At 42.2% G+C, this 72,089-nt stretch overlaps 4 protein-coding genes across 9 annotated transcripts; 3 read left to right on the top strand and 1 right to left on the bottom strand.

Annotated features, from left to right (window-relative positions):
* The first annotated feature begins 7,727 nt into the window (after positions 1 to 7,727).
* Positions 7,728 to 12,773, top strand: LOC308309968 (uncharacterized protein). Of its 2 annotated transcripts, none has more exons than XM_080755977.1 (3): positions 7,728 to 9,378; positions 9,806 to 9,995; positions 10,568 to 12,773. In XM_080755977.1, the coding sequence occupies exons 1-3, from the start codon at positions 9,151 to 9,153 to the stop codon at positions 11,959 to 11,961; spliced, it is 1,812 nt and encodes a 603-aa protein (XP_080612103.1). In that variant the 5' UTR covers positions 7,728 to 9,150; the 3' UTR covers positions 11,962 to 12,773. The 2 variants fall into 2 exon arrangements, with proteins under 2 accessions (XP_080612103.1, XP_080612104.1); XM_080755978.1 differs by having other exon boundaries at positions 9,330 to 9,421.
* Positions 12,774 to 13,114: 341 nt separating this feature from the next.
* Positions 13,115 to 23,734, top strand: LOC308309967 (uncharacterized protein). 4 transcript variants are annotated; one of them, XM_080755976.1, is made up of 5 exons: positions 13,115 to 13,183; positions 13,295 to 13,529; positions 20,173 to 20,362; positions 21,005 to 21,159; positions 21,238 to 23,734. In XM_080755976.1, exons 1-5 carry the CDS (start codon positions 13,149 to 13,151, stop codon positions 22,387 to 22,389), a joined length of 1,767 nt encoding a protein of 588 aa, XP_080612102.1. In that variant the 5' UTR covers positions 13,115 to 13,148; the 3' UTR covers positions 22,390 to 23,734. The 4 variants fall into 4 exon arrangements, with proteins under 4 accessions (XP_080612102.1, XP_080612099.1, XP_080612100.1 ...); XM_080755973.1 differs by having other exon boundaries at positions 21,005 to 23,734; XM_080755974.1 differs by having other exon boundaries at positions 13,295 to 13,514; positions 21,005 to 23,734.
* A 1,413-nt stretch (positions 23,735 to 25,147) lies between these two features.
* Positions 25,148 to 29,760, top strand: LOC308309907 (uncharacterized protein). 2 transcript variants are annotated; one of them, XM_080755880.1, is made up of 3 exons: positions 25,148 to 25,594; positions 26,523 to 26,694; positions 27,860 to 29,760. In XM_080755880.1, exons 1-3 carry the CDS (start codon positions 25,343 to 25,345, stop codon positions 29,281 to 29,283), a joined length of 1,848 nt encoding a protein of 615 aa, XP_080612006.1. In that variant the 5' UTR covers positions 25,148 to 25,342; the 3' UTR covers positions 29,284 to 29,760. The 2 variants fall into 2 exon arrangements, with proteins under 2 accessions (XP_080612006.1, XP_080612007.1); XM_080755881.1 differs by having other exon boundaries at positions 25,148 to 25,567.
* A 39,812-nt stretch (positions 29,761 to 69,572) lies between these two features.
* Positions 69,573 to 70,790, bottom strand: LOC308309633 (selenocysteine lyase-like; the record flags this gene model as incomplete). The annotated part of the gene is made up of 1 exon (XM_080755543.1): positions 69,573 to 70,790. One exon carries the CDS (start codon positions 70,788 to 70,790, stop codon positions 69,573 to 69,575), a length of 1,218 nt encoding a protein of 405 aa, XP_080611669.1.
* Positions 70,791 to 72,089: the final 1,299 nt, after the last annotated feature.

Raw genomic sequence — 72,089 nt, forward strand, 5'->3', positions numbered from 1 at the left:
CTGTCGGGAAAATCAACCTTAGACACACATACTGCCAAAATCACATACTATTTTTTCCTATGCCAAATTAGTATTTTGGGCAGAAACAATGTATCTCCATATTATTATTATTATTTCTTTTTTTTAAATGAATGCCCTCTACTTCATCATTCAAGAGTGACGCACAAAAGTAGTTTGTTGATGGCCTACTTTCCAGTGGTGGGAAAAGTACTCAAAATGTATTTAGTTAAGTATCAATACTTAAATGTAGAAATACTCTGTTACAAATTACAGTCCGGTATTCTAAATGTACTTACAAAAGTATTTGTGTCAAAATGTACTTCAAGTATACCACAAGTAGAAAGTACTCATTATGAACTCTAAACAGTGACAGTGTTCCAGAATCCAGCATGGTGCCAACCAGCCTCTACACTCAGAAACGGGAGATAGGTAGCCTGGCTAATAAGCCAGACCGAATCAGCCGTTGGGAAAAAAAGAATTGCCTGTGATTTGAGTCTGGCTTATTAGCCAGGCTAGGAGATAGGCTCCTGCCCTAGGGGCCTCATGGCTCGGCAAGGCTTACCAATACTTAGCCTGGTTTTCAGCCTGAATCGCTGTATTCCATGATTCTGAATCAATTTTCAGATCCGCGGAACGCAGCAAATTAGGCTGGAACCCAGGCTAACCAATATTTACTTTGTTGAAAGATGTTCATGAAAAGCTGTTTCGCAGAAATTGTGACATCTGCTGGACATCTAACAGCTACAGTAGGGATGTCCCGATCACCTCCCCATCCGATTCCGATCATTTGATTTTGAGACATATCGATACCAATCTTCCCCGATCCGATCTTTATATTTTTATATAACACTTATGCCATATCACAATAACAAATATCCTAATGACTCTAGTCTAGTCTGTTGTGTTGCCTTTCAAATATTGAAAGGCAAAATGTGACTATACTTTTATTAGAATGACTGTCATTGTGTTTTTTTTCTTTCTATGAAAGCATGGAATCATAGAAAAATAATGATGTATTGGTTAATTAGAGTGAATACAGTTGTACAGTTTATAGAACTGAAGTCAGAGAGAGAGTATACTACAGACACCATTTCCTTTGTTTTCATCATACAGTAGGTGTCTTTCACGACTCTGAGTGTTAGTGTGACTAGTCTTTGTTTGATGATCTCTGACTGGGACCAGAAGGAAAACAACTAGCATAAACACAACAGTTTTTACAAAATCTCATTGCTTATACATCTTTCTTTGATATTTACATTAGACAATAAAAAATCGGATCTTTTCTCCCCGATTCCGATCTTTTGAAAATCATGCGATCACCTGATCCGATCGGGACCACCCTAGCTACAGTACATTCATCTCATTGTAGATTCTAAACAGACTAGATTTAGACAGCATTATCTCTACATTGCACTATAGAAAGACCTGAGAATTGTGTGTTTTCATTTAGGATGTTTACTGGATGTAACTTTCCTCTTCTCCCATGTGGCGCATTAAGTGCTGAATGATTACCATTGAGCTAATAGAGCCTGCCTGCTTGTCTAGATGAGACATGACCTTTGGCATGATCTAAACGTCTCAATACAAGAGCAGTGAGACAACCGCCACAATTGGCTAATACCTCTACCATAGGCCTACAAATTGGACAAAATTTCATTTTATTTATTAGATCTTAGGTCTTTCTACCATTTTCTAGTTATCCGATCCATGCCAGTTACAGTTTTCACCCACATCAACAGAGAGAGATTGTCTTGTCTGTGTGTACCATAATGTTACACTTTGACTGTTTGACACAAAGAACCCGTCAGAGACAGAAATAGTAGAGAGAAAAAGGAGGGAGCTTTCCTACACACAGAGCCAGCACTCAAAGGGCTGCTTTGTTGTATCAGAGGACTGACAAACTGTCCTTTGAATTGTTTTCCAGTTACAGTAATGCACAAATGACACTATATGTCAACTTGTCAAATTGTCGCCTGATCACAACAAGGCGTCAACTTCAACCCTGATTTATTCTTTGTTGTGCACAGCGGTGGTGTCACTTGCCAAATAGCCGAACTACAAGCTCACAAAGAAGTATATCTGCCATATCAGTCAAGATCCTTCATCCTGCATTTGGCATTTTGGTTCCAAGAGAAAGCAGTCGACATGTCAGTGTTAATTGAGGTACCCTTGGCCTATACTACACATGAAAAGAACTGCAACAACTATGTACAGTGATTATGGTAAGTTCTCTCAAGAGTTGATTTATTATTTATTAAAGCAATTTTTATACAAAATGCCATACAGTGCACAAACGTTATACTTTGGAAACAATTGCATGTCACGAGATGTTCAGAATGTACAATGTCGACATTTAATCAGATCAGATCTGAACTGAATGAATGAATGGCTTATTTGCTCTGGGGAACATTGATAGAAATGGCTGTTATGTGGGGTTTAAGCAGACTATAAAGTCCTTTACAGAATTAAAACAGAAAAGCACATACATGCACAGCGACACTCTGTTTCTATGCAGTTTGTGTTTGTCAAGCATTCATTCAAAATAAGCCGTTAAAAATAACATGTTAGTAATAATGTTTTATCCCTGCTTCTGGTCAGACTAAATGATTTCCCTTTTAGGAAATGTTAGACTGTAGTTCTGATATATGTTTGGTATTTATATTTGATAACATTTAGCTTCTAGTTATGTACACTATAACATTTTTTTAAACAATATATTAATTGACATTCTTTTTCAATTATATAAAGTCTTACAGTTATAGCTCTCTTGTTAATAAAATGTCCAGAAAAAACAAACATAACAGATACACAAATACAACAAATACATAAAAAATACAATCATAACAAACACAACTCAACAATCAAAAACAAAAACAAATAAAACAGATATGGTCCAATCTTTACACTTTAGAGTGAAATTAAAATGCACACACACACACACACACACAGAGACATAGGGTTCGAGCAAGAGTTCAGAATGTATTGGAGAAATAATTTATGTGACATGATAAACTGGGGTGACTGACAGGTTAAGTATAGGCTCAAGTGGATAGCTGTCATGAACCATCAATCATGGGTATAATTGGCCAATGAGGTAATGTAGGCATAAGGGGTTGTTGCTGCTTGGGCGAGATGAAGTTGTTCCGTCGATTTCAAATGCATCAGCAGCCGGATGATTTATCACCTTATATATTAACGCTGGCGTTATCTGCTTCGTGTGGCACACTGTGTCAATATGTAAAATAAAAGAAGGAAAATAATTCTGCCGAACTGCTGAACTGTGTTTCACTCTTACAGCTGCTGCTGTGACATCTTCATTCCCCTCGGGGGGATGAATAAAGGTTATCTTTATCTTATCTTTAATCGTAATTCACTGTGAGCCATGCAGGGACAGGCAGGTTCTCAAAGTGGAGTCTGGGGATCTCCCAGGGGTCCATGTGGGTGTTCCAGTGTGGGGTCCCTCCCCAGCAACAGGAGGAACAGTTTATACATTTAAAGCCATATTTTATTTCCTGGCAATTTGAAAATAGCACAAGGCGTCGCGACTGTAAAAGGTTTTATATGTAAGTACCATCTGTTCATTATGGTTGTGTGATGTGACACAGTATCACTACAAAAAACATTTAAAACCCAAATTCTTGTGCTAGTGTAGCAGACGAGGGGGATTCCCTAGGCCTAGCTTGGCTTTAGTGTCCCTTCCTGCGCGGGAGACCCGGGTTTGAATCGCGGGCGTTACATTGGTGCTGTGACCCGGTCAGGTCAGCTGAAACCACAATATAGGATGTGACAGACAGTATAGGAAGTCACAACATGTGACAGTACAGGCTTTTCTCCATCTCAACGTCCAGTAAACTCCTGTTGGGTTGTGTGTGTTGCTATGCAGGAATGGTATGCTTCTCATTAAGCTCTATAGGGAGACACCTGCAACAGGAGTGGACCAACATTTTCTTTTTTGGCTTGTTGTAAAATCCATGTCATCATTTAAACCAAATATCTCTGTGCTCTGATCACTGTAAATGTGTACTATGCAGAACAAAAAATAAATCTGTGTGATTAATAAGGGGTCAGTGAGAAGCATATTTAAAAAAGGAATGTTAATCTAAAGCCATGTCCCAAAATGCCCACACACAAACACACACACACACACACACACACACACACACAACACACCTGTTTTCCAAGTGAAGGGGGAAGGGTAATTATGCTTTTATTTCAGGCCCAAACTTCCCCCCACCAGACGTCTCAGGAACTCCTGATGTATAAGCGTAACAATAATTAATGCGGGAAATACCCAGAGTTAAACCGAGCATGGGAGACTGCGGAGGAAAGGGAGGGGGAGGTTGTTCAGGGGAGGAACGTAGGGAATGTGAACGTGAGAGAGAAAGGAGGAGAGTAACTACAGCAGTGAAGGAGAACGAGTAAAGGAAGCCAGGTGTCCTGGAGTGGAGAGGGGATTATCATCTGGCTATTATCCGTTTGTCCCGTGAAAGAGAGAGGAGTCTTTTCTGGTTGTGTTTGTGTGTCCCAGGAGAGAGAGCAGTCTTTTATGTCTGTTTTTTATCCCTACAGTGTGGAGTCTGTCCCTGGCCTACAGTGTGGAGTGGAATCTTCCCTGGCTGTCTGTCCCTGGCCTACAGTGTGGAGTGGAGTCTTCTCTGGCTGTTTGTCCCTGGCCTACAGTGTGGAGTGGAGTCTTCTCTGGCTGTTTCCTGGCCTACAGTGTGGAGTGGAGTCTTCCCTGGCTGTTTGTCCCTGGCCTACAGTGTGGAGTGGAGTCTTCTCTGGCTGTTTGTCCCTGGCCTACAGTGTGGAGTGGAGTCTTCTCTGGCTGTCTGTCCCTGGCCTACAGTGTGGAGTGGAGTCTTCCCTGGCTGTTTGTCCCTGGCCTACAGTGTGGAGTGGAGTCTTCCCTGGCTGTTTATCCCTGGCCTACAGCGTGGAGTGGAGTCTTCTCTGGCTGTTTTTCCCGGCAAATAGGAGTCTTCTCTGGCTGTGTCTTCCCAGCACTGTGAAGTATTCGCTGGCTGTTTGTCCCTGCAAAGAGAAGTCTTGTTCTCTGGTTGTGCATGTCGACCACAGTGTGAACTGCAACGAGAAGTCTTCTTTGGCTGTGTCCCCCTATGAAGTCTTATCTGCTGGCTGTAGTCGTGTGTGTCCCTGGTATGCTGATTTTTGAGACATAATCATGTAAATCACATTGCCAGGGATTACCGCACTGCTATAGTCCTGGCTAGTGGCTATCTATCTCAAGACCCGGAGGATGGATTATTGTTATTTTTGACCCAGAAGAAATGCACTGTAAAATCATCAGTGAATGCAATTTGCAACACTAGATTTAATTTTATAATGGGATGAATCTAGAGTTGCAATACCCCATTGACAGCCCATTGATCCAAATCGAATTTCTGATCTGCTTGTATTAAACTCACATTGCAGCTGTATAGGGCAAGCTTGAATTGTCCTCTTTCAATCTGCAAACCGTTTGTTTCCACCGTAGACTGGTTATGAGCTATCTTCTGCGCTGTGATATTTTTGAGTGGTGCAACCACTCCTATAGACAGCTGTGTGTGTGGCTGGGTCTGTCCCTGTGTCCGAGCACGAAAATAGCGTTATACCGTTTGTTCACCACCAAGTGTCACTGTTGCACAGCCTAACACAGACACACACAGGTCAGGGAGGAGGGCTTGTACACAGTACAGTACAGTACAGTACAGTACAGTACAGCACCACTCACTTCAGACAGGTCTGATTCTTTTGTTGGAGTTTGGAAGCGCTTGTCAAAGTCACTCAACAGTCCTGCGTACCACCTGTTTCGAATTTGCTAATAATGCAGAAGGCAGCAGCACGACCTGTTTTTAATAAAAACGAGTGCTTCCAAACTCCAACACTTAACATATCGACAGTGACAGTTTTTAATGAAACAAATGCTTTGAAGATTGAAAGAGGATAATTCAAGCTTGCCCTACAGCTGCAATGTTGGTGATTTTAACATGGTTTAATACAAGCAGATCGGAAATTCGATTTGGATCAATGGGCTGTCAATGGAGGGTATTGCAACTCTAGATTCATCCCATTATTAAAAACAAAATCTAGTGTTGCAAATTGCGGCTAATGTTGACTGCGTGGATTACCTCTACCCCTTTCGGAAGGCAACAGAGATTTCTGCAACAGTCTAGAGATAATAATAATAATAATAATAATAACAATAATGGGCCTGCTCGAATTTGCACGTGTGTCCATGCATCCACATCGTGCATGCGTGTGCCGTGTGGTGTGTGCCATCCATGTGTGCATGAATTTCGTTCACTTTTTGCATGCAACGTAAATGCAATATGCAAAAGATACATAATGCCACCATATACAAGTATATGGTATGCAGATCTCCATATATCTAATATCTATATCAACAGCTGATTTTTTTGACTTAACATGACACCTCTGTGAATGCAGAATGATGACCAGCAGTAACCAAGAATTTGTTAAGTAGTAAATTAGGAAATAGGAAGTATAGGAGTAGGAAATGTGAACCTTGCTTGTTTATTTTGTGTTAGAAAGTAAACATCGTTATGTACAATGTGACTGACTGCCACTGGCCCATTTACCTATAGCAAATCTTTGCAGTATCTTTGCACATTGTGATGTTGAAACGATTATATTGTGCTGTCCTTTCTGATCAGGTGCAGAGCTTAGCTGACTGCTGAACAGGGTGTCTTTGCAATTTGTTCACAGTCACTAAGTTCTGCAATTGAAAAGAGATGAAGGCAAATCTGATCAGGGATCATAGAAGTTATTTCGAATTCAAGGCATTTCACTCCACAACTTTGGTTCACAGGGTGACAGGGCAAAAGGTTTATATATAAGGAATTTAACATAACGGGCTCAGGCTGGTTCCAGACAGCTTGGGCATAATTTAAGCAATACAATATTATAGTAGTAGGCTATATATGTAGTGTGGGTGATGGCTGACTTTAGTAGTCACACCTGACCTGACCTGCATGGCCAAACTACTTTGGACTCTCAGAACTGGGTGTGACTGCACACCTGTTATACATTGATCGATGAACACAGGAAAACCCTACAAACATTCTGACAGAGCCTGTCATGACAGTACATCTGGTCTTTCTCGACAATAAATGTGTTTGGACATCTACTTGACTAACGCAGTGTCCCTGTTCAGACGCTGCTAGTGTAGCAAGACGATGGCATCGTCTGGACTGTGGCTCTCCTGGAGTTCCACCCACACAGGGACACAGTCAAGTACAAGTAGTCAAGTCCAAACTCATTTAGAGAGTGGCGAAGACAGAGCAGATGGACATGCCGACGTGTGTGTGGCCGCATTCGGGTCACATTGTTGAGCAGCCTAAAGGGACACTGAGCAGTATAACTAATTGTAGCCAGCGGTGTTGTATGCCCAGCTTTGTCTGTTTGTGTGTAACCCATAGCGATGATTTGATTGGCTGAGCACCCCATAGGGATTGGCTGAGCAAAGTACATATTGAAGAATTTTACGTCAGTGTCTGAGCAAATCGGCTTAGTATCTCTTCTTTTGTCATACACAAACATTAAATTCCCATTGACAATGAATGGAGAATTTTATGTCATAGTGTCTGAGCAAATAGGAATAGTGTCTATTTTATGTCCACCGTTCCGTTCTAGATTCTTGGAACCTTGGTGCTTTCATGGTTCTGAACCAATTAATTTTCAGCGGAAACACTCTGAACTGGTTCAATATTAGGCAGGACAAAAGGAACTGAACCAGTTCAACCCCGGTGAAAAAGGGACGATGTGTTTGTCTACTCATTTTGTATGTCCATGTCCAAAAACTGAATTTTTACAAGAATGTCCACTACAAGCCAGCATGGCGATGACCCCTGACTATAGACGGCAGCAGCAGCAGCAACAGCAGCAGCACCCACATGATTCCAAGCTGGCCTGCCTCCTGTGCCTTCTGAGCTGATTACAGTTCTGTCAACACACTGGCTCAGCTCAGCAGGCACAGGAGAACTGTCGACACGTTACGTTCACCGTTTGTAATACCCCGAGGAAGGCAGCGTGACTGCCCGCCGAAATGTTGGCTCTGTTTTCATTCTCTCTCGTTCAACTAATAAAATACGACTTTGACACTGAATTGAAACTACTAGTGTGCGCTGTGCGACTACTTTGGTTGACCATGAATACCATGTGCATCTGATTGCATAAATAATAGTCTGTTATTTACATTATGAATTCATTTATTTATTTTTCACTTCTCCCCATTGTCCAATGTCAACACTTCTTAGAGCACACACCTCTTAGATTGGTATGATTTGTAACATTATTATTCATTACTTGCTTTTTCTGTCTCGTCTGCAAAAGCACAGTGCTTTTACAATAAACAGGGCCAGGTGCCCCTGCAAGCACTGCTGGTGCATGCTTACTAAGGAACTATTCGGTATGATAACTCAAATCTAGGCACAAAGGTTGTACATATTCAGTAATATACAATACATTAATGTAACTCAGAGTTTGTGTTGCATCTGTTTGCATTTGTGATTGCTATACAATGTTATAAATCAGATAACTTGTACTTCTCAAATAATTAGTCCATGTTTAATACAATTCCTATTCATATATAAAACATAAAAAGGTTTTTTTTGTATTGTGTCCCTATAATACACACATTAATTACCTTAGAATATAGCATGATGTCTATAATGTGCTATGGAGGAAAGGCCCTTTATTGAATTCTGGAGTATATAATATATGCAATAAGTTATGGATCTTTAATAACATGTCAATATATGATTAGATATTATCTTTTTCGCCTCTTGGTAAAACATTTGAGTACTTTTTTCCACCACTGCATATTACCTGCATTATATTCTATTCCCATATGGATGGGGTATGGGGTATAATACCATATCACTCCTGGAGATGGCAGCAATGCACCTGGTACTCATTTGGTCTTCCTTTGTGCGATGTGTGAAAAAGAACGGACGGCGCAGGCGCAGTGAGTGGAGTACTCACACCGGAGTAACAACATAATCAACAACAACTTTAACACATTCGTTTTTGACGTATTTATGTCATTCCTACCTATGACGAACACAAGGCTATGTATATTTGAGTCTCTTGTATGATTTAATGCAACGTTAAATCTAAAAACAAACCATGTTTAGCCACGAGACTTTCCAGAGGCAGATGAGTGCTGTTATGGAGGCGCTGGTAGAAGCAGCAGTGGCGGAGATGAGGAGACTCCTGGACAAATGTTCCACCATGACCTTCTCTATGATGATGCACAGATCATGTTTAGTCCTCGACACGCGTGGGACGAGCGAGGGAGAGGAGAAGGACAACATGACTCTGCAAGAGGGAACGAAACAGCTTCAAGCCATGACGGTACAAAAATGACATTAACAAAAACGACCACTTATTTTTCATGGTAGGCTAACTATTTGATTGAAAAGCCATTTTGTCTCTAATGTAGTCGTTCTCGAATTGTATTTTATTTAGCTTGGGGAATGTATCGACAGATTGTAGAATGAAATTTGCGACACTAGGATATTTTTTGGAAAATGTCAAATTTGAATGTACTTTGTTAAAAAGAAAATGCACGTTGTAATTTGTACTTTAAAGCAACTTTAAGCAAGTACTTCTGAGGGTGAATACTTTCTGTCCATGCTTCTTGTTAACTTGAGGATGTTCAACCACAGGACTGAAGAGCAGATATAATTGCTTGTAGGTATTGGTATGTGATTATTTTTATTATGGCCATTGATTATACTAATCTGGTCACAATTTTACTTTTCTAACAATAACTTTACAGAGTGAATTTGCATCCCTCATGGAAACGTGGACCAAAGGTGTGGTGGAGAAAATAGCACTGCTGCTGAAAGTGTCAATGTCCGAAGATGTCCATCCATGTCCTGCTCCAAAGAAAAGAGGTCGTGTCAAATCCAAGACTTCAAGAAAGATGGTCAAGCAGAGAGCGGGAACAATGGCTGGAGACAAAAAACGTAAGTATTGCAGGTTTCCGGAAGGCTCGCCCCAAAACACACTCGTCCCCATTTGTTTTACTGAGGTTAAGGTTAGGAATAAGATTAGGGTTAGGCATCGTTTTACTCACTGGGGTTTGATTTTGGAATTAGGTTAGGTTTAGGCATAGTTTCACTGAGGTTAAGTTTAGGAATACCTGGTGGCCGGATTTGACACGGGGCAAGCGTGTTTTGTGGCGAGTGTTCTTCTACTGTACTCTATCAGAGTAAAAGGCACCTAGTTAACCAACGGGGCTAATTGTTAACAAAATAAAATAGTGAAACATACTGTAACTAGCGAGTAAACACCAAACAATGCTGTAGTGTAGGGTAACATTGTGTTCACTTTAAGAGAGATACACATTTTCTTTTTTACGAGATCACTTGTCAAAGGCTCTTGTTGGAAGGGAAAGAAAACGCAGTTAGAATTGGAAATAAATTAAAACTAGAAAAGTGCAGTTAGTGTGCTTAAACATTTTGAACAGACATACTTTGTGTATATATAATTTTTTCTTTTTATATATATATATATATATATATTTTTTTTTTTACAGGTGAGGGACCTGATGCCACACAAGAAGAAGGTGATGATTCTCAGCCTCGACATTTTGTATATATAATACCTGTGTGGCCTGAGCAGGGACATATACAAGAAGATGCTGCTGCTGCTGGTGCTCAACCTTCAACTGATAGACGGGAACATCAGGCCACACAGGTAGAAGAAACACAAGGAGAAGTTGATAGTGGTTCACAGCCTTCAACTGATAAACATGAAGCGAATCAGGCCACACAGGTAGACACACCAGAAGTGAGTGACGAGGAGGACGTCGTGGACACTGACATCACCAACCAAGAATTAACTGGAAATGCCGAAAAGAGCAGGAAGAAAACAGAGCTAAAGTGTCCCTGTTGTGAAAAAACGTTTGCTCGAAAGTGTTGGCTCGACAGACACTTTTTGATTCACTCCAAACCCCTCTTGTGTTCTCAGTGTGGCAAGCGTTTTGCAACACAGAGACACTTGGACGGACATTTGCGGAAACACACCGGAGAAAAACCGTTCAGATGCTCTGAATGTGGGACAGGCTTTGCCTATAAATTTACATTTAACAGACACATGCAACAGCACAGAGTCAAGAAATTTAAATTGTGCTCTCGACATACATGCACATTTTGTGAGGCTGAGTTTTCAGGGAAATTAGAATTTCAGCGGCATAAGTGTTCCGCGTTGGAGAAGACATTCCACTGTTCTCTCTGCTCCATGACCTTTGAGTGTAGGCAAAGCCTGGCTGATCACGAGAATCTCCATTCAGGAGAAAGAGATTATGTTTGTGAAATGTGTGGTGAATGTTTCTTCTCCTCCTCATCGTTGTCCACACACAGGGTAACTCATCTTCCGCAGGATCACCTGAGCAAGCACACAGGAAGAATTCTGTTTAGTTGTGATGCATGTGGCAAGGGCTGTAGTCATCAAAGTGCTCTCAAGCGCCACATGCTCTCCCACACTAGGGAGAGGCCTTGTGTTTGTGACACTTGTGGTAAAAGATGTGCTCACGCGAGTGCACTTCAGAACCACATGAGAATACACACAGGTGAGAAGCCGGGGAAACGCCTACGGCCGGTTTGTAAAGTGTGTGGAAAAACTCTCGGTAGCATGACCAGCCTTAAATACCACATGAGAATACACACGGGGGACAAACCCTACAGCTGTGATCAGTGTGCCAAACAGTTTAGCCACCCTCAAAGTCTCAAAATACACCGCTTGACGCACACAGGGGAGAAATTGTACGGTTGCAACATTTGCGGACGAAGGTTAACTACGGCTCAAAGCCTGAGGTCTCACATGCTTCTCCACACAGGAGAACTGCCGTACCTGTGTCCCATTTGTGGTAAGAAATGTTACCAGCTTCGTGAATTTGAGAATCACCAAAAGGTTCACGTCCTTCCATAGTCAGACGAAGTATAGCATATTAATGTAACTTGCTCCGTTTGACTTATGATAGATCTAGTTTTAGCCCTGAAACATGACTGCCATGATGATTATCATGACAGTCATCTGCACCCTATTTTTGGCACTCGCTGCATTTACAAGATTTCCGTATATATAAACATTCAGATTTCAAATATAAAGTACTCACAATTTGTCCCACGGGTGTTAGTTTGTAGCAGCACCAGCGATTAGAATTGCTGCATCCCGCGTTGTTTAATAAAAAGCATTTTTGTCCGAGCGCCCCGGCTCCTTTTTTCAAACGGGGTTCGTTTGGGAAATTCACAGTTGCACACCGGGAGCGCACTCGCCTATTAGTCTGTATTGGCAGGGCGGTCAGAGTACCTATATTGAACACACCGAGTGCCACCCTCCTCCCGACCGATAGGGGCGCGTAGTTGAAAGCCAATGGGAAAATAACAGCTCGGATAAAAATGCTTTTTATTAAACAACGCGGGATGCAGAAATTCTAATCGCTGGAGTTGCTACTAACTATTAAACACCTGTGGGACAAATTGTGAGTACTTTATATTTGAAATCTGAATGTTTATATATACGGAAATCTTGTAAATGCAGCGAGCGCCAAAAACAGGGTGAAGTTTCTTCATGACTCTCGTATGAATACGAGAGTCATGAATCATGGCTAGATCTAGTTTATTATACTGTTGGCAATCTTGTATTTCCAAAACCGTTATTTTTCAGGAAATGGAAAACATTACCTGTGTTCCAATAGAACTAATGTAGTTATGATTTACATCAAAAGTAGGAATTGGAAAAGAGAATATTTTTGAAAAATGTATAGTTTGCTCATTAGCTTTAATTTAATGTGATTATTAAAGTCATAAAAAAGAAAGAAAAAAAACCCTGTTGTCATTTGTACGCAAAACTATACAGCTGTTATAAGTCAAGTTAAGTTATAAATTATTTTAATAATGTGGGTATTTAATAATTCACACTGAATGCACAATTCAGTGCACAACTCCCATGGTTTGGCTATAATACCATATCACTCCTGTAGATGGCAGCAATGCACCTGGTACTCATTTGGTCTTCCTTTATTATGCGATGTGTGAAGAAGATGGGCGGCGCAGGCGCAGTGGAGTGAGGAAGTTGCAACTCTGAGTAACGCAAGGAGGGAATTTTTCTGGTTCATGGTTTCCAGTTTCTTAGTTTTTGACGTATTACGGTATTTATGTCATTCCTACCTAGGACGAACACAACGCTATGCATATTTCAGTCTCTTGTATGATTTACTAACATTAATGCAACGTTAAATCTTAAAACAAACCATGTTTAGCCACGAGACTTTCCAGAGGCAGATGAGTGCTGTTATGGAGGCGCTGGTAGAAGCAGCAGTGGCGGAGATGAGGAGACTCCTGGACAAATGTTCCACCATGACCTTCTCCATGATGATGCACAGATCATGTTTAGTCCTCGACACGCGTGAGAAGAGCGAGGGAGAGGAGAAGGACAACATGACTCTGCAAGAGGGAACGAAACAGCTTCAAGCCATGACGGTACAGTTCATAGAAGTAAAAGACATTCACAAAAACGACCACTTATTTGTCATGGTAACTGTATTTGATTGAAAATCCATTTTGTCTCTAAAGCAGTCACGAGAGTCTTTTTGATTGGGGAATGTATTAATAGATAGTAGAATGCAATTTGCAACAGTTACACCAGATTTCTTTTTAATAATCTGATTAATCTAGAGTTGCAAATACACTTCATTGACACTCGAGCCATTAATTGATCCAAATTGCATTTCTGATCTGCTTGAAATCTCCGTCGTCCTAGTAACTGCAGATGTTACACGGCGTACTCTGTCCTCGTCAATGCCAATTTAAACAAAACATACCGATCTGATTGACTGATTCTTATTTGGATTAAGAAGCGTCGCTGAGACGGACGGACACTCCGATTGTTGTTGAGAAACAGGAAGACATTCTCCTTCTTCCTGTGACTGTCTGTACAACAATTCGTTTTATAAATGCAACTACCCAGCTAGCAAGTCATGGCGCGCCGCCTGCGGGAGGCGGTCGCCGCGCGCCGCCGATCGTGTCCTCCGCCGGGCGCGTCGCACGATGTGGCCGCGTCGTTCTTGATCAGCGTGTGCCGTGCGCGCCGACGCGCGTGTAGCCGGCGCCCCGCTTCTCTGCCGCGACTCGAACGTCAGCTACCGAAGGCAGCAGCAGGACAGCGTGGAGCTGTCTTATGACACCCCCCCCTCCCATATTGCGACCCCGCACCCCTCCTCCCCCATGCTCACCTCCCTCCCACATATTTATAGAAACATAATAAAGCAGCAAATGTATACTTAATTTTGTTTCTTTATTAGGAAAAAAAAGGTTACAATGAAATAATTTAGGCACATAGAAAAAATATGTAAACAACCAAGTTTAGAATACAAGAAAACAGTCATACCATTCAAACACTTTAACCATCATTGTTGGCTCACGAGCTTGTAGATTTGCTATTTTTGAAAAATCAAAATGTGGCCCAAACACAGTGAACGTTTTAACTAAAAACTGCAAGGATTTAGAAGACATTTTGTGGAATCAGTTCTCAAGTTTAATTTCTATAAAACACCAAGTCTATTCTGTGTGGAGTTAGTTATGTAGCGTAGGCCCAGTAATGTTGCAAAAACAGTTACACAGCAATAAACAGAACACACAATCGAGATTCACCTTTTGAGCAAGAAATAGTGCAGCATACATTCAAGAGTCCATTTGGAAAACCCTATAGCGGTGGGTTTGAACCCTTTTCATGCCAAAGTTATTCAGCATTTGAGCCACGGACCACCGTTTGATGAGCTGCCTGCCATGCCTGTCCGTTTCCTTCCTTTATGAAGCCTGACTGGTGGTGGCCGCCAGCAGAAGTTCCAAAATGCACCCTGTCCAACGTCTCCGGCTCTCAGACCCCAGGTCCCTGTCACTGAAGTCCAAGATCCAGTGGTTTTAGCCACTTTAACCATTATTTAAAAAGCTGTAAGCTGTTGAAAACGAGTTTGCTAATTTTGAAACATCGTGAAAATGTGGCACAAATCTGTAAATATATATTCTTTTGCTGCAAACGTTTTAACTAAAATCTGTGAGGATTTAGAAGACATATCAGTTCTCAAGTTTAAGTGCTTAAGTCTTTAAAACACCAATTCTCTTCTGAGTGGAGTCAGGAGTTTCTGAGCGTAGCAATGTGTGTATGTCCCCGTGTCTGTATGTCCGAGCACGGAAAGCTGGGTGCGTTCCTTGAGGTCTGGATGTTGCATATAGTAGAGGGTCAGGGAAACCCGACTGGTGGTAGAGCAGAGGTTGCATTTGAAGTCGATAGGTCTTCCTCCAGCGAAAGCTCGTCTGAAATCACAGAATTAATTAAATAAATTATTTTCACCTTAATCATTTCTCTGGCTTGTGATCCATGACTTAACAGTTGCCCTGTGGGTAAAACCCAGCCATTTTCTAATTTCTATTCCTGTGCTAAAATGTGACATGTGACAAAATGTGAAAATGTTCTTACCATTATTATTATCCATCACCATCATCTCCACGTGACCTCCTCATCTGTAATTTGAACAAAATCAAATACAAAATTGATATGGATTGCATTTGTATAGGGCTCACAACACGTGAGCTTGTGCCTTAACCTATTTAGACCTGAGGACGCATCTGTGTCGCCTCATAGGTTTTAAACATTATTTTAAAAGCTGTTAGCTGTTGAAAAATAGCAGATCTACAAGCTCATCTCCCTTCTACACCTCAGTCATTTAAAATGTCATGATGGTAACAAATTAACAATGGTACACATTTCAAACTTGAGGCAAGAGAGCTTGTAGATCGGCTATTTTCAGCAGGATCCAAAGGCCAATATATACAGACGTTACACAAAATATATGGCTTAACCTTGTTATGTAGCTGCTGTTGTTGTTGTTGCCATGATGTAACTGGAGTAGAAACCAGGTCAGGGTGGTAGAGAACGCAGGGTTCCAGTCCTGAGAAGTTTAGACAAAGACACAAAATTGAAATTTGTTTTCAGTAAAAAACGTTCAGTTGTTTCAAAAAGTAATTACTTAATTCAGTGGTTCCCACCAAATAACTGTTCAGACAGAGCAGAGACAGGGCAGTTTAATAAAGATTCAAATTAGCATTGATATTTAAGTCCACAGTCATCACAGTAGGCCTATACTTACTTTAGAAAATGCGTTTCATGGTGCAAGTTCTGGAACAAACCCCCGTCCAGACAATAGATTAGCTAGCTAGCTAGCTATAGCTACCGGATCGGATACACCGGTAATCTATTCCCTCTGCTAGCGTTAGGAAACGAAACGATTCTAACACGTGCAATTACACGACACACAGTATATATCAGATATAAAAATTACACTGACCTTTCAACTGAATTTCTCCGGAGAAAAACTGTGTATAACTAATATAAGCATTTGTTGGGCAGTCGCACCGTCTTCTGCCTCCACCTTAGCGTCGAGTCAACAAAAACAACAACACTGCAATGCATGCCGGGTGAAGCCTTGGTCCCAGGCTTCACCATAGAGAGGGGGGGGCTTCACGGGTGAATTTACTGCACGACCACAGTAAAGTGTTACAACTTACAATTAATATAGTCTGCAGGTACATATTACTATTAATACAAATTAAAACGAAATATAGCTGCAAGAAGAAGTAGAAGAAGAATCCACTTATTTATATTCAATAATAGTTAAAAAAAAAAACCCATAATAATCCTACAAAATATAATATTATTATTATTGATTTATTTTATACATAAGATGCAGAGAGAGAGAGAGAGAGAGCGCAAAAGAAAGAGAGAAGAGAGGAAGAGAGGGGCGGGGGGGGCAAGCCTCAGGACAGCGCCACGAGGGCTGTAAATGCACACTGTTGCGCAGAGGAATGAAAATCTAACTGAGGCGTGACCGTTTGTCGCGGGGACAGCGGGGGGGAGTCCAAGCCAGCCCGGGCGTGCTACGCTGTGAAGGCGACAGCGGGAGGCGGTAGCTAGCGGGGAAATGTTAGCTGGGTATGAGTTAATGAGTAAACATATGTGTCACTTACATTAACTTTGCAGCCCAATTATTATTTCACCGATGCGTGTATATTGACGTATAAACATCGTCAATATACACGCATCGGTGAAATAATTGTATACCGTAAATAAATGAGGAGGAAGCCCAAAAACCTTCGATGAGGCATAGGCGGGGCATTCGATCCGCAAGTGGAGGCTGCTGCCTGCAGTGCTACCGTTGCCCAGGTGGAGCCTGCAGAACCATTGCGTCTCAAGAATCCACCACTTATGAATGAAGTGTCTGGTGCGGGAGTCTGCTCTGGTGCAACGCACAGGTCCTCGCTGTACTCCTGGTGAGAGCAGGAGTGGACCTGGTGAGACGTAGGAGGGGCCGGACAGGAGGCAACCCACAGAGCCTATAGTCCCTCCACATGCCAGAATTCTCTCAGTCCCGGCATAGTAGTTCCGGATTGGTTCCAACGGATTGTGTGGCCCTGTTTTTCCCTAGTCTAGTGGGTCTGATCGAGGGTAGCTACTGGGACTTAAGTCAGGACTTGATCACCCCGGCTGGGTCACCTGAGTGAGGGGTATGATGTTCGCGATGACCTTGGGATACATCACTGAGGATACGTCCCAGTTGCATCCATGCGATGTATTTTTGTTCTAATGAACGTTTGTTTTTGACTGAGTTCGAAATTTGTCCGCCGTTTGTCAGCATAAAGTTCCCCAGTCATGTAGCGTAGCCTACTACAGTGAGCCATTCTAGCAATAACATTTTGTAATCATAATCAAATCATAGGTTATAAAATAAGCCATCACAACTCAAAACGGACATGGGAACTAGATTAACTTGAAATCTCATTCATCACACCGATTTCCAAAACGGCACCGATTTCCAAAACGGCACCGTTTAATACAGATTTGTTTCTAACATCTCTCACCATCATCACCTATACGTTCACCTTATGGTCATTATGTTATACAGGCCACATAGAAATAGTAAATATGATGCATGATAGGTTAAATTAACAATTTGTTTATAACATGACCTAAATATGCCAAACATAAATACGCCAAAAGCGACATTACACTGCGATGTGACTTGGCCAGTCAATGTGCTCCAAATCATCAAAGATAATGGTGCTGTGTCAGTGTCACACACAATGTTCACCCCATTTAAAGCGTCAAAATAAACGCATCAATGGATGACTAAATAAATAAATAACTGTCAGCATCTCACAGGATTCAAACTCCTCCCAATGTCAGCAGGTGCACACCAGTCTGAAGCATAGCCCTGGGTGTGCCATTATGTGCACTCCATCTCTGAACAGTAAATAACTCGGTACAAATCCAGTTATCACAACTTAAACCAACAGCCAACAGACCTAGATTAACAAAGGATGTCATTCACCACTGAATGACTGAGGCTTTCCGAAATTACATCATAGGCCAGCCAAGTGTTGTCCCATCCCAGCCAAAGTCTATAGGCCTATGACCTGTTTGTGTAGGGTAAATGTTTATAAAAACTCAAAACATTATAGGATAGGCAAGAATAACGATCCTGTGCTGTGTTGGTGATGGAACGTTGTCGTGTGTATCATGAATTGGCTTGATGTGCAGTGCAGTCATGCAGATGTGAATTGACACCTTTTTGTGCCTGATTTGTAATAGGCCTACAAATATAATATAAATATAAATCAAAGAACAAATTTAGCTTCAATAATTTGGTCAATATTCAATCATTAAGTTCACAATAGCTTTTCAGACACTTTGCCATGCATATTTTATTATTTAGTCGCATTTGAAAACAAATCTAACCTATCGTGTCATATTTACTATTTCTGAGTAGCCTGGACTATAATGGTGAATTTAGGTGATGATAATTATGGTTGGAGATTACTTGGAAACCAATCTATATTAAACAGTTCCATGTTCATTTGGTTTTCAAACTTTTCATGGCTGCACGGTTTTATACTCTATGATTTGATTATGATTGCACTATGTCGTCGCTAGGAATGGCGTACTGGAGTACTCTCCATGTCTAGTAAACTTTATGCTGACAAAGGGAGGGGTTCGAATCCCGTCAGAAACAGATGTTTATTTATTCATTCATTCATTGATGTGTTTCTTTTTACGCATTACATGATCTGCATACTATACTGATATTCCTGGTGATAGTTGCATTTCTAAAGCGTAGGCTATTTGTTGTTGGAGATAGACAGTCACAGGAAGACGGGGTTGTCTTCCTGTTTAATAACAACAACAAAACATAGGCTACGGTTAAGGTCCACATCCACAACGCAATGTGAGTGTCTGTCTGCCCAAGGATCGGATTGGGTATGTTTTGGCATTGTGACAGAAAAAAGTGGCATTTGCGAGGACAGCTACGCATTCTATCGCCGTTAGAACATCTGCTCGTTTCTATGGCGACGGCTGACGCCATTTCAAGTTAATCTGATTTCATTACAAACCGATACGCCAGCCGCCTCACTTGAGTGTTTGTGTGTTTTAGCTACTTTGACGCCACTATATTTCAATGACACATATTGAACTTTATTTTAACCCCTTTACATTTTCTAGGAAGGCCAATTTCAAAATTCAATACTTTGAATACTTTGTTAAAAAGAAAATGCACTTTGTAATTTGTAGTACTATTGATTACTTAAGTATTTTTTAAAGCAAGTACTCCAGTACTAAAATTCAAGTACAAGTTTGACTGAGCAGCTATTACTTGTAATTGAGAGTAATATTTGACAAGGAGTATCTATACTGTGACTCAAGTACTTCTGAGGTTGAATACTTTCTGTCCATGCTTCTTGTTAAACTGAGCATGTTCAAACTGAAGAGCAGATATAATTGCTTGTAGGTATTGGTATGGGATTATCTTTATTATGTAAAGAAGGAAAACTATATGCACATCTCAGTTTTTAAAATACGGTACTGGACCCAAAAAGTGATCAACTGAAGAAAAAAGTGGAATGTCCGCACACAATATAATTCTGCTCCCCGTCCTTTTTATTTCAACCTGTCGGTATATACAACGTTTCACCCCTCCGGGCTTTCTCAAGTTACATCATTTTTTATTATTGCCATTCATTGTACTAATTTGGCATACAGAGAATTGTCATAAAATGTTACTATTTTTTTTCCCTAACAAATTTACAGAGTGAATTTGCATCCCTTATGGAAAAGTGGACCAAAGGCGCAGTGGAGAAAATGGCATTGCTGTTAAAAGTGTCCATGTCCAAAGATGTCCATCCATGTTCTGCTCCAAAGAAAAGAGGTCGTGTCAAATCCAAGACCTCAAGAAAGATGGTCAAGCAAAGAGCGGGAACAATGGCTGGAGACAAAAAACGTAAGTACTGCAGGTATCCGGAAGGCTCGCCCCAAAACACACTCGTCCCCATTTGTTTTACTGAAGTTAAGGTTAGGAATAAGATTAGGGTTAGGCATCGTTTTACTGAGGTTAAGGTTAGTAATAAGATTAGGGTTAGGCATAGTTTTACTGAGCTTACGGTTAGAAATAAGATTAGCGTTAGGCATAGTTTTACTGAGGTTAAATTTAGGTTTAGGCATAGATTCACTGAGGTTACGTTTAGGAATACCTGGTGGCCGGATTTGACCCGAGGCAAGCGTGTTTTGTGGCGAGCGTTCTTCTACATTTGTACTGTAGCCTAACCACCCTAGAACAATTTAGGTATTCAGCTGATACTCCTAGAGTGATTTACAAGGGCAAGATCAGAGTAAAAGGCACCTAGTTAACCAACAACAGGGCAAATTGTTAATACAATAAAATAGTGCAACATAACTAGCGAGTAAACATGCTGTAGGGTAACATTGTATTCACTTTAAGAGAGATACATTTTGTTGTGGTTTCTTTACGAGATCACTTGTCAAAGGCTCTTGTTGGAAAACTAAAAAAGTGCAGTTAGTGTGCTTAAACATTTTGAACAGACATACTTTGCATTTTTTATTTATTTGTGTATTTATTTTACAGGTGAGGGACCTGATGTCACACAAGAAGAAGGTGATGATTCTCAGCCTCGACATTTTGTATATATAATACCTGTGTGGCCTGAGCAGGGACATATACAAGAAGATGCTGCTGGTGCCCAACCTTCAACTGATAGACGGGAACATCAGGCCACACAGGTAGAACAAACACAAGGAGAAGTTGATAGTGGTTCACAGCTTTCAACTGATAAACATGAAGCGAATCAGGTCACACAGGTAGAAGACACACCAGAAGTGAGTGACGAGGAGGACGTCGGGGACACTGACATCACCAACCAAGAATTAACTGGAAACTCCGAAAAGAGCAAGAAAAAAACAGAGCTAAAGTGTCCCTCTTGTGAAAAAACTTTTGCTCGAAAGTGTTGGCTCGACAGACACTTTTTGAATCACTCTAAACCCCTCTTGTGTTCTCAGTGTGGCAAGCGTTTCGCAACACAGAGAGCCTTGGACGGACATTTGCGGAAACACACCGGAGAAAAACTGTTCCGATGCTCTGAATGTGGGACAGGGTTTGCCTATAAACATACATTTAACAGACACATGCAACAGCACAGAGTCAAGAAATTGAAATCGTGCTCTCGACATACATGCACATTTTGTGAGGGTGAGTTTCCAGGGAAATTCGAATTTCAGCGGCATAAGTGTTCCGCGTTGGAGAAGACATTCCACTGTTCTCTCTGCCCCATGACCTTTGAGTGTAGGCAAAGCCTGGCTGATCACGAGAATCTCCATTCAGGAGAAAGAGATTATGTTTGTGAAATGTGTGGCGAATGTTTCTTCTCCTCCTCATCGTTGTCCACACACAGGGTAACTCATCTTCCGCAGCTGAGCAAGCGCACAGGAAAAAAGCTGTTTAGTTGTGATGTATGTGGCAAGGGCTGTAGTCATCAAAGTGCTCTCAAGCACCACATGCTTACCCACACTGGGGAGAAGCCTTGTGTTTGTGACACTTGTGGTAAAAGATGTGCTCACGCGAGTGCACTTCAGAACCACATGAGAATACACACCGGAGAGAAGCCGGGGCAACGCCTACGGCCGGTTTGTAAAGTGTGTGGAAAAACTCTCGGTAGCATGACCAACCTTAAATACCACATGAGAACACACACAGGGGACAAACCCTACAGCTGTGATCAGTGTTCCAAACAGTTTCGGAACCCAAGCAATCTAAAAAAACACCGCTTGACGCACACAGGTGAGAAATTGTACGGTTGCAACATTTGCGGTCGAAGGTTAACTACGGCTCACAGCCTGAGGTCTCACATGCTTCTCCACACAGGAGAACTGCCGTACCTGTGTCCCATTTGTGGTAAGAAATGTTACCAGCTTCGGGAATTCGAGAATCACCAAAAGGTTCACGTCCTTCCATAGTCAGACGAAGTATAGCTTATAAATGTAACTCTCATTAGGCTGTAAATCTTCACAACAGAGTCATCAAAATAAGATCTGTCATTGGCTACGTCATGGACAGTTAAATCCCCTTTTCATTCCGAATAGAAGTTAAATCCTATTAAACGTTGTCATGTAAACGCCTACAAAAACTTAAATCCGAATGAAAATCCTCGATGCGATTTAAAAACCATTCCGATGTCACTGGCCGGATTATTCCGATGTTCAATGCGATTGAAAGAAAATCGGACTCATGTATACACTGCTTTGGATGTAAATTCATTCTGGTCTTTATTTCCAAGGTACTCCAACTCCAAGGTGCTCATATCCAAGGCATGCCGAGGAGTTTGCACATAGAGCGCGTCAGCGCGTGTTATTTCATGCATTTTGCAGATCCGAAATCCACACAAAAAAACATGGAGCAGCAGCAGATGATCCCCCTGATCTGTGTGTGTGTGTGTGTGTGTGTGTGTGTTCAACAGTCTCTCTCTCTCTCAAAAATAACGAGCGACCAGATACAATAATAATCAGTGTGTTGCGTGCCTTGGCCGTGCTGTAGATGATAAAGTACAAATAAAAACGAGATGATCATCTTCCCAGCGGAGAAGGGGAGCCGCAGCGGGTGGGGAAAAAAAGACGGTAAACATATATGCCCGCCCCTATCCAACCAGCAGCCTCAAAACTACTGCGGAATGAAATGATTGGATTTCAAAGTATCGTCTTTCTTCTGTAATGTTTTGTATTGTTGAGACAGTCACAATGAATGAACTGCCTATATTTTATATGTCCAACAGATGGCGTAGTTTCACGTGAATTAACATGTATCATGTCTTATCATTCGTAATGACCATTTCCCATGGAAACTCGCAGCAAAAAACATTACTTCCGAAGTATTTTATTCTGAAGTATTTATTCTGAATGATCAGCCTGCATATAAACGCGGCCAATGATATAATGGTACACCTAATTAATGACTCACAAGGAAGAATACCGATTTTTGTCCAAACATTGATGATTACAATACCCAGAACCTGTGTTACAGTGGCTCCTTACAATTCAGCACAAGTGCTTGATTTGATCATACGAATACAGGCAGCCAAGTGAATACATAACCTGGTCCTTTGAATTATAATAGATCTTAATATAATACACTATAACATTACTGTTGGCGATTTTGTATGTTATTTTTCAGGAAATGGGAAAAATAACCTGTGTTCCAATAGAACTAATGTAGTTAGATTTACCTCAATTAGGAATTGGAAAAGAAAAAGTTGAAAAACTTATATTTTGCTCATTAGCTTTTATTTAACGTCATTATTAAAGTAATATAAAAGAAAGATAAACCCTGTTTTGTCATTTGTATGCAAAAAGGCTTAAAAAGCCGGACTAGTTTTTGGTTGTTTCCGTTTTGTTTTTCCGGCTCCTTGTTGTGTTATGGGCATTTATTTTTGGAACATTCACATAAGAATCATGTCCTGAACCCTATAACAATAACTGGGAAAGTGCATCATTATCTGTGTACAAGGATTTCTTTGCTTAGTTTAGTTTATTAGTTTATTTGCACAATAAAAGTACAAAAAAAGTTAACATCAATAAAAGAAGTGTGTGCAGGTTTAAGTCAAGTTAAGTTGTAACTTGTTATAAATTATTTTAATGTGGGTATTTAATAATTCACACAGATGCATTATCTGAATACAAAATGTCCACATAAAGTGGTGGAAGCACATGGAACTATTCCAGCTGTATTAGCTTTTGTCTAGTTTAAAGGAAGAGGATAACTCAGAATTTTATTCTATGAAAATTGTGATAAACCATAACTATTATTTGTATTGGGCTTCATTGATTTGACTGGCTACAGGAGTGGGCTACTGGGCATTGTTATGAAGTGGGCCCTGTAGGCTACAATCTGTATGTATCTTAACTAATTAATAGCCGGGGAGCCACAGGCCCAAAAGCTCAAGGAATAGACATTCACCTGTGATGTCATGACATACTTTTTATTTGTGTTTTATCTATTCACCTGGTCATTAATGTACACGGAATGAGAGGCCATTTTTGTATATCACACCATAGACAACATAAGGCAAACATTTCCAAATTTCATCATGCTTTGGAATCCATTCCAAGCATTAGTTTTGCACGAAAAATACTCTTTGGCCTAAATTCGGCCATATCCACATCTTGCAATGGGTCTGGTCCACAAGATTCGATACAGCACCAAGATACCCACGTAGGCCTACCTGTCTAAATACTTCCATAATGTCCACACTCACAACAACAGAGGGAGTTCAACAAACCGTGTGCAACCCAGATTCGGCATGAACAAGGGACTAAATTAATTTAGCTCCTATGCCACAAAAATGTGGAACGCCCTAACAAATGTCATTGAGGTGGAATCCCTTGACTACTTCAAAACCGTCTGCAATTCAAAACTGGCCCCTGTAAAATCTGAATCCCCCACCCACCCCTTTGGCTTTTTACCTTCACTGTATCTCTTTTTCCCCCTTTTCCCTCTTTTATTATGATTTCCAGTTTTTGGCTATATAGAAGTGTATATTTGTACCAATATGCATATCCACCACTGCATATTACCTACATTATGTTCTATTCCCATGGTTGGTCTATATAATACCATATCACTCCTGTAGATGGCGGCAATGCATGCACCTGGTACTCATTGATGCGATGTGTGAAGAAGAACATGAGCGGCGCAGGCGCAGTGGAGTGAGGAAGTTGCAACTGTCAACATTAACCATAGAGTAATAAAAGGACATTGACAGCTATATTGTAATTTGTAGCCTGGTTTCCATCCCTTAGTTTTGGACGTATTTGTATTTATGTCATTCCTCCTACCTATGACGAGCACACCGCTATGTATATTTGAGTATCTTATGACTTACTAACATTAATGCAACGTTAAATCTTAAAACAAACCATGTTTAGCCACGAGACTTTCCAGGGGCAGATGAGTGCTGTTATGGAGGCGCTGGTAGAAGCAGCAGTGGCGGAGATGAGGAGACTCCTGGACGAATGTTCCACCATGACCTTCTCGTACAGATCATGTTTAGTCATCGACACGCATGGGGAGAGCCGCAAGAGCGAGGAAGAGAAGGACAAATTGATTCTGCAAGAGGGAACCCAACAGCTTCAAGCCATGACGGTAGCTGCAGACTCCCATCTAAAAAGAGTTTGTGCCAGGGAGGGACGTGAGGGATGTGTTCTCAGTATTATTCGAAACCCCTGGAACGCCCAAAGCCCCTGGGTCTATAGTTGCCCAATTTGAAAACCATACTAATGACTGCTACCATCTTATCTCTGTCATCTGGCCCCTCGTCCCCTATGGCCTATCAGTGTCTACTCTAAGGCTCTGCTTGTCTGATTATTTGTAAAGTGTCTTGAGAGACAACTTTGTTGTGATTCTGCAGTCTGCACACAGTAATTGTATTTAAGTACAACAATTCATTTGAATTCCAAGCATTGTTGTCAACTTGACCATTTGCTCATGAGCGGTAAACAGAGATGATAATCTGAATAATAATGTTAAAGGGACACTTCGCCTTTTGTGCTAAAATAAACATTTTAATGAAGTTTATAATATTTAGAACACTTTCCTGGGGGTCTTTATGTGTGTAATATGTGGTTTTAGATATTTTAGATTTTAGCAGTGCGCCCAGTGTCTCTGATGTCATGGACACTGGGCTCACTTACTTCCTGGACTACAATTCCCATAATGCTTTGGTGCACTGCTCCTTGTGGATAGGGGGAGGGCTGTCTGAGGCAACATGTAGTCCTAGGACAATGTAGTCCAGGAAGTAAGTGAGCCAGTGTCCATGACATCAGAGACCCTTCCACAACACATCAACAGTGCCAAGCCCACAGGCTGATCACATCCATGAATTAGCCCCATTGATGTAAAATATTCTAATTCATTGAGATAGGATTTTTTGATTTTCATGAGCTGTACGCCATAATAATCAAGATTAAAACAAAAAAAGGTTTTAAATATTTCACTTTATGTGAGTTAAGAGTATATGAAAGTTTCACCTTTTTAATTATATTACGGAAGAAAATGAACTATGCCAAAAATGTTCTCTCCTCTAACAATAACTTTACAGAGTCAATTTGCGTCCCTGATGGAAAAATGGACCAAAGGTGCGGTGGAGAAAATGGCACTGCTGTTGAAAGTATCCATGTCCGAAGATGTGTCTCATCCTGCTCAAAAGAAAAGAGGTGGTGTCAAAAAGATGGTCAAGCAAAGAGCGGGAACAATGGATGGAGCCAAAAATAGTAAGTACTGTAGGCTAACAACCGTAGAACAATTTAGGTATTTAGCAGATAATCAGAGTGACTTACAAAGTGCAAGACCAGAGTAAAAAGCCCCAAATGGATCTTTGTGGGTCCATTTGGTTTCATTTTACACTCTCGAGAGTTAAACCTTTGTTAAACATCTGCAATACTTGATTTACAAGAGGTCTACACAATTAACACTCACAACGCCAAGCCGCTTCCTAACCGCCAGATGACGGGTTAAGATTTTACCCCGCAGATCGCCATACCCAACATATGGCAGGTTATAAGGTTTATATCAATTCCAAGCAGCCGAAGCTCAAAACTAACCTTTCATGCTGTCCAGGCTTCTAGACAGCGCCTACGTTCTTCCTATAATGAGGATCAATGGGCGTGAACCCCATAAGGATCCACTCATTGTCGTTTCTTTGCTGCATGTTTAATCAGTAAAATACTCCAAAGTTGTTGTTTTTGTCCAATCCGCCCGACGTTCAGATGTAAATTGTGATTTTTGATCGCATCCCGCCCGATATTTTTTTTTGCTCCTCCTCTTGCTGTTTTGGGCTGTGTGCCTCGGAAGTAGTTGGCGCAACTATACAGATATTGCCTGGCTGCGACATACACTGTAGACTAAGTGTGTGCTATGTCTCCATTTCATTAATTGAGGGTTGCACCACCTAACCTCCTCAGACAACTTTTCTTAAAACTGCACCAAATCTCATTCACATTTAACTCTTCTATTAACGTATACTTCAGATCATGTACAGGCAAGTTGAGGCAAACATACAAAAGAATACACCAGTAAGACGCCTGAGGGCGAGAAGCAACCTCTCCCTAAAGGGCGAGGTTGTGTGCATGCATCCGCCTGGGTGACAGCAAACTGCTGTGCGAGCGCTGGCACTTTTGCATGGGGGTCAGACACGTGTCTTGAGTGTACAGGGTTTCATGAGGTCAGATCAACATATGGAATGTCAGAACAGGTCAGCTCCATATATGGAGATTTAAGGGTGACAGTGGGGGCAGTGTCTTGAGCGTACAGGGTTTGATGAGCACCCAGGTAGGGCCGGGCCTTCATTTTCGGGCCTGTTGAGAACATCAGGGATCTCCAATATGGTCTTAATTTTGTTCAAAATGTTCTTTGTATTTATTTTTTGTTTTTTTACAGGAGAGGGACCTGATGTCACACAAGAAGATGATGCTGCTGCCCTAAAACAAGCGTCCCATCAGCGGCCAGCGAAACCGAGGCTCTGCAAAAAAGGTAGTCCCGCTGGTTCACAGCTTCCAACTGTTAAACAGGAACCTCAGGCCACACAGGTTGAAGAAACACAAGCTGGTAGTGGTTCACAGCCTTCAACTGATGAGGTTGAACCCGCCTCAGAATTGAGTGACAAGGAGGACGCCATGGACACTGACTTAACCGGCCAAGAATTAACTGCAAACGCTGAAAAGAGCAAAGAGAAAACAGAGCTAAAGTGTCCCTCTTGTGAAAAAACCTTTGCTCGAAAGTGTTGGCTCGACAGACACTTTTTGACTCACTCTAAACCCCTCTTGTGTTCTCAGTGTGACAAGCGTTTCGCAACACAGAGAGCCTTGGACGGACATTTGCAGAAACACACTGGAGAAAAACTGTTCCGATGCTCTGAATGTGGGACGGGGTTTGCCTATAAACATACATTTAACAGACACATGCAACAGCACAGAGTCAAAAGTCAGAAAATAAAATCGGCTAAAACTCAGACATGCACATTTTGTGAGGCTGAGTTTCCAGGGAAATTTGAATTTCAGCGGCACAAGTGTTCAGCGTTGGAGAAGACGTTCCACTGTTCTCTCTGCCCCATGACCTTTGAGTGTAGGCAAAGCCTGGCTGATCACGAGAATCTCCATTCAGGAGAAAGAGATTATGTTTGTGAAGTGTGTGGTGAACGTTTTTTGTCCTCCTCATCTTTGTCCACACACAGGGTAACGCATCTTCAGCATTGCTGCGATGAGCTAGGACTGGGCTGCAGCGATTCAAGTGTCTTGCAAAGCCACCTGAGCAAGCACACAGGAAAGAAGCTGTTTACATGTGATGTATGTGGCAAAGGTTGTAGTCATCAAAGTGCTCTCAAGCACCACATGCTTACCCACACTGGGGAGAAGGCTTATGCTTGTGAGACTTGTGGTAAAAGATGTGCTCACGCGAGTGCACTTCAGAACCATATGAGAGTCCACACCGGAGAGAAGCCGGGGCAACGCCTACGGCCAGTTTGTAACGTGTGTGGAAAAACTCTTTGTAGCATGACCAAACTTAAATTTCACATGAGTGTACACACAGGGGACAAACCCTACAGCTGTGATCAGTGTTCCAAACAGTTTCGGAACCCGAGCAATCTAAAAAAACACCGCTTGACGCACACAGGTGAGAAATTGTACGGTTGCAACATTTGCGGTCGACGGTTCACTGCGGCTAGGACCCTGAGGTGTCACAGGCTTCTTCATACAGGAGAATGGCCCTATCTGTGTCCTATTTGTGGTAAAAAATATCACCAGTATGGTGAATTGAAGAAACACCAAAAGGTTCACGTCCCTCCACAGTCAGATGAAGTATAAATATCAGATAAAGGAAAATATCTCATTAGGCTGTAATTCTGCACAACAGAGTAGAAATAAATATTTTATAACTGTAATGTCACAATCACTTCAGTTGTTCTCTTAAATATATATTTTTATCCCACGATTTTGTAACCCATTTTTTCACCCCTGTGTCAATCATCTAATGTGATCCTGGGCTCTACACACCCTCCACCAACCTAGTCCCCATATATGGGGGACAAGGGGAGAGCAACGGACTTGAACTCATGCTTCCTTCATGCCTGAGTGTCCAAGTTGCTCCTTTACACCTGACAGGGGGGAGTTTCCCTGGTTGGACGTAGCGCGTGGAAGGAACACGTTATTCCAACCAGTTCCTTTCCCCTCCATCAGGCGCCCCGGCTGGCCAGGGGGAGGCAGTTTAGTGACCAGGATTACCAGTTGTTCTAAGTCATTATGTGATGGACGATGGCAATAATGAATGTGCTTTTGTCACTGTTATAAATATTGAAAAGCTTCGCTGAAATCTATTCTTTTATGCGATTGTTAACAAAGTAATACAAAATAAACCCTGTTTTTGTCATGTCTTGTTATGGTGAGTGGAAATTATTTTGGAAAATTCACAAAATCATCATTATGTCTTCAGGGATTGGCTGTGCTCTATACAGCGTTAAGCCTTTAATAATGTGGGTATTTAATAATCCACACAGTTTCATTATCTGAATATAAATTAAACTGTATTAGCTTTTGTCTAGTTTTAAAAACGAAAATTGTGATATCTATTTGTGTATTATTGGGCTTCAGTGATTTAACCGGCTACAGTAGGCTACTGGGCATTTTTATGAAGTGGGACCTGTGACAATCCTTAAAGGGAAACTTCACCCTTTTTGCAAAAAAGATCTGTTAATGACGTTTAGAAGATTTAGAACACTTTCCTGGGGGTCTTTGTGTGTAATATTTGGTTTTAGATATTTTAGATTTTAGCAGTGAGCCCAGTGTCTCTGATGTCATCGACACGGCTCAACATGGACTACATGTTGTCTCAGTAAGGGCCTGAGCACATTTTTGATTCCCTGCGCGGACAAAAGAAGCTGTGTTTTGCGTCATTTCCGGTTTTCTAGACAGCTGGTGGATGGAAAAAAAGCTCCACCCAGGCCACACGGCAGATTGCCGCGTCGGCCAGATTGCAGCGTCGGCCAGATTCCCGGAAAATCTTGCCCCAGCGACATTCTGCCGCGTGGGTGGAGCTTCGTTTACATCCACCAGCTGTCTAAAAAAACGGAAATGACGCAAAACACAGCTTCTTCTGTCCGTGCATGGAAGTTCAAATGTGCCCAGGCTGTAAGACAGCCCTCCACCTAGCCCTCCACCTATCCACAAGGAGGAGCAGTGCACCAAAGCATTATGGGAATTGTGTCCCTTTATGTAGGCTACCTTTGTGACCTGACCTGAAAAACGTGATGGTGATTTGGTGACAGTCCTGAATTAGTAGCAGTTGTCCCAAATCCTGTCCTATTTGTATTTGTATTTTTATTTAATTTAGTATTTTTTATTAATTTAAGAATAAATGAGTGTGTTTGAAATTGATTGTAAAATGTGAGTCAACACTGCCCTCTAGTGCCGAAAAGTGCAACTCTGGATTTTATGCTGAAACAAATTCAAATTTCTTCTGTGGAAAAAATGTGTAGGCTATGCCTCTATTATTTTGTTAGACCATCATGTGACATTATTTCATAGAGAGACCAAAGGGACTCAATATTTTGCTCAAAAGCGCATTCTAGTCTAAAATGTGAACTAAACAAATCGGAATATTGCCAATTCCACAGAGTTATAATCGGCCATTTCGGCTCATAATGTAATAAGTTAAATGTAATAAAAACTCATAATGTAATAATCAGCTCATAATGTAATAAAATCATGATCGCATAACGTAATAACAGATTTGTCTATAAAAGACGTGTTACGTTATGAGTTGCTACAATAAGGCAGCTCATAATGTAATACAAGTTCATAATGTAATGGCCCATATTGGTGAGAAAAGTCTTACACTGTCATTGTTATTACCTCTGTTGACAAATGTAGACTTCCATATGGCCCATATAGTCTTACACTGTCATTGTTATTACTTCTGTTGACAAATGTAGACTTCCATATGGCCCATATAGTCTTACACTGTCATTGTTATTACCTCTGTTGACAAATGTAGACCCCCCCCCCCCCCCCCCCCTAGGTTAAATTTAAACTGGTCCAAAAAGTGAAGGGTGGAGTGCAGCCGCAGGTGTGCCGCGTGCGCATGACATCATTATACCGGAAGTTATGCGGGAACGTGAGTGGCAAAAGACAACAAACAAAAAGACACTTAATTTGTCGAGGGTGCAGAAAAATGTTGCGATATAAAACAGCCTATTGTTTCCCGCCCCTACAAGAACCAGACTATATTATATGGAGTCGTCGTTGGAACCTCGAGTGAAGTTATGAGGTATTTTACCTTAGGAGGGGTAAAGAGAGCTGCTGTCAATTTGGATAATGGGTACTAAAGGTTAATGAATATGGACATTGAAATGATGCAGAGAGGTGGAACCATGCTGCACGCAGGAGTGCAAAGAAGAAAACACCGAGGCCAATTATGTGATGACAGAGTCACAGAACGCCAGACAGATGACAACAGCAAGTGTGTATGGAATTTTGGAGCCATGGACTTCCATAAGTGTGAGTTGCATTTTAATTGATACTAGCTAACTAATAGCCTATTCCCGATAATTCTGTGGTAGGTGGTGTGCGCCAGCTTGTGACATAGCTTGTAAATTGTGTGTTTGGCATCATGGCCATATGCTATCTGTGTGCACGTTTCAGACTACAACGTTTAAACTGTGGTTTGGCATTTTTCCATGCCAAACATTTTGGCATTTTCCCAGCTATAGCCTATAGACATTATCTGGATAGCACCTACCTATTCTGGATAGTTATTCTATACTGTGCTGTTGTCATAATTAATTAGGTTATTATGGCCTTGTTAAGCACCTGTTTGTCTGGAGTCTGAAGTTTCTGAACCAGAGCCATTGAAAATGATATCATACAACTCTGGTCTGAACATATAGTGACATGTGCTGCTACTGTCTGTCTGTGTGCATCACGTCACACGTGCCTGTGCACTTTTGGCTGCTTTGCCATGTTCTTGCTCTTGTTAAGCACCTGACTGTGCTGGTTGATTGGCAGCCACCATCACCATGCCTCTCTCTATTTGTGAATGTGTGTGTGTTTTTATACCGGGGCCTTCTTGCGTGTGTGTGTGTGTGTGTGCGTGTGCGTGTGCGTGTGCGCGCGCGTGCGTATTCGTGTAAACGCGCGCTGAAGAAGCCTGGTGTAGCAAGGCCGTTGCGTGCGTGCGTGCGCGCGCGACGTCTGGTCCTGTTGTCTGTGGCTTGATTGACTATAGCTTATACAGTATTTATTATTTATTGTGTGCATGTATTTGATATAGCCTACACGCCCTAATAATTAACAGGGATATTATTTAATAACGAAAACCAAACTACCATTGGCCTGGTTTTATTGGGCCGGTGAAGGGCCGGATCTACTGCACATTGGGCACGTTTGATTGATTGATTGAAATCTTTATTAACAGTTTGCAGAATTACAGTACATTTCAAGCACAAACTCAATACAAAGACTGTTAACTGTGAGTGGACGACCCAATTAAGCCTTACACTTGTTTACAACAGGGTCCACATTGTTCAATTCATCAAAACATTTAGAGACAAACAAATAGACACTATATGTAGTTAAAGAACAGAACAGGAATTCATCATATAGGAAGCGAAAAGGGAAAAAAAATATATATACAGTGAGGGGAACAGGGGGATAAAAGAAAACGAAAGACAGAGTGTAGGGCGCCTGCACACAACACCATGCGTTGATGCCATGTGTGCATATGTGCAGGCACCCAACACCACGTCCATACAAAAACATAGTACAATCCAGATAAAAATTCAGCTTTTACAGTGGCCAGTTTCGAATTGCAGCCATCCGTAGGTGCCCTCTGAGAGCAGTTTTGAAGGAGCCAAGGGATTCACATGTCTTAATGACTGTTGGTAGGGCGTTCCACATTTTGGTCGCATAGGAGCGAAAATAATTTAGTCCCTTGTTTGTGCCGAATCTGGGTTGTACATGGTTTGTTGCACTCCCTCTGGTGTTGTGGGTGTGGACTTCGTTTACATTAAGGAAGTATTTAGACAGGTACATGGGTATCTTGGTGGTGTATCGAATCTTGTGGACCAGACCCATTGCAAGATGCTGTACTCTGTCGTCGACCCTAAGCCATCCCAGCCTGTCAAAGTGGGCAGGGGTGAGGTGGGTTCGGGGGGTGAGGCCAAGTAGGAGCCTGACCAGTTTGTTTTGGGAGGTCTGGAGCCTAGTTTTAAGGGCCTTTGAGGTGCTGTGGTACCAGGAGGTGGATGCATAGTCAAAGAAACCTTGTACGAGGGCTCCTGTTAAGGTCTTCAAGGTGTTTTTGTCGACCAGTGAGGAGATCCTGTAGAGGATAATATCGTCACCCACTCTAACCAAGAAGCCTTTTTGAGATTACTATTTGATCCGAAGAGAATGGATTCAGTTTTTCCCAGGTGTAAGGATAGTTTGTTATCAGCGAGCCAGGTGCAGATTCTACCGAGTTCAGAGCTGAGGGTCCACTGCCCAGGGGCCCTTGGGTGTCTAAAAAGATTAGTGTTGTATTGTTGGTGAGAAGGCAGCTGAAAAGTTGCTGCTTTACACAATTGTGTGTAAAGCAGCAACAATGGGCTAGATTGGCTGTTGTTCAAGATGGGTGGGCCCACTGGGCTGTGTGAGGTCAGGTGGAGAGGTGACTCTGGTGGAATAAAAGATGTGATGTCCACCATCCAGCAATGCTTTTTCATTCTGCATGCATTGCGTGTCAGGTGGCTCCCCAAAAATAATGTAAAAACACTGCTTACTATATGGGTCAAATAAAAATAATGTGTTTGTTACTGTCTCGCTGTCACTCTGGGAAAGGAAAGTAAAGGTACTTATATATGTTTACCCAGGGTAACTGGACTAAGCATCAGATACTTGTTTACAGCCAGGCCCTGCTTATTTCATAGAACATTTCATGGTAGTGGTTCAATGCCTTGTCCAAGGGCACTTCAGCGGTGGTAATTTTTAACGTGTCGGACCGCTGATTCGAACTGGCGACCTTCCGGTATCAAGACCGCTCCGCAATCCGTTCCTCCACTACTGCCACAAATGGGTTGGGGTAGGCGACCAGGAATAGGCCAATATAACGGCATAAAACCGCCCCAAAACAGCCAAAATGCACACGTGCATGACATGTGAAGGGGGGCCCTTCGAGTCCCAGGGGCCCTCAGAGGTGTTAATTCGGCCCACTGAAGAGTGAAGACCATAAATGCCAGGGTGAATTTTGGTCCACCATGCCATTGTGCTGTTTTACAACACCCATGGCCATGCCCTAGCAAAGGGAAAGGCTCCTAATTAATACAGTTGAATAGCCTAATGTGATTAAGCTATAGGCTAAAGATGTGACCTATCTGCAGAGGCTCAAACATAGTGGTCAGAGGATGAGGGGGGGGGGGGGGGTGTGTGCAATGATACGAATCTAATCTTGATGTCCCAATTTCATGCCAACTGAAATGGATTTATGGTATTTAAAGCACAATACAAATGTTTCATCTCATGTGAAACTATCCACTGGATGGCAGTACAGGATAATATCCTTCCAGATACAGTGTTACAAAGAGAGAGAGAGAGGGAGGGAGGTGTAGTCTGCCAATATAGAATAAAATGCGTTCATTGTGCAACATATTGCACAGGGAGGCTAGTAGTAGGTGGGGGGTTTCCACTTTCCAGTATGTCCTGGGGTGCATTCATAAGTTCTGTATTGTTTTATTGTGCAATTATTTGTATTGGAACTACTTTATGGGGGTGTACATGTTATGTTATTGATTCATGTCATTTATTTATTCCTTTAAGTTGCCTGTGTTTATTTGGATAACACCATGGGGTGAGTGATTGGGGAAGCAACATGCCCATAATACAGTTTTACTTTTAACCCATTTAGACCCAAGGGCAATTCTACAAATGCCTTCTAAATCAGTAGTTCTCTAACTTGTCTTTGTCATAGCGAACCACCACAGTTGTTAACTCATTACTCAACCATATTGGTATATATGTTTAATTTACACCCCAAAAAGTGATAGCAAACATGATTTTTTTTTGGACAGATACTGCATATAGCACAATTGGTCAGCGCAAGGAATATCTGATAAACAAACGTAAAGGTTGATTTTGATGTCATAGGGTCGATATTTTTCCTTTTGAAGATTTCTGTCCTCAAATATGAGAGTTGGTGAGCCGTCATTCCTTGTATTAGTTCTGTCATTGAAAGCACATGTTTTAGCTTCCTCTGGGTTATTTGAGGCACCAGTGACAGCAGACAAATCTTATTGGCAGTGGCGTCACCACTCCCCATATCTCTCTCTCTCTCTCTCTCTCTCGATTTGTGGTGACATTTGAGTGAGTCCCAACATGCGGTCAAAAATGAGGCAGCCACAACAAGGTCGTAACTTCAGAAATGTGTCCTCTTACAAAGTTCAAACCTCACCTTCACCTCCCATGAAATGTGATTCCTGAAGAGCCTAGAGTTGCCTCCAGCCTGCCACGATGTGTCTCATGCCTCTAACTATATCAGGGCTGCAACTATCAATTAAGCATAACCGTTGGACCTGCAGTGTGTTAATACGACAAAGAATTCCGTGTTTTTCACAGGGATTAGGAGTGTGTGTGTGTGTGTGTGTGTGTGTGTGTGTGGTAAAAATGCACAGACAGAGTGCATGGTGTGTGAGTAGTTCTTTGAGTTACGACTGATTTGTACGTGGTTGCGCGCTGGTTTGATGTGGGCTTCAAAGGTCAGGAAGGGATTAAACTTGCGTCGGAGAGTGATGGGCAGAGATGTGATGCTCCGGTTGGAGAATGTTGGGAAGCATATCGTCACTGTCAGGTCTCCTCCATATTTCATCTTCATATACCCTATTTTATACCTCGTATGACAGTGTTGCACAAAAGTAGCAAAAATAGCCAATCCACAAACTCGCAACAAAACGGATCTAGCTAGTTTAGTTGTTCTTGTAAAACTATTCAACTGTTTGAAAGGTTTGCCTATTAATGGGGAAAAGCGGTTAAGTGGTTAAGTCGGATTCCACCTGAGGGCGACGATGATGTTGGTTTGGAAAGTCATGGGAGCATATCATCTGGCCAGCAATAGTGAGTAGGGTTGGGATCCTTTAGGATTAAAACGATTCTGTTTCCTTAACGATTCCCTCTCGATTCCTTAACCCTTATGGGTCCATTTGGTTCCATTTGCAGTTGCACACTCTCTGAGTTATAGTGGTCCTTGAACCATTTTGAGAACCACTGGTATAAGTGGTATTGTAATTGTATAGCACATGTGAAGTCCACATGTGATGGAAATGATTCTGGTTCCTCAACACCAACCCTAATGGTGTGTTTATATGAGAGACAGTGGATTGTCTAAGGGGGGCGGGGGTTGCCTGAGGTGAAGTGCCACCCCAAGGTGCCACCACGTTACAGACTTGTGCGTTCAGAACTACTGATACATCACTGTCTGGGAGAGCGCACCCGGGTGTTCTGGTCGTTTCGAAAATTCAGAGATGATTGTTGGTTTTCTGATTGTTGGTTTTCTGAGCATCTGAACATTTGTGACCACAACAATGACGTTTGGATAAAGTTTCCTTGCAAAAAATGAAAACCAGTTTTTGCTTCTTTGCTAGGCTACTCTAGAGTTTTCAACACATCTGATGGAGGTTATAATCATGTTTATACATGGGATGGGATCAATTAAAGTTAATTTGATTTTAATGCATTTCAAATGACAAATGGAAAATGCAGTAAATAAATGTGGTGCTTTATGATGTCAAGTTGTCAACCTCAGGGCACCTTGAAATCAATATTTCATTTGTATGTTGCCACTCTGGTAAGGTTTATTTTTCTTAAACATAAATGTCAGACACAGTGATGAGTTATTAATGTAGATTAATAGATGAATGTAGATGAATATCCTTCGGGACAATAAAGATTATTATTATGTGGATAGATAGTGGAGACAAACTGTAATTAATTGGTGCGTGCTCACTGCATACCTTATGCAACTATGCATGTAAGAATTCACTCAACTCACCATAAGATTCAAATCAATCATTTTAAACATTTCTTTCCAGAAACATCGTTTTTTTCCTCTTATACAAATCCAGTATTTTCTTTCTCTTTTAATTTTCTCCTCATCTCTTTTCAATACAGTAGTAGTAAACTAGTAAATGATCCTCACAAAGATCCTGTATATTCTTCTCTTACTTCTCTTCTCTGCTTTTTGCATCATGATTCAAATTGCAATTTAATCTCAATTTAAATTGTCACCAGTTTGAATCGATTTTAAATCGATTCACGATACATCATTAAAGGAGTAGAATTTCCACCCCTGTAGTTGTAGGTCAGTGCCCAAAGTCTATGTTCTGCCTCATCCATTCTCTTTATCTCGTATGGATAACAGGTAATATAGTTGGTCAAATTGAATCAGCAAACATATAGACATTAGTCAGTTCCACTCCACCTCTAGGCCTTCCTGCCGCCTGCTGGACTGACCTCCAGTGTTGGAAAAATAACTCAATTGTTTTACTTAGGTAAAAGTATAATAAATACTGCAATGTAGTTTACTAAGTAAAAGTCTGGAATTCAAAAAAAGTACTTTAGTAAAAGTGCAGAAGTATTGGTATAAAAATGTACTTGAAGTATCAAAAGTAAATGTACTCATTATGCAGAATATCTAATTTCAAATGTATAAACATCTTTTGAAAATAGCCGATCTACAAGCTCACAATGCGTCGTTACGCGAGCTTGTAGATCGGCTATTTTCAAATGGCTGAAATGTATATAGGGTTGATTTGTAAATCATCTACAAAGTAACTAGTAACTAAAGTTTTCAAATAATTGTAGTGGAATAAAAGTACAATATTTGCCACTGAAATGTAGAAGAGTAGAAGTAAAAGAATTGGAGTAAATGCGTTTGGTTCCTTTCCACCACTGTTGGTCATTCAGTCACACCCAGTGATAAATGGCGTGTCAGTTGAAGGGTCACTGCCCTGATCATCCATTGGAGCCCTGTGCGGTGACAGGGAGGGCACCAATGGGAACCTGTGATGGTAGATTGATGAACTGGGGGGATGGGTGAACACCGGCCCAATCACCATGCAGCAGAAGCCATAGCTAATGTCCTCATGGGTGGATGGATAGATAGATATGTAGTACGGTACATAGATGGATGGATAGCTGGCTGTGTTGGAGCAGGCCACTGTGTCACACCCAAATCAATGATTGTTGTCTGATCACTATGCGAGTATGTCTGTGTGTGTTTACTTGTATTACTACTAGAATTTCACATGTTGTCATTGGCTAGTGGCCACATCTTTTGGCCACGTGACCAACTTTACAATTGTTAAAATAGATATCTGTGAGGGCCGTATTGTCTCCACAAGACACTTTTCCTGCTCCTCACGAGATAAATGGTTGTTTTTATTTTTTAGGAACAGATTTCAGGTTGGGGTTAGGATTAGGCAGGTTTAGGGGTTGGGTTTGGAGTTAATGGTTAATGCCAGATTATTTTTGAGTGGCACGTGTGTGTGTGTGTGTGTGTGTGTGTGTGTGCGTGTGTGTGTGTGCGTGTGTGTGTGTGTGTGATCAATCAGTGCTCGGGCCACCTAACACTGACATGTAGACTGCAACCTTGGGTGGACACCATTAATTAAAGCTCAGTGGAAGCTGGCATGCTGCCTCTATCTTCACATGTGAACCGGCTTCATTACTCACTGGCAGTATACATGGCACTATTCAAAGACGTATAGATGGAAATATGACTAATATTTAATTATGAGAAATTAATCATTTGCCAATGCCAAAAGCAAATGGTCTGACGGTAGCTAATATCAGCATGTGGGCTGCATTGTGAGTCGTGATGACAGATGAACTACTGTAGGCTGTTTACTGTGGATGATGTGTGTCAGTTTTACTGTCTTCATTATGACAGATGAACTACTGTAGGCTGTTTACTGTGGATGTGTCAGTTTTACTGTCTTCATTACTGCCCCATCATGCCACTGCATGCACTTCTCAGTCATTTTAGTCATCTGAAATGTTTTAGTTTGTCTAGTTTTAGTTGACTAAATCAGCAATTGATTTAGTCAACTAAAATGTATTTTGGCGTGCCTTGATGGCTGTTTCAAGCTTGTGGATATGCTATTTACAGCATGCATCCAAGCATAAAATTAGTTGCCTTTTAGTTCTACTGGATGATCTCTTCTTCACTAGCCCCTTCTTCATATTTTAGTCTAGGTTTTATTTGTTGACGCAATTATCATATTTAAGTCATCTTAGTTTTTATTTAGTTTTTGAGTTTTCGTCAGTGAAAAAAGGTAGTCGACGAACATTGTTTGGTCATAGTTTTAGTCGACAAAGTTAACACTGCTTCTCAGGATATGATGATTTGTATTGAATTACAGTATTGTATGTCTTGATTGTGAATTGAATACATAGGACCACAATAAAAACAAGCCATGTTTGTGTTATCCTTTTGTAAATTGTATCATTGCTTGCGTAATATACTTGCTCAGCTGTACTCTGTTTGCAGCCTGTTAATAAAGTATTCCACCAGTAATCAATGACTAAAACTAGACAGATGGCGTAGGCATATTATGGTACTGCAAAATCACCTAATACAGTAATACGGACTGAACCTCGTCATGCGATTGCACGTGTTTGGCAATAATGGAGAACGCCCAGTGATGAAGCTGTAGCTTCAGAATCAATGCCTTTTCGGGAACTTTGAACTTACCACGGCCCAATGATGTATTAATCTTTCCTGTGGGTCTGCATTGTATTGATTGACAGGTAAAGGTCAGAGTGGGGAGTGCCACCACCCTGGAGGTTTGCGGTGAGATGGAGTGGTATTCCATGTGTGGAGAAATCAAAACAAAGCCTCTAAACGAGCCCCCATTGGCGGATTAATACGCGGATGCGACGCCTTGTGGGCTCGCGGGTCGGCTATATGTTCGCGAGCAGCACCGGCGAGGTGAAATTATCAGGCACATGCATGGGTAATTGAGACTATTGACAGGAGGAAGGGGGGATGAACGAAGGTCTTCTGTCTGTCTGATGTGAGGGTTAGGAGCTAGGGCTCATGTCTGCCCTGACATTATTAAACATTTTTCATTTACCTGCATTTCCCAGTTGGATTATATTTCTATATTATGTCTGTTTAAATAAATAAAAAAGATGCAGAAGCTATTACTATATTATGAATAACACCTTTGATGGCCGGAGGAGGAATTTGTTTGTGAGGAATTTCTCTGCTCCTGCATTCCTAGACTTCTAAAAATGTGAGCTTTTAAGGGATTTAGAAAGACATTATTGTTTAGACTGAAAATTCTTTCTGGGGATTGAAAAAAAAGTATAAAAGTAGTATATACAGTAAAATCCTCAGGGTTCATTTAACTTTCAGAGTAATACAATCCATTTGGTCAGTATTCCCTAGACTCTGAGTTACACAAAATGGATAAATTGACACAGAGGATTTTACTGTGTACAGACTTTGTTTGGCTGAAATGCTTGTATACTGTTTATCCGCTGTTGGTCTGTAACAGTAACAATTATATTGATTAGTTAATTAAATAATCAATTAATAACACATCCCTATTTTGGCCATATCATTCATTATACTGTATTGCAGATGAAAAGTTTAAAAATAATTAAATCAAAATGTAGCTGGGAGGGAAATAAAAACATTGCAAACGAGTTGGGCTCGCCCCCTAGTGGTCTGTTTTCAATGTGCACAATCTTAATGATTTTGGATTAATTCCAGCTATTGTTATAAAAGTAAAGTTAGGGGCGCCTGCTGGCCAAGTGGTCCAGGCGGCAGGTGCATGCCACATAATGCTTTGGCCTGACAGCGTGTCGCGTGTTCGAGTCCCGTTCATGATGACCATTACTGCATGTCTCTCCCCTTCTCTCTCCCTCTTTCCTGTCAGTCATCACTTGATACTATCAATAAAAAGTAAATCTTAAAAAAAGAAAAGGAAAGTTATCAAGACGGGGTCCAATAATAGCCCATGTATAGAGCTCATGTGGCCTGTCCATGATGTCTGCAGTGGTAACATTTACTTAAGTACTCTACTTAAATACAATTTTGAGGTATTGTGCGTGCCTGCGTGCGTCACCATTACAGTCACCGTGTAATGGTGACTGATGCTCTGCTCTAATGGTACCATTAGGATTTTGGGTATTGGGCTCAAACCTGCTCATAATGTAGCCTGGGTTGCAGTAGCAACCAAAACCAAGAGCACGGACCACCGGAGAGGAACACGTCACCTGGGTTTAATGAGTCATAATCACATACTGCACTGTAGTTTATGCAAAGTGCCGGCATTGGGTGAAATGGCCCCAGCAGTAAATTGAAATGTTGCCATGGACACGGTTGTTGGAAAGTGAATCATAGGCACCGCCAGGCATCTATAAGACGTTCAGAGGTGATGACTGGGCTTCAAAAAGAAAATGCACCCAGAAAAAGGAAATTGCATTGCAGATAGATTGTGAACTCGTAGATTAAGTTCATCGTATGACAAAGTATGCTGTAGGTCAGGACTTAAGTGATTTGAAACGATGCTCGTGTAGAAAAATTATGGTTTTACTTTTTATTGGAGGGTTGGGTTGTTTGTTGAGTTCTTTACCTTATTGACAGCAAGATGTTAGAAGATATTTTTTTAGCCTACTTATATTCGTCACTATGTCGGGTGGAAACGTTGTATTCATTCTGTAATCCAGTTATTTCCTTTAATTTTCTGAATGGCGTCCACACAGTTCTACCCCATTCTGAAAATATTTAGTGCCAGTGAGAAGTGACCCTTGTGTAGTTGTGTACTTACAATAGAGCACCGAAGTCTGATGTCACTTTCAGTAGAGGGCGCCAATACACAGGTTCATGTATTTCTTAAAATACAACGGATTCCATTTTAACTTTGCTGGGGAGTGGGGACCCCCTGGAACCCACTCAAAGACCCCGCTTTGAGAACCACTGTAATAGGAGGACCAATGCAGTAGTTAACTTGTGACAGACAACTGTTTAAACAATTCTCAGCAACACCCACAAGTAAACAACAACATTGGAGACCAGACAGTATGGCGTTGCTAGGGAACAGCTTGAGTCTAAGTTCATTATCTGTCAGCTACAGATATTCACAAATCCTGCAACAGGAAATAAAGTTGGAGCAATTTGGAATGTTTATGTTGTCAAGTGTGAAAAGGTCTATAATGGCATACAATAGCTGTTGTTATGGAGAAATTGCTACCACAAGCCAACACTATATTGAACTTGTTTGAGTTGTTTCAGCCAAGCCGTGTCGAGTATATTATTAAGCTGAGGCTGCCATGGCCAAGAGGTAGAGTGGCCACTTGGGAACCAGAAAGTCCACAGTTCAATCCCGGGCTCCCCCAGAGTTGGTGTCGAAGTGTCCTTGAGCAAGACCCCTAATTGCTCCCGCTGAGCAGGTTGGTGCCTTGCAGGGTTTACTCCGCCACCGGTGTATGAATGTGTGTGTGAATGGGTGAATCTGCACAATCTTTGTAAAGTGCCTTGCTTAAGGACGCTATATAAATGCACCATTTACCATCATTAGTTCCTTTGTGGAGCGCATTGTGGCACTTCAACAGAATAACATGTTAGCCTAGAGAGCAGTAGTGGGAAACATGTTCAGTCCGTCTGTCTGTCTAGTCTCTTTAGTCTCTATATTGTACATGTCTATATTTGGCTGTCTGTACAGTCTATGTACAGTATCCCCACCAGGTGGAGATATTGCAGGCTAGTGTGTGTGACTGTGTGTGTCAGTGTGTCTAGCATGTCTCATCTCTCAAACTACTGATCGTCATGATCAGTGTTAATTGTGCACACAGCAAGCAGGCCAAGGACCTCAAATCCTCAATATTGTTCAAATTGGTAATTAACACTTATACCGCCATTGGCCGAGATCTACGTCAATTAAAGCTCATTTATTAAGAACTACTGTACTCTAAAGACTGAGTACAGTAGAGACAGCTCTATCCACTGACGTCTTCTCTGTTTAAAAATAGGACATTTCAACTTGTGCAAGTTGGAAGTAGCTTCCTGTTACCCTCTGCAAGCACAAAATGTATGTTTCAGCAGATCTCTCACACTCTGTTTAGACTGGCATCCCAAATCAGATTTTTTTGCCTATCCAGATTGGAATAAGAGTGTTATTGTTTTTTTGAACAGCAAAAGAAAACATATGAACCACAGGCGTTGACACACCCACCTGCCCCTGGCAGGTAAATGAAACTTCTGGGTAGTTGGAGTTTGCTTTCAGGTTGACCAGGCAAGTGCTGGTTTGAGAGGGAACGCAACCGATAAACACAACACGAGATATCTGTCTAAACACTTGAATGTGGTGCGCTCTGTCTTCTGGTCTGTGGAATGTATTATAAGAGCACCGTTTAGCTATAATGTGCTGTTTTCACTGTCGCTACACTTAAAATTAAAATAACAAGTGTGAACCCATAGTCATATGAATAGATATGTACGTACTGTATTTGGCAATAACAATTGAGGTACTGTATGAAAATTTTAACGCAAAGCCCCAGAAAAAAGAAAAGGTGTTAAATTGAATGTTACCTATCATTTTATAATAGACAAGTTACTTTTCGGGCAAGTGTCTCTGAGACCTTTCTGAGACCACATTTGCCAGTAGTTTGAAATTACCAAACTTGTTTGTCGTTTAGACACTCGGGCACTGAAGCCCGAGTTATATACTTTGGCTGAAAATAGCTGGTATACAGTCAAGGTACTCTTTGTGTGTGTGTGTGTGTGTGTGTGTGTGTGTGTGTGTGTGTGTGAAGCTGTTGTATTGATTTAGATTGGAGGGCTGAAGCTGTCAGCAACCTTGAGCCCCGAGTAGCAGGCAGTAAAGGAAATGGATTTTTGAGTTTACGCTGAATCCGTCCAATGGACACCGTCTGCACTCTGCAGCATCTTCTTAACAGAGAACGATACTTTTCAGCAAACATCCAGCAAGGGTCATTGAACAGCTCGCATGTCTCATTCAGTGTGGTGTCACTGTCAGATCGCCTCTCAGTACACACATCACTGCTTTGGTCGCACGCCACACGTCTCTGTGCAGCACATGTGTGCCCACACCGCGTGCCATGCAAATCAGCAAGGCAAAACTAGGCCTGTCACAATTATTACATAATCGCCTAATCATGTAGACCAGCTGTTTCCACTGTTTAGTCAAATGTTTGGAAAGAAAATATTATTTTTAAATGTGTTATATTTAAGTCATTTGTCATTATGTGCCCTGTGCAATTTGTGATTACGAAGCCTAAAGGGCAAACAGAAATTGTAATATTCCATAGTTCAATGCAAGAAAACACAATTTAATCATTAATCCCAATTATTTGTGTGGCAATCAATTGTCAACTTGCTTGAGTCGTCAACGGCTGAGCAAGACTAGCTCGCTTCGAGCAGCCGACGGCCTTGCGTGCGCCGTCTGGAGTTGGCAAGCTGTGGTGGGCAGCATACTGTATATGTGTTCACTTGTTTCCAATTGCAGTTAGCAATAAGTTAACGTAGCTAGTTGCTTCATAACGTAAACAGACTGGCTGCAGTCTCCATGGACCCGCAGTCACAGCATGGAGTCAATGTCACAAGAAGAATCACTGCATTGGACAAGCTGGTGTACATAAGAGGGGTTAGGGTAGGCAGTGGCTCAGGAGGTAGAGTGTTCGCTTGGGAACCCAAAGGTTCCCAGTTCGATCGCGTACTCCCCCTGAGTTAGTGTCGAAGTGTCCTTGTAGCTATGCTATACTGTAAGTAGTAACTATCAAATAAAGGCTGAGGTCGAGTACTTTGTCCACCACTGACTATAAGATGGCAGCTGTGGCTCAGATTTCGCCCTCTTTCCAGGAGGTAGAGCAGGTCGTCCAATGATCTGTGGTGGGTCGGTGGTTCGATGGTATGGTAGCACGGTATAGCTTGCCACCAATATGAATGAAAGGATCATTGGAAGCGCTTTGAGTGCTTAGAAAAGCACTAAAAAATGCAATCCATTATTGCTATGCAGGGGCGGAAAGTACTGGTGATCTATTCTAGTCAGCTGTATACTGTATGGTGGATCGAGATGACCGGAGGCGCCGCTGGAGGCCTCGTCCGCGGGAGGGAGGGAGAGATTATTTAGAGAGAGATTTTGATGAGATGTCTTCTTATCACTGTTAAAACCGAGCATGATCTGGGTAGGTCATGCTAATCCTTACTTCACAGTGGGAAACCCACCTGCTCTCCCCAACCCACCTCTACCCCACTGCTATGCAAATAGAAAATGAAAGAAACATTGTTGGCCCTTTATGCTGGATTTGCGCTCCGTCGTACGACGGTGTCGCGCGCCAAACATGGCCGATCTGTAAGCCCACGCCGTGCCGTGTCTGCGACGTGGCGAGGGCTTGTACATTGGTTATTTTTCAGCGTGCGATGCCGCTTTGCGACTGAGTATAAGTGGGGCTTTTAGCGGGAGATGGATAAGCCTGTTAACCTGCGGAGAATGGGATGAGAATTGTAAATAGAGCGGTGACAATACAACAACGCTGCTGCAGACTCGGAGCGTTCCAGGTGACAGGAATATGAATAACAGTCGGGGGATGATGGGAGACGTGTTGTTTATCAAGGACGGTGTCACCACTGTGGACACGACCAATCTGGTCGGCTGGACAAAAACAAGTGTACGTGTGACTCACAAACAAAACGCTGTGTTTGTCACATAGAGATGGAGGGGGTGCCTCTGTACTTAAAGTGTGTGTGTGTGTGCGCGACGTGCGTGCGTGTCGGGATACTGTCACAGGATTTACGACGAGAAAGACTGACAGAGAGAGTGAGAGACAGAGAGGAGGCAGGCCCGTGCTTAATAATCAGTGATTAATTTTAATTACCAGGCAGACAGACATACCGCTGATAGCACATGGAGAAGTTTGGTGGCTCCATGTGCAGTGATCCACTCAGTGACCTGCCCACACACACACACACACACACACACACACACACACACACACCCTCCTCCATTCTCAACATGTGGGGTCAAAGATGAGGCCAGGCCCATCCTTCAGGTCAGAAGATGGACAACCTGAAACTCAAGACGAAGCCATTAGACATTATTTCTCTCTCTCTCTCTCTCTCTCTCTCTCTCTCTCTCTCTCTCTCTCTCTCTCTCTTCTCTGATTTGATGATGTAATCAACCCCTGACATCCCGTCACTAAAAGACAAACATGAGGTTCTTAAATCTTCATTAGTCAAAGGTAAATGAGGTTTGCTGTGCACTGGCGCCCACACACACACACACACAGACACACACACACACACACACACACACACACACACACACACACACACACACACACAGAGGAACATGTGTCCCCTGGCAACCTGCCTGTATGCATGTACGGGAGCGCACATGCTCACTAGTGTGCATGTAACCCCCCCTACCCCGTCCAATTCCCCAACACACACACACAAACATGCACTCGCACGGACACATGTGCGGCCGTATATATATATACGGTGGGCATATCCATTACATCTTAACTGAAATGTGTGGTAATGGTGTCTATTGATTTTTGTCTTCTCTTGACTAGTCAAGCACATACAGATGAGTTTGGATGCTGTATAATGAAATTACCTTCACTCTGGTCTCTAAAGGATGTGAGGAACAGCTTCCATCTGGAGACAGGACTCTGTGTGTGCAATAAAGAATTCACCTCCCTAATTCATACTCTGTCGCACCCCGGTGTTGATTTCCTTAAAACTAAGCTAAATATATTGACAATTTTGTCAACAGATAAAAACTAGACTCAAATGTTAGGGAGGCACAAAGGGTTTTTTTTTTAACTCTTTTTTTGTAGTTCAAATAGCCATTCTACAAGCTCACAATGTGTTGATGTAGATCGGCTAGTTGAACAATTTTAAAATGTTCATGCAACCCTATGTGGATCTAAGCGAGGTGGTGTGTATAGCTTCCCATCTCAATCAGCGTTTTACCCTTTTTTGTCATCAAGGCATGGTGATTTATGTATTATGCATCCCCAACCTAAGCTGTAGAGATGATGTAAACGACCTTCTCTGCACTGTATACGGGAGTCAATTTGGACACTGTCAGACACCATTAGACATCCTGTGTGACCTGCAGCTTGAGTGGGTCAACTGTGATCTCTGCACCAACACTAACACACTGTGACTGTGCTGCTCTCGCTGCTTCTGAAAGGACATATGGCAGTGGTCTGTCCCCCCCCTACCACCCCACACCAGTGGTCCTTGAGGGAGTTCAAGGGGGTCCCCGGCTAAATGATCGATAGTTGGTAACCAAATGGACCCTTATTGATATGTAACTCTGAGAGTGCACAAGTGGAACGGGTTCATTTGGTTCCATTAGTGCACTCTCCATTAGATTTACATTAACATTGGGGTTCCAGTGATAGAAGTGGCATTAAATAGTAATACGGGTCCGTAGCCTAATGCATGTCAAACTGGGGGTGCTTGAAATTAAAATGGTTGAAAATAACGTGCGTAAAAATATTCTCTTATGGCCCAGGGGTCCTTGGCATATATTTTCAAACGGGGGTCCTTGGGCTAATACAGTAAGTGTCGATGTGGGGGACCTTAACATGAAAAGGTTTGAGAAGCACTGACCTACAGTACAGTAACCATTGGCCAGTGATGGAAGAAGTATTCAGATTTATTTTAATAAAATAGAAGACCAATGTAGAAAAAAAATGTAAATTTTACTTAGACTTTACTTACTAGTTTTGCCTAGTATTATGACAAAACATTCATTACTGTATACTTTTTCACAATCTTTTTTTTTGTTTTGAAAGTACTATTAGTACTATTAGTACTATTAGTACTTTTACGTTTGGTACTTTAAGTACGCTTACGGGTCCATTTGGTTTCATTTTACACCCTCCAGAGTTAATTAATTGTTAAACACCTTCATTACTTAATTAAAAGTCTACAGTCTACACTATTAGAGAATATAGAATAATTGTTATTTTGATCCTGGCCTGTTGTCTCTCCTAATGATGCCAACATCAATTGGAATTGTGGACAAAACCTAATCCAACGAATAACACAATATTAAGTTTTGGTTCTGAGAGGCTAGTGTAAATCTCCTCATTTATACTATTTATCTATACTTATAGCGCCGTCCACGGCAGCTGTGGTAACTACATTCTGTAACTGTACTCTGCTGTTCACCGAAACAAATTCCTAACATGTTTTACATGTCATGGCAATAAAGGCCAAATGTTGGTCCGTGGCTCAAATGGTGGATAAATAATGGACTTGATATGAAAAGGGTTGAAAACCACTGGTATAAAGTTAGAGTGACAGCTAAGATGGGGGGTGGAGGGGGAGAGAGGTTTGACTAAAGTCTTCAAATGTTACCAGCCAGTTTTGAAGCCACAATAACCTGGTATGCACTACCGAGTAGTGAGCAACCAGTATGTGTGTCTGGATGTTGGTTTCTGCCTTCACTGAGCCCTTCGCTCTGACTCGGTAAACACAATGCTGCCTTTAATCAGCTCTGCGGTTCTAATTGATTAAAATTCCCTGCGGCACAATTATGCAGACTCTAGATATGCCTTGAGTGTCAGTCTGTCTCCTCCTTTATTTGTGTTTGTTTCTTTGTTTCTTTCTTACGTTACTAACATACCTTGCAACTAAACTAAAAACGTTTTGGCCAATAGACCTTGACGTGTGCAATCTGAGAATCCCATCGGCAAATGCCGTGTGTGACAGGTGTGACAGGTCCTAGACAGTAGACACCTAACCTTTTTTCAAAGTACTGTTGTGTAACATTTTAATCTGTTCAGAGGTTAATGTGCATTTTGTCGTGACAGGCCACCCCTTTTGGCCAATCTGAATTCCTTCTGACAAACAAACCAACAAATGCAAATACATTTCCTCATTGTGGAAGCAAACAAGGTTTCAGTTGTGGTCATGTGTTCTTTAGAAACATTCTGTTGTGATGTAATTGATTTTGAAGCGTTCAAGTATTTGCAAGTGTGTTCTGATTAGTTTCGAATACCATTGGTTCCGTTTCAAATTAGCTTTAGCAGTTTTTGTGTTGTTTTGAAAGTGTGTGTGTGTGTGTGTGTGTGTGTGTGTGTGTGCGCGTGTGTGCGTGTGTGTGTGCGGGTGTGTTGGGTGCACGTTGTAGCAATCATAAGCGTTAAATGGTCTCCACATCATAACTCTGTGACGGAGGCACGTGCCTAGCTCGCAGGACAGCGTTATTTGTCGGGAAATAAAGAGCCGTGATGACAAGCCATTCCACACCATTGTAATAACACTCAAGGAAAATGACTCTTAGACTTGACTACAGGCTATACGCACGCAGCCTCATCACAGAATCATTCCAGTCTTAATGGCACATACAGAACACCTCATGAATGACAATGAGGAGCAGAGCTCAATCACCACACAGTAAAATCCTCAGTGTTCACTTAAGGGACACTTCACCCTTTTTGCAAAAAATATATATAGTCGTTTAGAAGATTTAGAACACTTTCCTGGGGTCTTTATGTGTGCAATATGTGGTTTTAGATATTTTAGATTTTAGCAGTGTCCATGATGTCACAGACACTGGTCTCACTTCCTTCCTGGACTACATGTTGTCTCATTCAAGGGCCTCCCACACTGTCTGCGAACGCCGCGCGTCAAAACAGCCACCTCAGTTATTTTCAATGAACCTATCTCACACCGGCGGCAACGCGTCGGACGGAGCCGGTGTGTGTTGGGCTTAAGACAGCCCTCCCTCTATCCACAAGGAGGAGCAGTGCACCAAATCATTATGGGAATTGTAGTCCAGTCAGTGTCTGTGACATCATGGACACTGCTCAAATCTAAAATATCTAAAACCACATATTACACACATAAAGACCCCAGGAAAATCTTCTAAACGTGTCCCTTTAACCACTACCTACACAAAATATCTTTGCCGAAAATAGCTGATCTACAAGCTCACAGCACGTTGTGTTGCAACACGCCATGTATATCTGCCAAATGTTTGCCCAAGAATAGGGAGGCCATGGAAGTAGTTCACCCTTTAGCGTAGGCCCGTACCGTTGGCGTAATCCGGTAGTGTGTTGCGGGTTCAACTCTGGATCCCGACAACCTTTGCTGACATGTAGCTCCCCATCTCTCTCTCTCTCTCTCTCTCTCTCTCTCTCTCTCTCTCTCCCATTTGCACTAGTATTACACCGCAGGCAGGCAGGTAGGCAGGCAGCGCTGTACAGTATGCCCAGGAGGAGAATGAGTCAGTACATGGGAAAACACAAGAACACCGAGTTCACTAAATACATTACACTAGAGAAACGATACACTAGGAACAATACACGGTCTAGAACATCTAGCTACCATATGGGAGGTTGTTCAACGATCTGACGATGAGTGGAGTGAAGAACTGGGTTTAAATACCGCTAAAGATGATGAGCCGATGCAGGCAGTGGTGGAAAGTACATTAAGCACTGTACTCTATTTTTAATTTCTTTAGCTGGAGTATTTCAAACCTCCGATTCGTTTACTTTATTGTACTTTTTACAACACTACATTTATTTCAAAACTTTAGTTACTTTGTTGATTTTTACAAAACACAACACTAACCACTTCAGCCCTATACATTGCTGGCTTTTGAAAATAGCCGATCTAAAAGCTACATCTACATTACAAAGCATTTTGGTCATTGTAGGAATCAGCAATCCAGTCAAACCCTTGTCAAACACACATACTTCATAATATTTCTGGCCATAGGGTGCAAATTTCAAATTGTACTACTTTTATCTACTACAAATACTGTTAACATTGAGTGACTGCAGTTTCCTCCAGTGGTGAAATGTCCCTTTAAGTACTTTTTCCACCAACGCAGGCTGGTGCGTTAACTGAAGGAAATGAGACTGGAAACTGGTGCACACACACACACACACACACACACACACACACACACACACACACACTTTCTCATTCAATCATTCAATCACTGATAACATCATCAGATACAGTACTGAATGACAAATGGTCAGGTTCAGATGTGTAACAGACGTTATTCAGTTATCAGTCACGTTGTCACAGCCATAGACATCCTGTCAAGATTTCTGCCTTTTCGCTGCTTTCTGATTAATGTGCCTAGAATGATATAATAAACCACTAAGATTTTTGAAGATGTTTCTTTACAGCCAGACATTTTGAGAGCATGGGCATATAGTTTGGATCCACTTGTCGCCTTCACTTGCCTCACAAAGCACCAACGAGCTGGCCAGAGTAGGCTTTTACTTTTTACAGGGGCCTCTGGTGTTGTGATTGTGCATTGTGGACCTCTTTGTTTCGGAAGTATAGTTTGACAGGTACATGGGTGTCTTTGTGGTGGGGATGCACATGCAGATTAGACACACCAACGGACCGACATGCGGAAACAACGGCCGGCATGTTGCAGTGCTCTGTCCTAGTCTACACTGAGCCAATTCCAGCCTAGCAAAATGAGCAGGGGTTAGATGGGTTGTAGACAGTACTGTACGTACGTGCTAGAAAAAGTACTTGCATTCTTTGCTTAACACTTTGAGGGCTTTATATTAATATATGATATATACAGAGTATTTGCGCCTTTGATCCATGAAAATCCGCTTGAAAACACTCCAATGATTTGTCATTGAGCCGACAAAAAAGCCACTTCCGTGATCTGGGTCATAGACAAAGAACAAAGCAAACTAAGATTTTCCCTACACCTTTGCATTGGATATATATATATATATATATATATATATATAAAAAACATTAAAAGTCCTGAATTAAAAATTTACTTGAGTAAAAGTACAAAAGTATTGGCATCAAAATGTACTTAACCCATTCTTGGCGGGAACCCCTTTAGGTGTTCTAACCCTTATGTACAGTATTAAAAAACGACAAGAAATTGATGCTGCTATATAAATATTTGAAGTTTTTCATAAAACTTAGGTCAGGATTCAGAAGGCTTTTTAGAATGGGCTTCAGTCCACAATGGGTTAAAGTACCAAACGTAGAAAGTACTCATTCTGTAGAATGTCCCATTATCCCCATTGTCCCAAAAAATACATAAACATAAAACACATGCGCTGCTGCTAAGGATGAAAATAGGATTAGACCGTGACGCCACAGTTAAGATACCAAGGATGCGTCAGCGAGCTCACTCTCATACGATAATTACAGACAACGATACATTGCGATGTTTCAAAGACAGTGAAATCGGTGCACACTGGTTGTGTATTATTATATTATTATTGTAACTCAAGACAATTTCAGGAACACAGTCAAACTTTATTATTTGCTCTAAACTCTGACAAGTGACTCTTCTCCTGTCACATGACATTCTCTGTCTCCCAAAGCAGCGCCCCTCTGAGGCACATATTAGTAGTACCATTACAGTTGAATTATTAAGTGTACTCGGGGGCAGTAGAATCAAGGCCAATGTGAATCATGGCCAGCGGGGACCAGGAAATCGTATTCGGGAGTCGGGACTCAGTGTGAATCTGCCCTTAGACATGTACCTGTATATGTGAGTCTTTCATTTGTCACCGTCTGTCTAATCATAAAAATCATAATGATAAAAGAGACCTCAGACAATCATTCTCCTCTGAAGCCTTTGTAATTGTCTCCAACACAATAGTAATATTTGGAATATGAATACAAGCCCACCATATTTACCTACTGCTGATATTACTTTCTTTTTTTGTCCTCACTCACCTTTGCAAAGGTTTATTCCAGGGAATTATCCTCAGCACCTACAGTATACATCTACCAGTGTTGATTTGAGAGCAAATGTTTATTTAGTTTAGTCATCTTTTGAATGAAATATTTAGTCATATTTTAGTCATCTGAAATGTTTAAGAGTTAGTCTAGTTTTAGTCGACTAACTATAATATTATTTTACTCAACTAAATCTACAGTTGATTTTGTCGATAGAAATGTATTTAGCCTGATTTTACACTTGTTCCATGCTGAAAATAGGTAGCCTGGCTAATGAGCCAGAATCACATATTCGTGCCTGGCTTACTTGCCAGGCTAGAAAATAGGTGATCTACAAGCTCACAACTCGTCGTGCTTGTAGATCTAATCGGCACATTCGGCAGAGCGCAACACCTGAGCACAACTAAACATAAAATGACTTGTCTTTTAGTTCTACTGGATCACTTCTCCACTAGTCCCTCCTTCCCTATTTTGTTTTGATTTAGTTTTCGTCAGTGAAAAAAGGTAGTCGACGAACATTCTTCGTCATAGTTTTAGCCGACGAAATCAACACTGCTAGCTACAGTATCGTGGAATAATAAGAAGGCATTGTTTTTTTTCTATCAAGAAAGGAATTGTGAGCATATCTGTCAGTGAAATGATACGTAGGTAGGTAGTGGTAAATAAGGATCAAAGGTTTACGAGTATGTCCTTCATGACCTTATTAAGATCAGAAGTCAGAGGGGTACAGTATATAATCTCTTTATCAGTCTGTGGGCAGAAACGTAGCTGGGCAAGTGCTATCCCAGCATGCTTCACTCCACAGTGATCTGGCCAAGACCAACTGATTCTGCACGTAGTCTGGAATAACTCATGCACAGCTTGACATTTGGCATAGGGAGAAAAGATATTGGATTTATAATTGAATTAGTGTGAAGAGGGCGAAAGAAAAAAAACTTTTTCAGGGCCCTGTTCCAAAGAAACATAATTACTTTAGCACAGGTTACTACTTCCTTTTTCATTTTACTGTAAATTAAAACAATATATATAAGATGAAATAATAATCTCAGGTCTACTTTTCTTTTGTTCTTGGTTGTGAACCACAGCTTTTTTTTACAGGACTGGAATGGTAATGATTACCCCTAGCTATGAGAATTAGCTTCCCTTAATTTGCTTATTGGCCAAGAGCAGAGGCTATACAGTACGTTAATTCCTTTCTGCACGCAATTACAGTAGAATTCACGGGGTGAAATAAAAATCTAATTACAACTTCTGTTGAAAGATGTGTTTAAAGAGTGTATGCACGTTTGGTTAGAATATTTCCTGCGTCAGTCAGGAGACAATGAGTCCTGACTCCTGACTGGACTGCTTAATTTAAGTCCCTTAGGCCCAAACAACACCAATGATTCGCCATGCAACTCTTTGCAACCGCTGCTTTCCTGGCGCGACCGTCCCAATCCTCCTGGAAAAACTTCCAGGTGTTTTTAATTCACTCCCACAAGCGTGATGGCCCATATCAGTAACATCACCATAGTGTCTTTTTATCACCTGAGGAATATTGTCAGAGTCTGTGGGTTTCTGCAGGCTGATACAGAAAGGCTAATGCACGCATTCATCACTAGCAGGCTAGATTACGGCAATGCTCTCCTATCTGGTGTCCCTTTTTAGAGAACCTTTTAGAGGTTCCTAAGACTAGACCTAAAACTAAAAGGCATGGAGAAGCAGCCTTTAGCTATTATGGTCCTATAATGTGGAACAGCCTGCCTGTAAACCTCTCGGCTCTCTGAATCCACGGACATTTTTAAAAGAAACTTAAGACATTATACCTTTTTAGCATTGCTTTTAATTTGGTCATATCATTATCCTTGTTTTATGTTTATGTGTAATGTTTTCCAATGTTTTCCTTTTCCTTCTTTGTTTCTTTCCATTTCCTTTAATGTCTTTTATATTTGTAAATCTGTGAAGCACATTGGGTTGCACTTGCTGTATGAAATGTGCTATACAAATTAAGTTTTGATCGATTGATTGATTGATTGCAACCAAACGGGTGCGAGTAGTTGCATGAATAGTTGCATGCAACCATTATCCCCAATGGCAGTTGCAAGGAGTCGCATTGGTGTGACAATAGTGACATGTCCTTAAAACTGTTTTGTTGCAAGGATTTGCGACTACCGGTAGTTGCATTGGGTTTGGGCCTTACACAGCCTGTTCAAGGCGAGGTCTGTGGGCAATGAGCATGCCATGCATACATGTCCATACATGTTCGGTATGTGTGCCCGAGTCTCCAAATTCCAGTGGTGTAAACAAGTACTGTACATTTACTCATGTACTGTACTTAAGTACAAATTTGAGGTATTTGTACTTTACTTGAATATTTTCTAATACTTTGACTCCACTACATCTCAGAGGCAAATATTGTACTTTTTCTCCACTACAATTATTTGAAAAATGTAGTTACTAGTTACTTTGTATGTAGATTTTATCACAAAACATACAGTAAACACTTCAGCCCTATCTATTTCGGCCATTTTAAAATAGCCGATCTACAGGCTCACAATGTGCAGCCATGCGACGCATTGTGAGCTTGTAGATCGGCTATTTAATTTGAAATGGGACATTCTGCACAATGATTACTTTTGAATAGGGGTGTAACGATACATTTTAACAGCGATACGATACGTATCACGATACATGGTTGACGATACGATACATGGACGATTGGTTCATTATGGCAATACGATACGATTCAATGGTTCGATACAGTAACTATTTAAAATACATTGACGTTATTTTAGTTTTTAGTTTTTCTTCTAAAAATTGCTAAATAGCACGCACAAAAATGTCGTATTAATACAATTGATTATTTGCACAGCAAAACGATTCGATACCGATTATTTGCATTGCAAAACGATACGATACATAGTCAATGTTGCTGTTTTCATTTAGATTCTTGAAATTAAAATCGATTTTTCGATGCAGTTACTATATCGTTTAATACACCCCTACTTTTGAAGCCAATACTTTTTGCATTCCGGACTTTTACTTGTAACAGAGTATTCCTACATTGCAGTATAGATACTTTTACTTACATAAAACGGGCATCATTCCCAACAGGCATTGGTTATAAAATAAATAAATATTATGTAGCTTGGTATCATGAAGTGGCAAGTTGCTCCAACCATACAGTATGGCGGCGCTGATGTACGACCACCAGTGACCAATGCAGTGTCTATCTGACTGCAGGAAAACCCAATGTGTTGCTCTAAGCTCTGATCTTTGACTGACTGTATCACTGTATACACTCTTATTACTACGGTCTATGGAATATGGACTATGGACAGAAACTAGCATTCTTTCTGAATCCGGTGTATTCACATGGCATTGTATGTGTGGTGTTCATTAGTATTCACTGTCCCTCCAAAAATACAAGTGATCAGATCTGATTTGTGTATTCAGACATGATCAACTGTATTGGTTGCTGTGAGTGTGTTAACGACATAACAATGTAGGCATGAGTATATGAAATCAGAATCACCGTTATTGTCACATCACAGTTTTACAAGTAAAAAGGTGTGTGAATTTTGTTTTTGTGCATAGTTCCCATCGTGTTATGTTTTTTTCATAGTAGCCGCTGTGTACTGTGATATATATATATATATATATAATTTACATACTGTGCAGTTACAGTATATAAGTTATCGAACTGTGTTGTCCGGTGAAAATAGGGAATCTACAAACGCGATGCGCTGCACTGCGTGTGCAACTATGCATGATGCTTCACGTTGTGGCATGTTGCGTTGCGAGCAGCTTTTTGACGAGCGACACTATCGTAGGATAAAGCATACGGTATATCAGCAGCATCAGCAGTTCAAATGTGATTAGCAAAAGCTGTGTGTGTGTGTGTGTGTGTGTGTGTGTGTGTGTGTGTGTGTGTGTGTGTGTGTGTGTGTGTGTGTGTGTGTGTGTGTGTGTGTGTGTGTGTGTGTGTGTGTGTGTGTGTGTGTGTGTGTGTGTGTGTGTGTGTGTGTGTGTGTGTGTGTGTGTGTGTGTGTGTTTTTCCCCCCGATTTGGGCTGACAGTCTGAACATAGCCAAGGTCGTCAAGGTGACTGTGGTGGGGTGTGTGATCACTGATGAGGGCTCTGCTGTGTGTGTGTGTGGAGGGGGGGGGAGTAACTACTTAATCCCTCTACAGGTGCATTCCAAGGAAATGTAATATTTGAATTTGAAGTAGTTTAATACGCTCAATGCTTGGTCAATGGTCACGGCAGCTTTCATACGAATTACTGCATTAATGAGATTGAGATTCAATTTATTGTCAATGTACAGTACAAGTACAGCACAGCGAAAAGTATTTTCGCATCTCACCAATGGTGCAAACAGCTTTCATACGAATGACTGCATTAATGCAGCAGCGTCGCACGGAGGCGATCAGCCTGTGGCACTGCTGAGGTGTTCTGGAGGCCCAGGGTGCTTTGATTCAGCTCCTCTGTGTTGCTGGGTCTGGTCTGGTGGTGTCTCATCTTCTTCTGACAATACCCCATAGATTCTCTACGGGGGGTTCAGGTCAGGTGACTTGGCTGGTCAATCAAGCACAGTAATATGGTCAGCAAACCAGTTGCCAGTAGTCTTGGCACTGTGGGAAGGTGCCAACATGCCAGTTCCTGCCGGAAAAGAAAATTGGCATTTCTACAAAGCTTGTCAGAAGACGGTGTTCTAAATCTCCTGGTAGACGGCTGCGTCGACTCTGGATAAAACACAGTGGACCAACACCGGCAGATAACATGGCACCGCAAATCATCACCGACTTTGCACCGGTCCTCATTCCGTGCCTACCACCCTTCCTCCAGATAGAGACGCAAAATTTACATTAATCTGAAAAGTAAACTTTCGGGGCTCCTCTACTGTAAAAGGTGCCACCATGAATTTACATACTTATACCCTTATACATACCCTATTTATTACATTGAATGGTGTGCTCGTTCTTGATAGTTAACATTTTGAGATACTGGATTTTCCTGAGTTGTAGGCCGCAATCATGAAGATAAAAAAGGCTGATCTACAAGCTCATAATGCTGCGAAGCATCTGCTATTTTTTGTGAACGTTTCCTTCTGAATGGGGCTCCCACGTGTTTCATTGATTGGCAGGTCTTTCCAATTGTCTAATTGGCCTTTCCTTTTTGTAGTAGCATGCTTGACCTGCATGGCCTCCGGGGAGCTGGGTAATGGTTGAAAATTATAAAAGGACTTTGATTTAAACGCCAGCAGCAGACCCAGCAAGGCTTGGCTTAGTTGGCTATATAGACTTGGCACACCAATTTAATCCTGTTGTTCATACAGTATTGTGTCTGTAGTCAATAAAGCGCAGCAGCTTTAATTACAAAACATCAATTGTGCCAGCAAGAAGCCACAGTAACACATGCTACGGTGACATACTGATCAATCTGCGGACAAGGAACATTTATACAGTTACATGGCTCTTGTGCATTTTGTCTCCTTAGTGGGTTGACCAATCGATGTGAAATTGAACAGGACTACTGTACTGCAGTGCACACACAAGGACTCACAAATCAGACTTGTCCCTTTTCCCACATTTTGGGAATATTTTGCACGTGACTCGTGACCAAGTATATTAACCAACCAGGCATAACACTTCTTTACATGGGCTGTTGAGGATATTACAGTTTCTCACAGTGGTGGAAGCATTATGTAGAAATACTCACAATTAAAGCGGTATTCAAAATGTACTTGAGTAAAATTATAAAGGTAACGGCATCAAACTAACTTGAATATTTGGCTCTGTACTTTGTCTGTTCTTTTTTCCCGCTTCACCAAATCTCTTTGCTGAAAACAGGCGATCTACAAACCTGCTTGTAGATTCAGCTAATGTTAATATGGGATGCTAGAGTAAAAACTGCCAGCGGTATTGCAGCTGTTCGTAAATACTCTAGTCTAAACAGACAGACAAACATACACAGGCGACCAGGCATGAGCAGTTAGGAACCGCTCAAAAAGAAGAAGAAATTAATGTTGCTATCACACAAAGCGGTTATTTTCAAATGGCTGGAATGTATGTAGGGCTGAAGTAGTTAACTCTGAGGACGAGCTTGACCCCCTGTTGAAAACCCATACTGTAGTGGTTGATTTTTGGTCTGTATGCTTAACATTGCCATGGTTACAATCATTATTCTTGGCTGTCAGGAGCGTGGCTGTACTAAGGGAATTAACTTTGTTTAGGATGTGTGGTTTTTAACTCACTGACTTTGGCATCCTGTAGTAATAGGGTCCAACCTCTAAGGAGCTTGAATGCGCTCGGCAACATTCAAGGCCATTCCTTGACAGCTAGTAGTTGTAGCGATATTTAGTTTGGGGCCTAATTGCCTCAGCTTAGTTTGCTGGAAATGAAGCCACTATGGGTTCTCATTGAAGCTGCTGTTCCTATTTATGGCCCAGCAGATGTCTACCGTTTGCGATACATTATAATCTCAATACGAGTCACTGAGGTGTTGGGCGAACTTTACACTTGAATGTATTGCCTTAGTAAACCTTTTCATAAACACTTTTATGTTTTCAATCAGTAGTTTAAAGTCTTTGTTTTAAATCATCATGATCTGCGTTTAGTAAATGATGGTCACATTAATTTTGAAATGAATGATGAAGTAAGGCTATGTTTCTAGGCTTTCTATACTGGTTCTATAGTGAGTGAAGACCCGCCCTAGCTGTGGTTGCAGCCATTAGCATTCATTGTCCGGTTGCATTTCTGGACCGGAAATAGAAAGATGGCGGATTTGAAATCGCTGCAAAACAGGCCTCATTTACGGCCTGTATATCTATGGGCGTGACGCGTTGGTCTCTATGCCGTGGGCAGGACGGACAAACTGACACCACCATCCTTAGAGCAGTTGGTCTCAAACATTTTTAGCTCAGGTCACCCCTGTAAATAACTTTTTCATCCACCCCAAATTACTTTATAGCACCTTATGTATTGTCGTATTAATGGTAAGTAAATAATATGTACATCTTTCCCCCTAAGATACAGTATGTCATGAAGAAAACCTGAGAGTTTCCATTAAGACACATTGAAAATAATTCTTATACTTATACCCTATTCTGGGGGAACATTCACCAAAACAGCCGATCTACAAGCTCGTTGTGTGACACATTGTGAGGTTGTATATCTGCTATATTTGAGCCTTGGATTTGAACCTTGGTGTCCTGTAGGCTCAAAAAGAATGCACCAAATACAAGTGAAATTAATAAATTATCTGAGGCACCCCTGGACTTGCGCCAAGGCACCCTAGGGTGCCACGGCACCCACTTTGAGAACCTTAGAGCCTTGTATTGTACTTGGATACAAACTGAGGCTTGTATTGTACATACTTTGAATAATAATAATAATTCCCCTCTTGCTCTAAGTGTGTAATTCGATTAAGTTATTCATAGCATTCTAGCTGACGCCCCTTACCGAGAGTTAGCGTGACATTGATATTTGCAAAGCATAAATTAATTCTAGGATGGCCCACAGGCTAGGAAACTGAGCATTCATATTGTCTGCTCTTGATGTGATGTATATAAACAGATATATTTGCAGGCTCTTGGCTCCTCTATTAACAAACCACAGGGAGAAGCCGATGGCGGGATATTTGGGCCTATAGCAGAGAGAGGGAGGATGTAGGATAATAACAAAGCAATTCATATTTTGTTGCTCCAAAACTGTTACTTGTCAGGAAATCTAAAAAATAAGCTGTGTTCCAATTATGGGAATTATCGATTAATGCATTAATAGTTAATTAATAAGTTTTGATAAGCTTATCGATTGATTAAACAGTTAGTTGATAAGAGGCGTTTAAAAATAAATTGGAGAATCTTAATTTCCCTCAATGTCTAACAATCTAAAATCAAAAAATCTACACTTTGCTGATATACAGAAAGAAAACAAAAGGCATATTATATTCCTAATCAAATAGTTATTTGACCATTTGCGATACAGGGCCAGGCAGTGGCATCTTTGTATGAGAAATAGAATCAAATGAAAAGTGTACTGTCTTGTCAGTCACATCACATGCATGCAAAAGCAGAGACGTTTCAATTAATTTGATTATTTATTAATGAATTCATTAAGTTTCGACTAATTTATTAACGGCGATTAACTATTAACATCCCTAGTTTCAATGGATCCAATGGATTTATTTGGTCACAAGCTCTTGTTAATACTTTTTATCCTATATTAAAACTGTCTTAAGGGAGGACAGGCTGGCGGGCGGGCAGGTGGGGGACGCCGGCATCTGACTCATGTCACTGCGTCGTCACCACATACTGTACATAAATTCCGTAAATAGCCGATTTACAAATATATAGGCAAATTAATTTACAGAATTTTTATAAAAATACATCATAACAGTTTAAATATGGAGATGCAAGGTTTCTGCTCGTCTGTGTGTGCGTGTGCGCACGTGCGTGCGCGCACGCCTGTGTCATTTTTTATCTTGTGGGAAGGAAGCCTGCTGCTTGCTGTCTCGGCGGTGGCTCACTGAGGCGAGACAGTTGGCAGCTATATCAACGGGGTCTCGGTTGGGGGCCCAGTGGCACACCGGTCCGTTGCGACGTCGAGCTAATTTCACTCAGAAAGCACATATGGATGCCACGCCGCCACCAGAGAGAGAAAAAAACGCACATGAAAGTGGCAATGGATGGACAGTCGGAGCATTAGGAGCATCCAGCCAAATTATAGCTGGGGCCAGGTTTAAAATCCATTTCTCTCAGAATACAAAAAAACGAGAACAACAGAGCATTTTTCTCAGAGAGAACACTAGTCTCCTATTTTTCAAGGCTTCCACTCCCGTCTTCTACGGATACGGATCCAATCAAATACATAATAAAAGCCCATAATACATTCCCTATATATAATAGCCTTCCCGCAGATTGTTCAGTCTTTGGCGCTCCCACTCGCTGCAATCTGCAGTTCCATTTAAAGAAGCATGTTTTCCTGTATAGGTTAAAAAGCGCATAATCGTAAAAGCATGGTAGTACAGTAGGTTTTTTTTATGTTTGTCTATTTGTTTGTGTATGACGTAAATCGTTTGCCAGCCAAGTCTATATGGACTTTAATGTTTGTTTAGGGCACTAAAGGACGACGTAACAGCTAAGGCTCGAAATTGCGACCAATGTGGTCGCAAATGCGCCTGTAACAAGTGTCTTGTTTAGGGACACTTCAAAGGCCAAGGGTCAAAACGTCAACCTTCCGTTTGCCAGACGGCCTCTGTAAATTTGACTAACTGGCTTCTTTATAAGCACTTTTTCCACTCATCTGACCACTCACTTGCACTTCACAATGTACTTCACACACACACACACACACACCCCGATGGCGGAGGCAGGCAACCAATGCGAGAGCCATCGACCTGCTCAGTTAGTGTAAAATCTGCCCCAAATTCGAGCGTTGGTTTTGGAGTACACTCACGTCGCCACGACATTTATAAAGTGATCGCAAACGGCTGATCCTTCCTTAATTTCATTCCTAGCAGTGATAAATGTGACGGCTGAAATCAATCTGGCATGCAATGCGACCACACAACTATGGAAACCATGGTAACCAACACGCAACTTGCTGGTGTGTTCTTAAATAAATAAAGAACGAACACCTGCATGAATTAAACCCTGTCTGTTTCTCCTCTCGCCTCGCTTGCCTTGCTGCCCGCCTCACCCCCCCCCCCGCGCACGCACGCACGCACGCACATATCGCAATTTGCAAGCAACTGTCACTGTGTGTTGTTAGTTGTATATTCAATTATTAAAGTATTTTTAATTTAATATACAACAAGATATATTAGTGAACGAAAACCTGAACCTGTGAACCATGAATTAAATAACAAATAGGCACACACGCTGCTGTTTTGCAAATAGGTGCATCTCCTCCTGTCCTGTCTGTCTGTCTCTATCACTGTCCGTCCGCGACACCGTGACCAACTGACCATGCACGTTCGACAGTCTATTTAGATTGCCTCGTGGTCGCTAGTCGCTGCAGTGGCTGGGCTGTCAACTGTCAATTATATGAATGTGCAGCGAAAACCATAGCCTCATGTGGCACTGGTGGTGGTGGGCTGGATGGGTTAGCCTACCTATCTCTGATGCGGTTCCCACTTGCGCTGGCACGGTACATTTGGCATTCGAGCGGGTTTATTAAACGAGGAGGAGATTGCACATACCGTAACTCCAGAAAGACATCGGCCTGCTGTAGATTAGCCTACAGTATAGGCTACCCATGTTGGGACTCTCCGCAGCTGCAGCACTGCACTATACTCTCCAACGTCCCGTCATGGAAATATTCCAGCACAGACAGCCAAATCCTCGCATGTATGTGCTCATGCAAAACACTGTTTAAATGGCATCTAACTTGCAACATTGTTTTTAATTTATGCGATTTTTAATTGCTTGTAAAGTTGGAAATCTCCTAATTTCATATGACACAAAGACACATCGTTGATGTATTCCTTTACTTTTTACTTTTCCCCCCTATAGGCCAAATGGGCCTGTACATACCTATACAGTTTTATATAACATTTTAGGAATGAATACATATGTTTAGATGCCTTTACAGCCTGATCAGCTGGTCAAACAATGCTGCTTTTCCACGACAGAAAAACTGGTGAGAACAAAGTTCAAGTTTTGCGGAAATGATAAATGCCGGTAATTCCGGCGTGCACCCATATTTTGACGTACGTCGCGTTGATAAATGAGGGCCTAGTGTCTGTCTTGCTCAAAGACGCTACTTCAACACACCGCCAGGGATGGAACCGGGAACCTTCAATTTCACGGGTGGACGCTCTAGCCCCTGAGCACTATACTCCTGTGTTCATATAAATCGTCTCTGTCTGGTGGAAACCTCATACAGTATATGTCCAAGTTTTTGATTCAAAAGTAGCAGATCTACAATCTTCCCGCCGCGTTGCGAGCTTTGGATCTGCAACTTCTGATGCTTTTGTGCAACGCTGTAGCATGGTCAAGTGGGCTTTAATTTACAGAAAATAAAAGTGAGGGGCACCTGGTAATGTTTATTTAAAGAGCTGTAACCAACATTAAAAGTCCATAGACTGTTGTTTATAGTCCTCTAAACAAACTTGGCTGCCACATGACGTAATTCCGAAGGCGCCCCTCAAAAAACATTGAAGTATGGATATAAGAGGTTTCTACCGACAGCAAAAAGTGGGTATAAATATGGCTACCATAATTACATTAACAATGTACTGTGTGCATGTGAGCCTTGGACAGGTGCATGGGAGATGCGTCACAGTGGCCCGCCTGCAGCCTAAATGTACGGCGTATTGTGTTCCACAAAGACGCTGGACGTTGTAATAAGGGTCTCTCAGTGGGTGGGTGGGGGGGGGGGGGGGGGGGTGTAATGGAGAGATCAAAGGCAAGACATCTAGGTGGAGGAGGAAAATAAATAAATGACACTGAATGTACTGTAGAAGGGTAGAAAAGGGGAGAGAGAGAGAGAGAGAGAGAAGAGAGAGAGAGAGAGAGAGAGAGAGAGAGAGAGAGAGAGAGAGAGAGAGAGAGAGAGAGAGAGAGAGAGAGAGAGAGAGAGAGAGAGAGAGAGAGAGAGAGAGAGAGAGAGAGAGAGAGAGAGAGAGAGAGAGAGAGAGAGAGAGAGAGAGAGAGAGAGAGAGAGAGAGAGAGAGAGAGAGAGAGAGAGAAGAGAGAGAGAGAGAGAGAGAGAGAGGACTGGATACAGAGTTAAAAATAAACAGAGGGATGAGATTGTGGGGATGGATGGACGGGGAGAGAGAGAGGACTCAAGCAGAGGGTATAATTTGACATAAATGGAGCAAAGGCCCACCACCGGGGAGCTTAATTCACTCCCCTTTACATCACAGAAGAACCCTCCTCAAGCCTGTTATACTTAGTCATATGCTGAGAAACTGTTGTTGGGAAAATAATTCCTGTCCCTTATACTGCATATAGGGCACACACACGCCGCCGTTTGTGTCTTTGTATTTTCTATAGTATTAATTACGCATCACTCTGTTAACACATGTACAGTCGGCTCCCGTATATGGTCAGCCCAATGTTGTCTTCCAGATAATAGAATAAACAAAAAATGAAGGCTGATTTGAAATGAACATAAATTGAATGAATTACGGTTTTCATGACAAGTTATTTTGTCAGGAGAGTGCAGATGGCCTAATCTTAGGCCACTTAGTGCTACAGATGCACCACTCGTCCTGATTGCACCGCCAGGGTCTAAAATTACCTCGAATCACGCTGAGCTGACCAGCATGGCCCTGGAGTAATTGGCACATAACAATGCTTTCAACAAGCCTCTTTCTCTCTCTCTCTCTCTCCCTCTCTCTCTTATAGAATCAAACGCTAATGCTGCATTACCGTGGCTCGGGCCATTAGGCTTGTGTTGCCGGACCGCTGGTCCCTATCACCGCTAATGTTTCAGTTGCTCGTCGAATTGACTGATCTGCTCATAAATGCAACGTGAGGTCTGAGTCGGGGTGAGGTCTGACTGACTGCTCATCGTTGTGCTTGCTCATTACGTGTTGCCGGGGTGGTTGTGTTTGAGCTAATGAGCTGAAGTGGACTTTTGTGTACTTATCAACCTCCATCAGATGCCGGTTGCATCTAAAAAATGTAAATGTGGAGAGACAAAGAGCTGTTGTCAGGGGAAAGGGAGTACTGGTCACCCGCGGACCAGTAATTACTTTTACTGCTTCACCCAGCAGATGGCTGCTCAGATGGCTCAGATGAGACGGTGATAAGATGGCCACCAACGTAATCAAAAAAGTCAATCAAAGAACAAGATTCCTCTACAGGATCTCCTCACTGGTCGACAAAAACACCTTGAAGACCTTAACAGGAGCCCTTGTACAAGGTTTCTTTGACTATGCATCCACCTCCTGGTACCACAGCACCTCAAAGGCCCTTAAAACAAGGCTCCAGACCTCCCAAAACAAACTGGTCAGGCTCCTACTTGGCCTCACCCCCCGAACCCACCTCACCCCTGCCCACTTTGACAGGCTGGGATGGCTTAGGGTCGACGACAGAGTACAGCATCTTGCAATGGGTCTGGTCCACAAGATTAGATACACCACCAAGATACCCATGTACCTGTCTAAATACTTCCTTAATGTAAACGAAGTCCACACCCACAACACCAGAGGGAGTGCAACAAACCATGTACAACCCAGATTCGGCACAAACAAGGGACTAAATTCTTTTCGCTCCTATGTGACCAAAATGTGGAACGCCCTACCAACAGTCATTAAGACATGTGAATCCCTTGGCTCCTTCAAAACTGCTCTCAAAGGGCACCTACGGATGGCTGCAATTCGAAACTGGCCTCTGTAAAAGCTGAATTTGTATCTGGATTGTACTATGTTTTTGTATGGACGTGGTGTTGGGTGCCTGCACATATGCACACATGGCATCAACGCATGGTGTTGTGTGCAGGCGCCCTACACTCTGTCTTTGTACTATGGATTGTACTATGTTTTTGTATGGACGTGGTGTTGGGTGCCTGCACATATGCACACATGGCATCAACGCATGGTGTTGTGTGCAGGCGCCCTACACTCTGTCTTTCGTTTTCTTTTCTTTTATCCCCCTGTTCCCCTCACTGTATATATACTTTTTTTTTTCCCTTTTCGCTTCCTATATGATGAATTCCTGTTCTGTTCTTTAACTACATAGAAGTGTCTATTTGTTTGTCTCTAAATGTTTTGATGAATTGAACAATGTGGACCCTGTTGTAAACAAGTGTAAGGCTTAATTGGGTCGTCCACTCACAGTTAACAGTCTTTGTATTGAGTTTGTGCTTGAAATGTACTGTAATTCTGCAAACTGTTAATAAAGATTTCAATCAATCAATCAATCAATCAATCAATCAATCAAGCACACAGGGGTTAACTACGTGAACCCTTGTGCCCCTGTTCTCGGGCGAACATTAGGCAAAAATACTCAACCTACTCAAGCTCACAGCAACGTGAGGCTCTGTGAGCTTGTAGACCGCTATTGTCTAGTGATCTTTTTTGAAGATGGTCAGGTAAAGACCCGTGGGATATTCCTTGTCTTGTTCAGGTAAACTTGGACAAGTAGACTGGGTGGGTTGGGGTGCTATACACAGGGCAAAACTGCGACCTCGTAGTTTCCAGACGGCACCTCCTCTACCCACTCTTTGCAGTGAGCGAGCAGCAATGAAGGTGGTACTTTATACCAGGCCGGGAGACGTGTTTGATTACCACAGACATTCACCCAAACGCTCGGCTTGGCCATTAGCCTGACCATTCCGTGCTGACCCCTGGCCTGCATGTGTGCCTTTCATATTGAGATATTGGCTATAAAACTCACAGTGAGAGGGACAGTGTTCACAGTTCGCACGCACGCACACACGGTTGGAGCGATGTATAGAGCCGAGTGCTTTGAAAGGCCACTCTGGGGCCATCAGGTTACCGATGTGTCCGCCTTTAAGCTAGTACTGCTCCGATGTGATCGCCCACGACAGTCCTGACCTCTGTTACGGAGTGCATTAGTAAGGTGCTGAATGTCAGGCCTGCTGCATGGCCGTGCTGAGAGGTGGTGGAGTAGAATGCCAATGAATGAGAATGTTAGAATGAGAGTTTTAATATCACAATTTAGAACAATTTCATTAACGATGTACGTTAAAAGAGTTATTTTCTATCAATTACACACCCCATGAAGGCTTGAATTCATGGATTCTTTTTTGCCGCATTCCTGAGCCAATAATATGACTGGGTCATCAGCCAGTAGAAGACTCAGTAGGAGACTCAAGTGAGTCCATTCCCAGAACAACTACCAAATTGCATGCACGCATGCACACATTGGCAGAGAATAAAAAGGGTGACCAAAAAACAAGTTAAAGCTTGCATTCTTGTTAATGTAAATATCAGGGATGTTTCTAGGGTCAGCACTGACTTATGTGAAGTGAGGGATGCCCACTGTATTTATATTGCATGATGTCTTACGTCATCATTTACTGCCCTAAACAAACATTAAAGTCTATAGACTTGGCTGGCAAATGATTTACATCAAGTGCTCTAAAGAAACATTAAAAAGTCCATGGACTTGGCTGCCATATTATGTAAAAGCCATATGCATTGGACTGTACAGTACTCGTGTAGCCTACTTACAATGACTGTCCACCACTGAAATTTGAATAATTTGACCAGGCTGATAATTTGAGATGCCTGTCACAGTACGTGTTCAGGATGAATCTTGTGAACATTCAGGTATAACGTAGTATCAAACTTCTTGATCGCCTGCAATTAGCTTCTTCCTTCCCCTGCAGAAACCATAGAAGAGCCCCTAAGATGGGAAACATATCTGCTCCTCTTCTTGACCACATGCCAATTTACTTTATTATAACCTTGCTTGGGCTAGTTCCATCAGTCTAGTGCCAGGAAATGACACAGTTTGATGCCAATTTACTCTATAAGTGCCTCAACCCTGCTTGGTCTAGTTCCATCTGTCTAGGAGGGTGTGAGAGCTGACATCTTCATTTGAAATGATTAAAGTAAGGCTGTCAAAGTTAACGCGATAAAAACGTGTCAAAGTCAAATTCCTTTCAGCGGTAATGTTTTTGGCGCGAGATTAACGCACGGTGAAGTTTGACCCTTGGTGCACGCCGTAGTTTGAGGAAACAATGCACTGGCCACATCAACAAGCCCCCGTGAGCCAAAAATGGATAAGAAAGGCACTTTTTTGAATGGCAAGTTCAGCTTCCAAGCCCTTCTAGGTGGTTCTCGACAGACAAAAGTCTGTCGCTACCACCGGAGTTGATTACATCTAGTTTAAAATACCACTTGTCGGATATGTTGCTGCAGCACACAGCCGATGAAGAGAAGCCTACGCCCCCTGCTCGCTTAACACGCTGGATAGTTTGTTGAGGAGACAGCTGGACAATTCTACAAGCCAGAAACTTTCAACAGCAGTCGCCAAATGGATTGACTTTGTGGAGGATTTTTGCATCGCGTGATCGCATCCAACGATTGGACGTAAAGGGGACTTGGAGTGACGAGTGAGTGAGTGAGTGTGTGCTGGAGAGAGAGGGGGGGAGAAAGAGGTGTGTGTGTGTGCGTGTGCGTGTGCGTGTGCGTGTGTGTGTGCGTGTGCGTGTGTGTGTTATTATCAACTGCATATGCCGGCTGGCCCTGTACCTTTTTAACAAGCCAGCAACATGGTCTTTCAGCACAGTAAAGCAAGCCATCGGTCCGTCCGTCTGTCGATCCATCACCATCAGTTAATCCATGCATCCATACATTTCAAGGTTGTCCATTCTTCAATGTCGGCATTCTCCAGGAAAGTGCATACATACATTCATGCTCAATTCACTAACTTTCCCCAAACATTATCAATGAATGAAAAGCAGTTTACATGACTATACTGTATAGTCAGTGTGTTTGTTCCAACAGCTGAACCGTGTCCCTCAGGTCTTCCACCACTGCGTCCACATCTGCACGCGTAGTGTCCCGTCCCAAGCTCAGTCGAAGGGCGTTGGCGGCCACGCCCGGGGGGACGCCGCAGCTCAGCAGAATGTGGGAATGTCTAGTGTCTCCGTCGCCGTGCGAGTGGCAGGCGGCGCCGACGCTGGCCAGCAGCCTCGTGCAATGGGACAGTACCTTCTGGCCGTTGCACGTGTTGGGGAGCGTGTCGGAGCCGGGGAAATGGCCGTTAAAGCGGACCATGTCCTCTCCCAGAACGGCCCTCAGCCGCTCTTCCAGGTAAAGTCTAGTGCTTCGCATCTGACACTCGTACCGCGACAGATTGGCGGTCACCAGCTCTGCGGCCTTTCCCAAACCGGCGATCATCGGCGTGTTTTCGGTACCTGGTCTCAAATTCCTCTCTTGCCCTCCTCCGAACAGCATCGGGTACACCGGCGTTTTCGTTCTGGGGCCGCTCACGTACAGGGCGCCGACCCGTGGCGCGTAGAACTTGTGTCCCGCGATGGTAAGGTAGTCTACTTCCAGGTCGCGGGCGTCTACCTGGATCTTGCCTAGAGCCTGGGCGGCGTCAGTGTGAAGGAGGATTCTGAGACGCGGACGTCGACCGTTCAGAGCCTTTATCCTCCGGCAGATGTCTCGAACCGGCATGCAGACTCCCGTCTCGTTGTTGGCCAGCATGACGGAGACCAAACAGGTGGAGGGGCGCACGGCAGCCACGACGTCCTCCACCTCCACCCGGCCCGTTGCCTTGGAAACAGGCACGCGGGTCACGTCCGCCCTGCCGCCTCTCGCCAGGTGTCGGGCCGTCAGCTCGACCGAGTCGTGTTCCACGTTGGAGATGATGATGTGAGGCCGCCGCCGTCTCCGTCCTCCGGTCTGTTCCGCGGCCTCGCGGCTTCGTCTGTAGTGCTCCACGGCGGTGTGGAACACCAGGTTATTGGCCTCGGTTCCGCCCGAAGTGAAGATTATGTCTTCCGCTTTCCCCCCGACCATCCTCGCTACATTCTCCCGGGACCGATCGATGATGTCTCTGGCCTTGACTCCTGCGACATGGTTACTGCTGGGGTTTCCCCACGCTTTCTGCAGGGCTTCAGTGACGGCCTGGATCACCTCTGGATCCAGCGGCGTGGTGGCGTTATAGTCCATGTAGATTCTGTCCACGTTCATCCCAGAATGCGGAGAGAAGCTACGGCCAACCGACGCATTGCTTTCTAGAAATGTGATGTCATTCTGTTGGTCAGCCATAGTAACCTTGTAAAACGATGCATCAGTGGCAGTGATCAGCTAGACAGCAGCACTTGCAACACCACTGGGTTGACCTCATTTTCTATGTATTAATTAAATTCACAATTTGTGATGTGACGTGTTGTGGATACTTTATGTACATATTTTCATTATTGGTTGTACCATGAAGTATATAGTGTGTAAGTGGTTAAGAAAATGTAACCCACGTCATAGCTCTGCCGGAGGCTAGCCATCTATGAAAGAGTCTGTCTGTGTGTGTGTGTGTGTGTGTGTGTGTGTGTGTGTGTGTGTGTGTGTGTGTGTTTCAGTGTGTCTGTCATTCGTTCATTAATGTGGCTGTGATCGTGCTGAAATATTTCCCAAATTTGGAATCATATGTCATACAGTAAATCACTGACGTCATAGATTACTAATGTCACAGGCTGCATGGACACACTGGAGCCACGCTATTTCTATGTGGATCCCGAGATTCACACAATTTGTTTTTTGCTACAATTCGAACCCCGAGTACGGCTGTAAGGATGGGTTTTTTAGAGGACAGTAAAATCCTCAGTGTTAAGGGGAGAGTATTTTCTGGTCCCCAGGGCAAGGGAAATATTCTACTTTCCCTCAGCAGGTGGGAAATATTAGCGGTTAAGTGTCTTGCTCGAGCACACTTCGACACTTCGACCAGGCAAGCTGACGGTTAAAGAGGTGACCGTTTGCGATAACTCTGAGAGAGTGTACAATGGTAACCAAATAGACCAGTTACCTAACTTTGAGAGTGTTTAATGGTATCCAAATAGACCAGTTACCTAACTCAGAGTGTATAATGGTATCCAAATAGACCAGTTACTGTACCTAACTCTGAGAGTGTACAATGGTATCCAAATGGACCAATTACCTAACTCTGACTGTGTATAATGGTATCCAAATAGACCAGTTACCTAACTCTGAGAGCGTATAATGGTATCCAAATGGACCAGTTACCTAACTCTGAGAGTGTACAATGGTATCCAAATGGACCAGTTACCTAACTGAGAGTGTATAATGGTATCCAAATGGACCAGTTACCTAACTCTTGTTAGTAACTCTTAACTCTTGTTAATCACAATTGGCGTCTTCACTTTTCTGTTCTCACCTCCTGTGGCTCAGGGGTACACACATTGCTCAGCCAATCAAATCATCGCTATGGGGTACACACAAACACACAAAGCTGGGCATAGAGCTAGCGCCCCTCAA

The sequence above is a fragment of the Protomyctophum bolini genome (assembly GCF_963924005.1).
Source record: "Protomyctophum bolini genome assembly, chromosome: 22".
In the NCBI taxonomy this organism is placed as follows: Eukaryota; Metazoa; Chordata; class Actinopteri; order Myctophiformes; family Myctophidae; genus Protomyctophum; species Protomyctophum bolini.

Excerpts from the sequence above, each read along its gene's own strand:
- LOC308309967 (XM_080755973.1), top strand. The coding sequence starts at position 13,149 with ATGGTTTCCAGTTTCTTAGTTTTTGACGTATTACG. Across the intron at positions 13,530-20,172 it reads TGACGGTACAGTTCATAGAA|AGTGAATTTGCATCCCTTAT; the intron begins GTAAAAGACATT and ends ACAAATTTACAG. Across the intron at positions 20,363-21,004 it reads AATGGCTGGAGACAAAAAAC|GTGAGGGACCTGATGTCACA; the intron begins GTAAGTACTGCA and ends TTTATTTTACAG.
- LOC308309968 (XM_080755977.1), top strand. The coding sequence starts at position 9,151 with ATGTTTAGCCACGAGACTTTCCAGAGGCAGATGAGTGCTGTTATGGAG. Across the intron at positions 9,379-9,805 it reads AACAGCTTCAAGCCATGACG|AGTGAATTTGCATCCCTCAT; the intron begins GTACAAAAATGA and ends ATAACTTTACAG. Across the intron at positions 9,996-10,567 it reads AATGGCTGGAGACAAAAAAC|GTGAGGGACCTGATGCCACA; the intron begins GTAAGTATTGCA and ends TTTTTTTTACAG.
- LOC308309907 (XM_080755880.1), top strand. The coding sequence starts at position 25,343 with ATGTTTAGCCACGAGACTTTCCAGGGGCAGATGAGTGCTGTTATGGAG. Across the intron at positions 25,595-26,522 it reads CAGACTCCCATCTAAAAAGA|AGTCAATTTGCGTCCCTGAT; the intron begins GTTTGTGCCAGG and ends ATAACTTTACAG. Across the intron at positions 26,695-27,859 it reads AATGGATGGAGCCAAAAATA|GAGAGGGACCTGATGTCACA; the intron begins GTAAGTACTGTA and ends GTTTTTTTACAG.